Here is a 72089-nt window from a genome sequence, read left to right as displayed (position 1 = left end):
AAGCGCTTTGCTTAAGCGAGAAAAACATAAAAATGACATTATTTGAATCAAACTTGAAACTCTTATTTGCTTTTTATCTTCCCATAAATATGAGAGTTTCTCACGTTTTGGGGGTCAAATATCACAGCATTTGCAGGAAAAAGCTAAAAAGGGCAGAGAATGAAGACATTTGCAATGACCATAGGAAAAATCTACAATAACATGCTGGATGCCAAAACAATTCTGATCAGGACACGGAATTACCTGTATTTGTGCTCTGTTTTGCTCATTTCAGTATTAGTGCCACAAAAGCATATAGTTCCTCGTTCCTCTTGAATCTGCATCAAAGAGTCGCTGTAATGAACCAAAACGCTTTGCAGGGCGAGAAACACAAAAAGACTAGACAACATGCTGAATGAGACAAATCAACACCGAAAAGGCTCAGGAATTGGGAAAAGTACTCTGATTTTTTCATTGCAGTGAGTGTGTGACAAAAGCACAATTGTGTTACAGTTCCCATGTAACTGCCTCATAGAGTTGTTGTTAAGCACCAAAAGCGCTTTGCTTAAGAAAGAAAACCATAAAAATGACATATTATATGAATCAAACTTTAAACTCTTATTTGCAATTGTCTTCCCTTGAATTTGAAAGTTTCTCACGTTTTGGGGGTCAAATATAACAGCATTTGCAGGAAAAAGCTAAAGAGGGCAGAGAATGCAGAAATTTGCAATGACCATAGGAAGCACTACAATAACATGCTGGATGCCAAAACAGCACAGAAAAGGCTCAGGACACGGAATTACATGTTTTTGTGCTCTGTTTTGCTCATTTCAGTATTAGTGCCACAAAAGCATAATAGTTCCTAGTTATCTCCTGAATCTGCATCAAAGAGTCGCTGTAATGAACCAAAACGCTTTGCAGGGCGAGAAACACAAAAAGACTAGATAACATGCTGAATGAGACAAATAAACACCGAAAAGGCTCAGGAAATGGGAAAAGTACTCTGATTTACTCATTTCAGTGAGTGTGTGACAAAAGCACAATTGTGTTACAGTTTCCATGTACCTGCATCATAGAGTTGTGGTTTAGCACCAAAAGCGCTTTGCTTAAGCGAGGAAAACATAAAAATGACATTATTTGAATCAAACTTGAAACTCTTATTTGCTTTTTATCTTCCCATAAATATGAGAGTTTCTCACGTTTTGGGGGTCAAATATCACAGCATTTGCAGGAAAAAGCTAAAGAGGGCAGAGAATGAAGAAATTTGCAATGACCATAGGAAGCACTACAATAACATGCTGGATGCCAAAACAATACTGATCAGGACACGGAATTACCTGTATTTGTGCTCTGTTTTGCTCATTTCAGTATTAGTGCCACAAAAGCATAATAATTCCTCGTTCTCTCTTGAATCTGCATCAAAGAGTCGCTGTAATGAACCAAAACGCTTTGCAGGACGAGAAACACAAAAAGACTAGACAACATGCTTAATGTTGATTTGTCTCAAATCAACACCGAAAAGGCTCAGGAAACGGAAAAAGTCCTCTGATTTACTCATTTCAGTGAGTGTGTGACAAAAGCACAATTGTGTTACAGTTCCCATGTACCTGCATCATAGAGTCGTGGTTAAGCACCAAAAGCGCTTTGCTTGAGCGAGAAAAACATAAAAATGACATATTAGATGAATCAAACTTGAAAGTCATATTCGCGTTTTATCTTCCCATAAATATGAGAGTTTCTCACGTTTTGGGGGTCAAATATCACAGCATTTGCAGGAAAAAGCTAAAGAGGGCAGAGAATGCAGAAATTTGCAATGACCATAGGAAAAATCTACAATAACATGCTGGATGCCAAAACAGCACAGAAAAGGCTCAGGACACGGAATTACATGTTTTTGTGCTCTGTTTTGCTCATTTCAGTATTAGTGCCACAAAAGCATAATAGTTCCTAGTTATCTCCAGAATCTGCATCAGAGAGTCGCTGTAATGAACCAAAACGCTTTGCAGGGCGAGAAACACAAAAAGACTAGATAACATGCTGAATGAGACAAATCAACACCGAAAAGGCTCAGGAAATGGGAAAAGTACTCTGATTTACTCATTTCACTGAGTGTGTGACAAAAGCACAATTGTGTTACAGTTTCCATGTACCTGCATCATAGAGTTGTGGTTTAGCACCAAAAGCGCTTTGCTTAAGCGAGAAAAACATAAAAATGACATATTAGATGAATCAAACTTGAAACTCTTATTTTCTTTTTATCTTCCCATAAATATGAGAGTTTCTCACGTTTTGGGGGTCAAATATCACAGCATTTGCAGGAAAAAGCTAAAAAGGGCAGAGAATGAAGACATTTGCAATGACCATAGGAAAAATCTACAATAACATGCTGGATGCCAAAACAATACTGATCAGGACACGGAAGTACCTGTATTTGTGCTCTGTTTTGCTCATTTCAGTATTAGTGCCACAAAAGCATAATAATTCCTCGTTCTCTCTTGAATCTGCATCAAAGAGTCGCTGTAATGAACCAAAACGCTTTGCAGGACGAGAAACACAAAAAGACTAGACAACATGCTTAATGTTGATTTGTCTCAAATCAACACCGAAAAGGCTCAGGAAACGGAAAAAGTACTCTGATTTACTCATTTCAGTGAGTGTGTGACAAAAGCACAATTGTGTTACAGTTCCCATGTACCTGCATCATAGAGTCGTGGTTAAGCACCAAAAGCGCTTTGCTTAAGCGAGAAAAACATAAAAATGACATATTAGATGAATCAAACTTGAAACTCTTATTTGCTTTTTATCTTCCCATAAATATGAAAGTTTCTCACGTTTTGGGGGTCAAATATAACAGCATTTGCAGGAAAAAGCTAAAGAGGGCAGAGAATGCAGAAATTTGCAATGACCATAGGAAGCACTAAAATAACATGCTGGATGCCAAAACAATTCTGATCAGGACACGGAATTACCTGTATTTGTGCTCTGTTTTGCTCATTTCAGTATTAGTGCCACAAAAGCATAATAGTTCCTAGTTATCTCTTGAATCTGCATCAAAGAGTCGCTGTAATGAACCAAAACGCTTTGCAGGGCGAGAAACACAAAAAGACTAGACAACATGCTGAATGAGACAAATCAACACCGAAAAGGCTCAGGAATTGGGAAAAGTACTCTGATTTTTTCATTGCAGTAAGTGTGTGACAAAAGCACAATTGTGTTACAGTTCCCATGTACCTGCATCATAGAGTTGTGGTTAAGCACCAAAAGCGCTTTGCTTAAGAAAGAAAACCATAAAAATGACATATTATATGAATCAAACTTTAAACTCTTATTTGCAATTGTCTTCCCTTGAATTTGAAAGTTTCTGACGTTTTGGGGGTCAAATATAACAGCATTTGCAGGAAAAAGCTAAAGAGGGCAGAGAATGCAGAAATTTGCAATGACCATAGGAAAAATCTACAATAACATGCTGGATGCCAAAACAGCACAGAAAAGGCTCAGGACACGGAATTACATGTTTTTGTGCTCTGTTTTGCTCATTTCAGTATTAGTGCCACAAAAGCATAATAGTTCCTAGTTATCTCCAGAATCTGCATCAGAGAGTCGCTGTAATGAACCAAAACGCTTTGCAGGGCGAGAAACACAAAAAGACTAGATAACATGCTGAATGAGACAAATCAACACCGAAAAGGCTCAGGAAATGGGAAAAGTACTCTGATTTACTCATTTCAGTGAGTGTGTGACAAAAGCACAATTGTGTTACAGTTTCCATGTACCTGCATCATAGAGTTGTGGTTTAGCACCAAAAGCGCTTTGCTTAAGCGAGGAAAACATAAAAATGACATTATTTGAATCAAACTTGAAACTCTTATTTGCTTTTTATCTTCCCATAAATATGAGAGTCTCTCACGTTTTGGGGGTCAAATATCACAGCATTTGCAGGAAAAAGCTAAAGAGGGCAGAGAATGCAGAAATTTGCAATGACCATAGGAAGCACTACAATAACGTGCTGGATGCCAAAACAATACTGATCAGGACACGGAATTACCTGTATTTGTGCTCTGTTTTGCTCATTTCAGTATTAGTGCCACAAAAGCATAATAATTCCTCGTTCTCTCTTGAATCTGCATCAAAGAGTCGCTGTAATGAACCAAAACGCTTTGCAGGGCGAGAAACACAAAAAGACTAGACAACATGCTGAATGTTGATTTGTCTCAAATCAACACCGAAAAGGCTCAGGAAACGGAAAAAGTACTCTGATTTTCTCATTTCAGTGAGTGTGTGACAAAAGCACAATTGTGTTACAGTTTCCATGTACCTGCATCAAAGAGTCGTGGTTAAGCACCAAAAGCGCTTTGCTTAAGCGAGGAAAACATAAAAATGACATATTAGATGAATCAAACTTGAAACTCATATTCGCGTTTTATCTTTCCATAAATATGAAAGTTTCTCACGTTTTGGGGGTCAAATATCACAGCATTTGCAGGAAAAAGCTAAAAAGGGCAGAGAATGCAGAAATTTGCAATGACCATAGGAAAATTCTACAATAACATGCTGGATGCCAAAACAGCACAGAAAAGGCTCAGGACACAGAATTACATGTTTTTGTACTCTGTTTTGCTCATTTCAGTATTAGTGCCACAAAAGCATAATAATTCCTCGTTCTCTCTTGAATCTGCATCAAAGAGTCGCTGTAATGAACCAAAACGCTTTGCAGGGCGAGAAACACAAAAAGACTAGACAACATGTTGAATAAGACAAATCAACACCGAAAAGGCTCAGGAAATGGGAAAAGTACTGTGATTTACTCATTTCAGTGAGTGTGTGACAAAAGCACAATTGTGTTACAGTGCCCATGTACCTGCATCATAGAGTCGTGGTTAAGCACCAAAAGCGCTTTGCTTAAGCGAGGAAAACATAAAAATGACATATTAGATGAATCAAACTTGAAACTCATATTCGCGTTTTATCTTCCCATAAATATGAGAGTTTCTCACGTTTTGGGGGTCAAATATCACAGCATTTGCAGGAAAAAGCTAAAGAGGGCAGAGAATGCAGAAATTTGCAATGACCATAGGAAAAATCTACAATAACATGCTGGATGCCAAAACAATACTGATCAGGACACGGAATTACCTGTATTTGTGCTCTGTTTTGCTCATTTCAGTATAAGTGCCACAAAAGCATAATAATTCCTCGTTCTCTCTTGAATCTGCATCAAAGAGTCGCTGTAATGAACCAAAACGCTTTGCAGGGCGAGAAACACAAAAAGACTAGACAACATGCTGAATGTTGATTTGTCTCAAATCAACACCGAAAAGGCTCAGGAAACGGAAAAAGTACTCTGATTTACTCATTTCAGTGAGTGTGTGACAAAAGCACAATTGTGTTACAGTTCCCATGTACCTGCATCATAGAGTCGTGGTTAAGCACCAAAAGCGCTTTGCTTGAGCGAGAAAAACATAAAAATGACATTATTTGAATCAAACTTGAAACTCTTATTTGCGTTTTACCTTCCCATAAATATGAGAGTTTCTCACGTTTTGGGGGTCAAATATCACAGCATTTGCAGGAAAAAGCTAAAGAGGGCAGAGAATGAAGAAATTTGCAATGACCATAGGAAGCACTCCAATAACATGCTGGATGCCAAAACAATACTGATCAGGACACGGAATTACCTGTATTTGTGCTCTGTTTTGCTCATTTCAGTATTAGTGCCACAAAAGCATAATAGTTCCTAGTTATCTCTTGAATCTGCATCAAAGAGTCGCTGGAATGAACCAAAACGCTTTGCAGGACGAGAAACACAAAAAGACTAGACAACATGTTGAATAAGACAAATCAACACCGAAAAGGCTCAGGAAATGGGAAAAGTACTGTGATTTACTCATTTCAGTGAGTGTGTGACAAAAGCACAATTGTGTTACAGTGCCCATGTACCTGCATCATAGAGTCGTGGTTAAGCACCAAAAGCGCTTTGCTTAAGCGAGGAAAACATAAAAATGACATATTAGATGAATCAAACTTGAAACTCATATTCGCGTTTTATCTTCCCATAAATATGAGAGTTTCTCACGTTTTGGGGGTCAAATATCACAGCATTTGCAGGAAAAAGCTAAAGAGGGCAGAGAATGCAGAAATTTGCAATGACCATAGGAAAAATCTACAATAACATGCTGGATGCCAAAACAATACTGATCAGGACACGGAATTACCTGTATTTGTGCTCTGTTTTGCTCATTTCAGTATAAGTGCCACAAAAGCATAATAATTCCTCGTTCTCTCTTGAATCTGCATCAAAGAGTCGCTGTAATGAACCAAAACGCTTTGCAGGGCGAGAAACACAAAAAGACTAGACAACATGCTGAATGTTGATTTGTCTCAAATCAACACCGAAAAGGCTCAGGAAACGGAAAAAGTACTCTGATTTACTCATTTCAGTGAGTGTGTGACAAAAGCACAATTGTGTTACAGTTCCCATGTACCTGCATCATAGAGTCGTGGTTAAGCACCAAAAGCGCTTTGCTTGAGCGAGAAAAACATAAAAATGACATTATTTGAATCAAACTTGAAACTCTTATTTGCTTTTTATCTTCCCATAAATATGAGAGTTTCTCACGTTTTGGGGGTCAAATATCACAGCATTTGCAGGAAAAAGCTAAAGAGGGCAGAGAATGAAGAAATTTGCAATGACCATAGGAAGCACTCCAATAACATGCTGGATGCCAAAACAATACTGATCAGGACACGGAATTACCTGTATTTGTGCTCTGTTTTGCTCATTTCAGTATAAGTGCCACAAAAGCATAATAATTCCTCGTTCTCTCTTGAATCTGCATCAAAGAGTCGCTGTAATGAACCAAAACGCTTTGCAGGGCGAGAAACACAAAAAGACTAGACAACATGCTGAATGTTGATTTGTCTCAAATCAACACCGAAAAGGCTCAGGAAACGGAAAAAGTACCCTGATTTTTTCATTGCAGTGAGTGTGTGACAAAAGCACAATTGTGTTACAGTTTCCATGTACCTGCATCATAGAGTCGTGGTTAAGCACCAAAAGCGCTTTGCTTAAGCGAGGAAAACATAAAAATGACATATTAGATGAATCAAACTTGAAACTCATATTCGCGTTTTATCTTCCCATAAATATGAAAGTTTCTCACGTTTTGGGGGTCAAATATCACAGCATTTGCAGGAAAAAGCTAAAGAGGACAGAGAATGCAGAAATTTGCAATGACCATAGGAAGCACTACAATAACATGCTGGATGCCAAAACAATACTGATCAGGACACGGAAGTACCTGTATTTGTGCTCTGTTTTGCTCATTTCAGTATAAGCGCCACAAAAGCATAATAATTCCTCGTTCTCTCTTGAATCTGCATCAAAGAGTCGCTGTAATGAACCAAAACGCTTTGCAGGGCGAGAAACACAAAAAGACTAGACAACATGTTGAATAAGACAAATCAACACCGAAAAGGCTCAGGAACTGGGAAAAGTACTCTGATTTTTTCATTGCAGTAAGTGTGTGACAAAAGCACAATTGTGTTACAGTTCCCATGTACCTGCATCATAGAGTTGTGGTTAAGCACCAAAAGCGCTTTGCTTAAGAAAGAAAACCATAAAAATGACATATTATATGAATCAAACTTTAAACTCTTATTTGCAATTGTCTTCCCTTGAATTTGAAAGTTTCTCACGTTTTGGGGGTCAAATATAACAGCATTTGCAGGAAAAAGCTAAAGAGGGCAGAGAATGCAGAAATTTGCAATGACCATAGGAAGCACTACAATAACATGCTGGATGCCAAAACAATACTGATCAGGACACGAAATTACCTGTATTTGTGCTCTGTTTTGCTCATTTCAGTATTAGTGCCACAAAAGCATAATAATTCCTCGTTCTCTCTTGAATCTGCATCAAAGAGTCGCTGTAATGAACCAAAACGCTTTGCAGGGCGAGAAACACAAAAAGACTAGACAACATGCTGAATGTTGATTTGTCTCAAATCAACACCGAAAAGGCTCAGGAAACGGAAAAAGTACTCTGATTTACTCATTTCAGTGAGTGTGTGACAAAAGCACAATTGTGTTACAGTGCCCATGTACCTGCATCATAGAGTCGTGGTTTAGCACCAAGAGCGCTTTGCTTAAGCGAGAAAAACATAAAAATGACATATTAGATGAATCAAACTTGAAACTCTTATTTGCTTTTAATCTTCCCATAAATATGAAAGTTTCTCACGTTTTGGGGGTCAAATATCACAGCATTTGCAGGAAAAAGCTAAAGAGGACAGAGAATGCAGAAATTTGCAATGACCATAGGAAGCACTACAATAACATACTGGATGCCAAAACAATACTGATCAGGACACGGAAGTACCTGTATTTGTGCTCTGTTTTGCTCATTTCAGTATAAGCGCCACAAAAGCATAATAATTCCTCGTTCTCTCTTGAATCTGCATCAAAGAGTCGCTGTAATGAACCAAAACGCTTTGCAGGGCGAGAAACACAAAAAGACTAGACAACATGTTGAATGTTGATTTGTCTCAAATCAACACCGAAAAGGCTCAGGAAATGGGAAAAGTACTCTGATTTTTTCATTGCAGTGAGTGTGTGACAAAAGCACAATTGTGTTACAGTTCCCATGTACCTGCATCATAGAGTCGTGGTTAAGCACCAAAAGCGCTTTGCTTAAGCGAGAGAAACATAAAAATGACATATTAGATGAATCAAACTTGAAACTCATATTCGCGTTTTATCTTCCCATATATATGAAAGTTTCTCACGTTTTGGGGGTCAAATATCACAGCATTTGCAGGAAAAAGCTAAAGAGGGCAGAGAATGAAGAAATTTGCAATGACCATAGGAAGCACTCCAATAACATGCTGGATGCCAAAACAATACTGATCAGGACACGGAATTACCTGTATTTGTGCTCTGTTTTGCTCATTTCAGTATTAGTGCCACAAAAGCATAATAGTTCCTAGTTATCTCTTGAATCTGCATCAAAGAGTCGCTGTAATGAACCAAAACGCTTTGCAGGGCGAGAAACACAAAAAGACTGGACAACATGTTGAATAAGACAAATCAACACCGAAAAGGCTCAGGAAATGGGAAAAGTACTGTGATTTACTCATTTCAGTGAGTGTGTGACAAAAGCACAATTGTGTTACAGTGCCCATGTACCTGCATCATAGAGTCGTGGTTAAGCACCAAAAGCGCTTTGCTTAAGCGAGGAAAACATAAAAATGACATATTAGATGAATCAAACTTGAAACTCATATTCGCGTTTTATCTTCCCATAAATATGAAAGTTTCTCACGTTTTGGGGGTCAAATATCACAGCATTTGCAGGAAAAAGCTAAAGAGGGCAGAGAATGCAGAAATTTGCAATGACCATAGGAAAAATCTACAATAACATGCTGGATGCCAAAAACTGCACAGAAAAGGCTCAGGACACGGAATTACATGTTTTTGTACTCTGTTTTGCTCATATCAGTATTAGTGCCACAAAAGCATAATAGTTCCTAGTTATCTCTTGAATCTGCATCAAAGAGTCGCTGTAATGAACCAAAACGCTTTGCAGGGCGAGAAACACCAAAAAGACTAGACAACATGCTGAATGTTGATTTGTCTCAAATCAACACCGAAAAGGCTCAGGAAATGGAAAAAGTACTCTGATTTTTTCATTGCAGTGAGTGTGTGACAAAAGCACAATTGTGTTACAGTTCCCATGTACCTGCATCATAGAGTCGTGGTTAAGCACCAAAAGCGCTTTGCTTGAGCGAGAAAAACATAAAAATGACATATTAGATGAATCAAACTTGAAACTCATATTCGCGTTTTATCTTCCCATAAATATGAGAGTTTCTCACGTTTTGGGGGTCAAATATCACAGCATTTGCAGGAAAAAGCTAAAGAGGGCAGAGAATGCAGAAATTTGCAATGACCATAGGGAGCACTAGTCTTTTTGGTGTTTCTCGCCCTGCAAAGCGTTTTGGTTCATTACAGCGACTCTTTGATGCAGATTCAAGAGATAACTAGGAACTGTTATGCTTTTGTGGCACTAATACTGAAATGAGCAAAACAGAGCACAAATACAGGTAATTCCGTGTCCTGATCAGTATTGTTTTGGCATCCAGCATGTTATTGGAGTGCTTCCTATGGTCATTGCAAATTTCTGCATTCTCTGCCCTCTTTAGCTTTTTCCTGCAAATGCTGTGATATTTGACACCCAAAACGTGAGAAACTCTCATATTTATGGGAAGATAAAAAGCAAATAAGAGTTTCAAGTTTGATTCAAATAATGTCATTTTTATGTTTTCCTCGCTTAAGCAAAGCGCTTTTGGTGCTTAACCACGACTCTATAATGCAGGTACATGTGAACTGTAACACAATTGTGCTTTTGTCATACACTCACTGAAATGAGTAAATCAGAGTACTTTTCCTATTTCCTGAGCCTTTTCGGTGTTGATTTGTCTCATTCAGCATGTTGTCTAGTCTTTTTGTGTTTCTCGCCCTGCAAAGCGTTTTGGTTCATTACAGCGACTCTTTGATGCAGATTCAAGAGAGAACGAGGAATTATTATGCTTTTGTGGCACTAATACTGAAATGAGCAAAACAGAGCACAAATACAGGTAATTCCGTGTCCTGATCAGTATTGTTTTGGCATCCAGCATGTTATTGTAGATTTTTCCTATGGTCATTGCAAATTTCTGCATTCTCTGCCCTCTTTAGCTCTTTCCTGCAAATGCTGTGATATTTGACACCCAAAACGTGAGAAACTCTCATATTTATGGGAAGATAAAAAGCAAATAAGAGTTTCAAGTTTGATTCAAATAATGTCATTTTTATGGTTTTCTCGCTTAAGCAAAGCGCTTTTGGTGCTAAACCACGACTCTATGATGCAGGTACATGGACACTGTAACACAATTGTGCTTTTGTCACACACTCACTGAAATGAGTAAATCAGAGTACTTTTTCCGTTTCCTGAGCCTTTTCGGTGTTGATTTGAGACAAATCAACATTCAGCATGTTGTCTAGTCTTTTTGTGTTTCTCGCCCTGCAAAGCGTTTTGGTTCATTACAGCGACTCTTTGATGCAGATTCAAGAGAGAACGAGGAATTATTATGCTTTTGTGGCACTAATACTGAAATGAGCAAAACAGAGTACAAAAACATGTAATTCCGTGTCCTGATCGGTAGTGTTCTGGCATCCAACATGTTATTGTAGTGTTTCCTATGGTCATTCCAAATTTCTGCATTCTCTGTCCTCTTTAGCTTTTTCCTGCAAATGCTGTGATATTTGACCCCCAAAACGTGAGAAACTTTCATATATATGGGAAGATAAAACGCGAATATGAGTTTCAAGTTTGATTCATCTAATATGTCATTTTTATGTTTTTCTCGCTTAAGCAAAGCGCTTTTGGTGCTTAACCACGACTCTATGATGCAGGTACATGGGAACTGTAACACAATTGTGCTTTTGTCACACACTCACTGCAATGAAAAAATCAGAGTACTTTTCCCATTTCCTGAGCCTTTTCGGTGTTGATTTGAGACAAATCAACATTCAGCATGTTGTCTAGTCTTTTTGTGTTTCTCGCCCTGCAAAGCGTTTTGGTTCATTACAGCGACTCTTTGATGCAGATTCAAGAGAGAACGAGGAATTATTATGCTTTTGTGGCACTAATACTGAAATGAGCAAAACAGAGCACAAATACAGGTAATCCGTGTCCTGATCAGTATTGTTTTGGCATCCAGCATGTTATTGTAGTGCTTCCTATGGTCATTGCAAATTTCTGCATTCTCTGCCCTCTTTAGCTTTTTCCTGCAAATGCTGTGATATTTGACCCCCAAAACGTGAGAAACTCTCATATTTATGGGAAGATAAAAAGAAAATAAGAGTTTCAAGTTTGATTCAAATGATGTCATTTTTATGTTTTTCTCGCTTAAGCAAAGCGCTTTTGGTGCTTAACCACGACTCTATGATGCAGGTACATGGGCACTGTAACACAATCGTGCTTTTGTCACACACTCACTGAAATGAGTAAATCACAGTACTTTCCCATTTCCTGAGCCTTTTCGGTGTTGATTTGTCTCATTCAGCATGTTGTCTAGTCTTTTTGTGTTTCTCGCCCTGCAAAGCTTTTTGGTTCATTACAGCGACTCTTTGATGCAGATTCAAGAGAGAACGAGGAATTATTATGCTTTTGTGGCACTAATACTGAAATGAGCAAAACAGAGCACAAATACAGGTAATTCCGTGTCCTGATCAGTATTGTTTTGGCATCCAGCATGTTATTGTAGATTTTTCCTATGGTCATTGCAAATTTCTGCATTCTCTGCCCTCTTTAGCTTTTTCCTGCAAATGCTGTGATATTTGACCCCCAAAACGTGAGAAACTCTCATATTTATGGGAAGATAAAAAGCAAATAAGAGTTTCAAGTTTGATTCAAATAATGTCATTTTTATGTTTTCCTCGCTTAAGCAAAGCTTCTGGTGCTAAACCACAACTCTATGATGTAGGTACATGGACACTGTAACACAATTGTGCTTTTGTCACACACTCACTGAAATGAGTAAATCAGAGAACTTTCCCCGTTTCCTGATTCTTTTCGGTGTTGATTTGTCTCATTCAGCATGTTGTCTAGTCTTTTTGTGTTTCTCGCCCTGCAAAGCGTTTTGGTTCATTACAGCGACTCTCTGATGCAGATTCAAGAGAGAACGAGGAATTATTATGCTTTTGTGGCACTAATACTGAAATGAGCAAAACAGAGTACAAAAACATGTAATTCCGTGTCCTGATCGGTAGTGTTCTTGCATCCAACATGTTATTGTAGTGTTTCCTATGGTCAATGCAAATTTCTGCATTCTCTGCCCTCTTTAGCTTTTTCCTGCAAATGCTGTTATATTTGACCCCCAAAACGTGAGAAACTTTCAAATTCAAGGGAAGACAAATGCAAATAAGAGTTTAAAGTTTGATTCATATAATATGTCATTTTTATGGTTTTCTTTCTTAAGCAAAGTGCTTTTGGTGCTTAACCACAACTCTTTGATGCAGGTACATGGGATATTTAACACAATTGTGCTTTTGTCACACACTCAGTGAAATGAGTAAATCAGAGTACTTTTCCCGTTTCTCGAGCCTTTTCGGTGTTGATTTGTCTCATTCAGCATGTTGTCTAGTCTTTTTGGTGTTTCTCGCCCTGCAAAGCGTTTTGGTTCATTACAGCAACTCTCTGATGCAGATTCAAGAGAGAACGAGGAACTATTATGCTTTTGTGACACTAACACTGAAATGAGCAAAACAGAGTACAAATACATGTAATTCCGTGTCCTGATCAGTATTGATTTGGCATCCAGCATGTTACTGTAGTGCTGTCTATGGTCATTGCAAATTTCTGCATTATCTGCCCTCTTTAGCTTTTTCCTGCAAATGCTGTGCTATTTGACCCCCAAAACGTGGGAAGCTTTCAGATTCAAGGATGTTAAAATGCAAATAAGAGTTTAAAGTTTGATTAAAATAACATGTCATTTTCACGTTTTTCTCGCTAAAGCAAAGCGCTTTTAATGCTTAACCACAACTCTATGATGCAGGTGCATGGGAACTGTAACACAATTGAGCTTTTGTCACACACTTACTGCAATGAGTAAATCAGAGTACTTTCCTGTTTCCTGAGCCTTTTCTGTGTTGATTTGAGACAAATCAACATTCAGCATGTTGTCTAGTCTTTTTGGTGTTTCTCGCCCCGCAAAGCGTTTTGGTTCATTACAGCGACTCTCTGATGCAGATTCAAGAAAGAACTAGGAACTATTATGCTTTTGTGACACTTATACTGTGCTTTTGTCACACACTCACTGAAATGAGTTAATCAGAGTACTTTTCCCGTTTCTTGAGCCTTTTCGGTGTTGATTTGTCTCATTCATCATGTTGTCTAGTCTTTTTGGTGTTTCTCGCCCCGCAAAGCGTTTTGGTTCATTACAGCGACTCTCTGATGCAGATTCAAGAAAGAACTAGGAACTATTATGCTTTTGTGACACTTACACTGTAATGAGCAAAAAGAGCACAAATACAGGTAATTCCGTGTCCTGAGCCTTTTCTGTGCTGTTTTGACATCCAGCATGTTATTGTAGTGCTTCCTATGGTTATTGCAAATTTCTGCGTTCTCTGCCCTCTTTAGCTTTTTCCTGCAAATGCTGTGATATTTGACCTCCAAAACGTGAGAAACTTTCAAATTCAAGGGGAGACAGTTGCAAATAAGAGTTTAAAGTTTGATTCATATAATATGTCATTTTTATGGTTTTCTTTCTTAAGCAAAGTGCTTTTGGTGCTTAACCACCACTCTATGATGCAGATGCATGGGATCTTTAACACAATTGTGCGTTTGTCACACACTCACAGAAATGAGTTATTCAGAGTACTTTTCCCGTTTCTTGAGCCTTTTCGGTGTTGATGTGTCTCATTCAGCATGTTGTCAAGTCTTTTTGGTGTTTCTCGCCCTGCAAAGCGTTTTGGTTCATTAAAGCGACTCTCTGATGCAGATTCAGGAAAGAACTAGGAACTATTATGCTTTTGTGACACTTATACTGAAATGAGCAAAACAGAGTACAAATACATGTAATTCTGTGTCCTGATCTGTATTGTTTTTATTGTTAAAATATGATTTTGAATAATATGTCATTAATAGGTTTTTCTTGCTAAGGCAAGGCGTTTTGGTGCTTAACCACGACTCTATGATGCAGATGCATTAGAACTGTACAAATCAGTAGTGCATTTGTGACACAATCACGAAAATTACTTGTTCAGAGAATTTGTCCTATGTACTGAGCCTTTTCGGTGTTGTTTTGTCATGCAGCATGTTATTGTGTTTTTTTATGTGTTTCTTGCCTGCAAAGCGTTTTGGGTCATTACACTGACTCTTTGATGCAGGTACAAGAAAACTGTGGAATCATTACGCTTTTAAGACACTATTACTGAAATGAGCAACTCAGAGTACAAATCCATGTAATGCCGTGTCCTGAGCCTTATTTCGACATCCAGCATGTCATTGTTGTTCTTTCTGTGATCAATTGCACTACTGTATTGTCTCTGTCCTCTTAAGCTTTCTCCTGCAAAAGCGCTGGTATTTGACCCCCAAACCTGAGAAACTTTCAGATTCAAGGGAAGATAATCCGCGAATGAGTGTAATTAGAGTTTAAAGTTTGATTTAAATAATATGTCATAAATGGTTTTTCTCGCTAAAGCAAAGCACTTTTGGTGCTTAACCAGGATTCTATGATGCAGGTGCATGAGAACTGTGCAAATCAATAATGCTTTTGAGACACACTCACCGAAATGAGCAAATCAGAGTACACCTCCCGTGTCCCGAGCCTTTTCGGTGTTGTTTTGTCTTACAGTATGTTGTTGTGTTTTTTTGGTGTTTCTCGCTCTGCAAAGTGTTTTGGCTCTTTACCACGACTCTGCAATGCAGGTAAAAGAGAACTGTGGAATCATTATGCCTTTGTTACACTCACTGAAACGAGTAGTTTAGAGTACATTATCCGTGTCCTGAGCCTTTTCGCGGTTGTTTTGTCATACAGCATGGTGTCCTGTCTTTTTGGCGTTTCTTGCTCCGCTACGCATGATTATGCTTTCATGACATAAGAACTGCAATGAGCAAATCAGAGTACAAATCCATGTAATTCCGTGTCATGAGCCTTTTATGTGTTTTTATGGCTAAAGCAAAGCGTTTTTGGTCCTTTACAACGACTCTATGATGCAGATTCATGGGAACTGTAACAAAATTAAGCTTTTGACACTACTACTGAAATGAGTAAACCAGAGTACACTTCCAGTGTCCTGAGCCTCTTCGTTGCTGTTTTGTCATACAGCATGGTGTTGTTGCGCTTTTGTCATTACACATCAATACCTCTGCTTTCTCTCTCCTTTTTAGCTTTTCATATTTGACATAGAACACACACGAGTTACATCAAAATGACTTCAGAAACAGTCCAACAGATGATGAGAACTTAAAGCACGATTTAAAATATTTTTTCATTTTCCTTTATCGCTCTGCAAACCTTTTTTCTTTCACTAAACAGGTCCATTGGTATTGCCGTCCTCACTACTTTGTCACTTAATCACATCTGTGTGATCTATGTTGTACAAAAATCCATCTTATTCACTGTCGTGCGTTTTCAGTGCTGTTTTGGCATCCGGCACAGTACTGTTGTGATTACTGTCATCATTTCATATTTCTGCTATCTCTGCCCTCCGTAGACTTTTCCTGTGTTGCATTCATATCCAGGAGAAAACAATCGGAAAAGGTGTGTTCAAGAGTGATTTTGAATGATGAACAAAAAGCGTTCAAAATCAAACATCAAACGCTTGAGTTTACCTACAAAAAGCTGACAGACGCAATAAAGACGTCTTCAGCATCTCAAATCATAAATTGAATCATGACATGGTGTTTTTTGCTCTGCAAAGCCTTATATGCATAAAACTGTGATGTGCTCTTTATTTCGATCAGTATTTAATTAACACATAATTGCTTTTAAGCTCATGTCACATAGCTTTAGGTAATACTTTTTGAATGAGTTGTAACGACGTGCTATTTCACTCTGCAAAGGTAGAAACTCAGCTATGGCTTCTAAAAACATGAGCAGTTGTTGCTTTTTAGTGAAAAAATTACAATATTATCACTCACAATATTTTTATGTGCTTCAGAATGCGATATCAGCAAGTTTTACTGCCTACCTATGGTACTTGGAACTAAAACGTGCAAAGCTGTACTTTGTGACCACAAGATGGCAGCATGTGACTACAAGTGAAATCACCGCAAAACAATTTTGTCTTCAGTATTCAGGCTGAACAATATTGAACTGGAAAGGTGCCTTGCAGAAAATGCTAGAAAGGCTGACACGAAAAGCTGCAATGCAAAACTGTGAAATTAATTGCACAAAAGCAGTGCATGACAACTGAAAATGCAAAACATGTAAAATAAAAACTACATAAAGTTGTGGTACAAAGCAATGAATGACAAAATGTGAAATAATATTGCACAGAGCTGCAAAAACATTTGCCTTTGGAAAGACAGTGAAGATCATTGTCTTTACTCCCCGGGAATAAACTACTTTCTGGGAAGAACCAACCACTTCCACAGTAGGTGATACTTCATCATGTAAAGCCTAAATGAAAAACATACACACAGATGCATGCATGATGCACACGCACACACACACACACACACACACACACACACACACACACACACACACACACACACACAAACGAAAGTTGAGTTTATGTGTATATTCACGTGTAGTCTATTATTGTCTCATTTTAGTCTGTTGGAGCTATTCAGTGACCTGATCCCCATCCATTCACAAGAGAGGGCCACAAGAAAAAGATCTAAACCACCAAGCTACAACCTCACAAGTGAGGAACACCTTAGCTACATTGCCACAAAAAATAAAACCAAACCAAAGCAATCAAAAAAAAAAAAAATACAAAAGGGCAAAAAGGTCAACAGGAAAACACAGCAAGACAACCAGCCATGTCACTTCTGTAAGGCTCGCCATGGTAACCCTGATGATCCAAAGGCAACAGAGGAATGGATCATCAAGTCTCTAACTGCTTGGTCAGGTGCCATGAGAGCTATGGCGAAAAGAACGTCATCTGTGGCGATGACTGCTTCACCTGTTAGGAATGTGTCTAAATTCGTGTTTTAAGTAACAGTTTTTGCATAAATCCCATTTTAAGGCCTAGTAGGTTGCAGTTTTTATTGTTTTTATCAATGTGTTTTATGCCAAAGTTCACATTGCCATTTGCGATGAGCATATCAGTTGGTGTCTATTTATTCATTCATTTATTCATCATTTACTATGTAATTAATTGTCCTGATAATATGAAATTGTTCTAATAAATTATGTTGCCACATCGATAGTTGTTTTACAATAAAAATTAATGACTATCCCTTTGCAGCTGGACTGGCCCAACTTACCCGATAAGCATCGCATTTTACCTGATCAGCTGACCCATTTTACCTGAATTCTGCTTGTGTAAAAAAGTTGGCACAGCTGACCTATTAAGACCTGTAGGGCCTAAAAAAAATACTGCATAATTCCAACACAAAATGTAAAGAAAACAACCATTATTATTATTAGCCATAAAACCACATTTTAATAGAATGCATTATTTTTTGTAAATGCCTGAAGCTATTTACCAAGAAGTGGCCCAATTTAGCTGATGTCACCCTACATTGTGACCACAGGATGGCAGCATGTGACTACAAGTGAAATCACTGCAAAAACATGTCTTCATCTTCAGTATTCAGGCTGAACAATGTTGAATTAAAGATACACCACCCACCCACCAAACCCAGTTATGAAATTAATGGTACAGGCGTAATTTTAGTATGTTCTGTCTTGATGTGCGCGCTGCACAGGATCTCATGTGTTCACCTCTGCTTTATTGTTCGAACGGTGGCACAGCAGCAGCCTTTGGTTTTCTCTTCAAGCCCCTCAAACCTTTTCTGAAGATTTTCTGAGTTTCCTATCTCTCATTTACCTGCAGGAAGCCTTGTCTCCATTGTAACTCCTTATCACTCATCCTTCCTTGCTGGACTTGACTGACCTGTTTTCTTGAGCTCCATGTCATTAAAATCCTCTTCACCTTTGGCTGCAATAGAAATACGACGACAGTTACTGACAACATACTTTAAACAATTGTAAGAATAGAATAGAATAGAATAGAATAGAATAGAATAGAATAGAATAGAATAGAATAGAATAGAATAATTTTATTATAATGGAATAGAATTTCCCCAAAAGGAAACTTAGTTAATACAAACAATGAAAATAATGTGGATTTGGGTCTTAATGGTCAGCGTGTGTGAGTCCCTCCCCTATCCAAAACACAGACAGTCCTCCTTACTAGAGATGGGCGATACTGGGACTTTAGGTATTGATCCGATACCAAGTAAATACAGAGCCAGTATGGCAGATACAGATACAGATACAGATACAGACACAGATACAGATACAGACACAGATACAGATACAGATACTTTTTAATATTAAGGGTTGATGTATCATCGAGCTGCAGACCTCAAGGTGTTTTTTTTGTTTGTTTTTTTTAATTATGTTGTTAAAACCTAGGACAAAATTTTGGCAAAGTTTGAAGGTGACTACAAATTAATTTTGTGTCATTATAAATCATATGTTAAGAAACAATACAACGGTAACAAAACAAATTTTACCCAAAACATTGGGATTTTTTTTTTTTAAGGAAACTAAAGTGCAAAAAATTATCACTTTAAGGTAAAATTAAAACAAATTCTTCTTTAGGGTACAGAGTTAAAGACTACAATACAAAAAATAAGTAAATAAATAAAATGTTCCCCCATTATTGCACTCATTTTTTTAAAAGAGTAAAGTATAATGAAAAACCACACCAGAATAAATGTTGTGAAAAAAAATTGGAACAAACCCCTTTTTTTGGAGTCTGCTTTTTTGTTTTCCTGGTGCGGCTGAGCCACGTGACTGTCATCATCAAAAATCAGGAGAGTATGGGGGTGGGGGTGGGGGTGCTGCCCTGTGACACAGACATAGTCAAGTCTCCACTTTTAAAAAAAATTAAAACTACAGTATTGCTGTGTTACACGATATTATCAATATTTGTATTGATCCGCCCACCTCTACTCCTCACTCACAGTAGTCTCCTCCTGCATTCACATGAATCATGCAAGTGTGTGTCTCATTATGGTCACTTCTATCATCCCCGGCCCAGATTAAGGAAGAGGGTTGCTATTTAGACATTTAAGAAAAAAAAAAAAGTATGGACGGAAGACAGTTAATTTGTAGTTGTAGTAATTTTGTAGTTGATTATGATGTTGTGTTTTACCTGCTTTCTCTCTTCCATTGTTATTTCTCTGCCCTACAAAGTCCATGAAAATTACATGCACATGAATTATTCTGCAGATTAGACAGCAGCGTCATTTAGTGACTTTTAGTGACTTTGTGGACAGTCAATAGTGACTTTCTTTACTGAGGAGTTGGCATGTTGAAACTGGCAATGTTTCACTCAGCTTTAATGATGTTCGAAATGGTAAACAGTCTCATTCTTTCAGGTATTTCATGACTATACATGATATGATTGATTAAAAATAATCTGTTAATAGTGGATTATTTGGGTATATAGTAATCTGGGGTGTTAAAAACAACAACAATTTACACCGAACTCAACCGAGAACCGTGACTACAAAACCGTGATAAGAACTGAACCGTGGATTTTGTGAACCGTTCCATCCCTACTTCATCACACACTTCAGTTAGAGCATCCTGTCTCTTATGGAACTCCTGAGCGCAGTGAGTGTGTGTTGAAATTTTCAGTTTGCAAACCAAAAGACTGCATGCAGAGTATTTAATCCTAAGGCGTAAATTAATACAAGACCACATCTCTAACAAAGACATATAAATTATGAGTGCTTCGCATTATGTTGAAGAGATATAGTGTACTTTATAGTGGACGTGAGAGATTAAGTGTTGGTGAACGATAACCATGTGTGAATGATACAGCATTCATTTACAGAAGTCTGTGCTTCAGTGTAAGGGGGCCCCCAAATGAAATTTGCCTAGGCCTCATACTCACTTGGGCCCTGTTGTAGTATTTGGTTGCAAAGGGAAACTGATATCATGGAACCAAAAATATGGCCCCAATATTGTGCAGATCTACTACTCATGCTTAGCTAAAGGGGTGATTCAGATAAATGTGAGGGAAGAAAAAAAGCATTTCAAACAGGAATAAAGATATCGCCTCATCTTAGAAATAGAATGGACCTTCAGAAGTCTAGAGGTGTACCAAGTGTAACACAGAGATCAGTAGCTTTATACATACTACGTAGTCTTATGTGTATATACAGGAATTTTTTGGGAAAATTGTTTCAAAGTGTGCTTTTTAACAAGGATTGGAGAATGGACCCTTGTATGCCTTCTGTTGGGGTTAAAATCAAGAACACCTATAATGAAAAACTGTGGAATGTTGACCTATGCTGCAAGAAAGTTTGTAACTTAAATGGACTTCAGAAAAGCCACCAACCCTCTCAGAATGGCACAAAGTTATATTTGCACTGCTTCCCATAGATTATTTGACATACCGCACCAAAAAGGAAAATTGGAACATTTCATCATATATGGACTCCCTTTCTTGATTATGTGGGACCGAGAATATGTAAGGTATTCTGGCAGATGCATCCTAGACTGAAGGGGGTTCACTAAAAGAGAAGGAGAGGCTCTGTTGTCGGTATCAGTTCATTCCCCGTATTTATCTATATTTATTGTGTGTAAGTTTTGTCATGTTCATCTGTGCTGTGCCTGTATACAAGTTCAGGGGATTGTGTTGATTGGGTGGGAGAGAATAGAACAGAAAAGAATAGAATAGAACTTTATTGTCATTGTAACATGTACAACGAAATTGAAATCACGGCAGCAATCAAGAAAACAAAAGTAAGAAAGTGCAAAAAGGTCCATAAGAAAATAGATGATGACAGCTTGTCCATCATTCTCCAGTTCAACCAGCCTCCACCTCCACAGGGTCCAGGACTAAGCTTCTTCAGTCATGCTCCATCTCTGTCTCCTGTATCCTGTTTGCTCACAGCAGGTGAAGCTCTTCCAACATGGCGTTGGTGTCTGATGTTAGCTTCGTAGCCATGTTTGTGAATAGCATGATGCGACTCTGCCCTCTGGTTTTCCCTCTATTGCTGGGTTAGCACAGCTAGCTCGTCCATCCCATTGGAGATAGATCCTACGTCCCCAATAACAATGGATGGAAGGACAGGCTCATATCATCACTTCTTAGCTCACACCTGAGAACCAGCATGTCGTCCTCACCTCCTTCTCCTCACTTTGTGGGAAGACATCAGGCCTTACACCAGTTAGCATTGACATGCTACAGACTGCTAACAGCTGAGTTCACATGTAAACAATGTGGCCATGGTTACATGTAGGATCTCCAGACAAACACAGGAGCAAAAATAGTAAAAATATCACTGAAGCCACAAAAAGTTTGGTGTCCATGACCAACAAATGAGCCAAACAAAGAAATGATCTACTCCAAATACAAAAATTACGAAAAAGAGACAAAAAAAATGACAAGAAATGGACAAAAAAAGAGAGAGCTGCTGCAAAAGGCAGCCATAGCCAACAGGGCGGCGCCTAGCTCTGTGTTTCTGACTGTATGATGATCCATAATAGGAATACTTGAGTCCAGATCAATGTGAGAGGATGACAAATGTCCACATAAAAGATATGTGGGTGATTTAATCAGTTATTATGTGAGTAAAGCAGGGTCACATTATCTGATGGCTACGCTGTTGTCTCCTTACAGCATGTTTTTAAATAGTTGTTTTTTTAAATTATAGCCACAACGCTCATTTTAAATTTTTACTTATTTATTGAACATGTTTAGAGGGATTACATTATATAACGATTGTGAAGACAAGTATAGATAAACTAAAACGTAAATTTAAAAGGATTTGTACATGTATCTCATGAGAGCAGGCACAGCAAACTACATATTTGAAACAGTTCATATAGACTTTTACATAAAATGTAGCTCTTAGCAAACTATGATTATAGTATATATTTCCTTTAAAAGTCGCCTGATCTAATGTAGGGTTTTCAGTTCCTGGGTTATGAAGCTGTATATACGATGGTTTCTCCTTTATCAGTAGGAAGCCATCACAAGCGGTGCTTACTCGTGGGTAGCAAATAAAGCAACATCAATCGACTGCTTTGTATAAATTACACACAATTTCTACAGATTTTGCAAACATTTACCCCAGATGTATCTTTGAGTACGCCATTTACGTAACTCAACTTCTCCTCCTCTTTTTTGGACAATGCACACACAGTCAATGCCCGCCATCGCCCCCTGCGTTCACATTTTCCGATGGTCACAGGTTTCAGTGCAGCACCGTTCAGACATCTAGCTGCATGTAATTGTTTATTTTGTCCACTAGATGTCACAGTTGTGCCGTGTAGCACCGCTGAAGGAACAGAGGTACAAGGGAAATTTTAGAAGACAATTCATGTGTTTTACTGTCTTCTTACAGTGAATAAATACTGGAGGAATTGTGAATATGTCAGCCCCCTCCATGTGCCAATCATCGCACGTTTCACAGACCTTCAAAACATTTTATTGCTCCATTCACCCCTTGTGGCAAGTGTTTGCAAGTTTAAATGACGGTAAACTAGCGGGATAGATTACAGATAAACTGCAGTGCGCATGTTTCGTTTCGACATAAAGTTGTCCTCTTTTTGCTCCTTTTAAGTTCTAGAGTTAATATGATGAAAGAAAAAGAAGCATGGAGCTATTTTTTTCTAGGAGGAACTAAAAACGGGAATTTCTTCAGTGGCTTCTAATCAAACTTTCTGAAGTCACACAAAAATTGCCCCTAGATGTGGACTATTTCCAGTTCAGTCAGGACCACTTTGTCAAAAATAAACTTTATTAACTTGCACAATTTTCATTTGGCGGTATGGTTCTGTTCTGGGACTCCCTGCTCTTCCACGCGCTTGCGTGGAAAGCCTGAGGCAGGAAGAGCACACCTTCCTGCCCATCATGAGCCATCATGAACGGCATAAACAGGGAGCGCAGCAGCAAAATAAAAACCCAGACAGAGCAGAGCAAAACATGAATAAAATAACAGGAGGAGCTGGGGTGGAGGTGGGTTGCGAAGTGCCAGCAGAGGAAGCAGGAAGTAGGTTTGACAGGAGCAGCTTAAATACCCCGCTCTAACAGCAGTTTTCCAATAGGAGGTGGACACGGGAGTCAGCCGAGCCATCAGCTGATCTGCACCGATGATGACAGCTATGTTGTTAGAGCTTGATGTCGTGACCTGCCTGAACTAACGCTACGCTTAATTTTATTGTCAACCAGGAGATGCAACTTTTTAGAACATTTTCCAGCCAGGTTGAGATGCCGGGGAACATCACCCATGCTTTTACTGAGCTGTTAGCGCTGCACAAAGTCTGATCAGTGAGACCAAGGAGTTGAAAATGCTGACATAGCACGGTGCATGTTCACTTTCAGGGGGTGTGGCAGGGGCAGTTTCCCGTCAGGAAAGAGGGTGCACAATCAGTGGTATTTATGCATTTATATATAATTTTCAGTAAAAAAAAAATCATCTATGGTAAAAAAAACAAAACAAACGCACTGTGAGAATTTAAAGTTAATTGTACTTGTACTAGAACTTGTACTAGAACGTCTGTGGCGAGACGCAAGGATGGCTGTAACAAATGTGCACTATGAGAGTCTTCACAGCCTTGAAGATGAAGGTCTTCTAGATCCCTCTGATAGCATCCACCTCTTCTTTGTCCAGCATGTTTTCCTTCCGCATCTGCAAAGGGACCTGGGCCCTGTTCTACGAAGCAAGTTTAGCCTACTGAGATAGCCTTGGAGCTACCTCGCTGAACTGAGCGCGGTAGCCGGCGGTCTCGCTACACGGTTTCACGACGCTGGTTATCAACCTCATAGGTGGATCCAGCTAGGCAATGAGCGCGTGCACACATATAAGGCGGGGCCCGCTGCATCTGACCAATCGCGAGCATGGAGCAGTCTGGAGCGTCAGAGCAGGCCGGAGACAGAAGGACCGCATACTTCACTCAGGAGGAGCAGGAGGTGATCATGAGGAAGTATGACGAGCTGAAACATGTAATTAACGTTAAAAGCAACAGCGCCGCTGTTAAGGAGTGTTAAGGAGTGCTGGCAGAAAATTGCTGACAGTCTAAATGCGTAAGTGTAGTAGTGTAATCTTTTGTGCCATTATCATCCTGAAATAGCACTGTTCACCATGCACTTTTACTGTAACATGCACCATACCTAATTTATTTCTTAGATGAATTTATTCATTTGTTCATTACTATCGTGTTTACATTTTTTGCAATATGTAGCCCACATGAGCCCTATATGAATTCCTGTCACAATTTTAATTTGGGCAATAAAATATTGTCATGGAACAGAAGTGTGGGCATTAAAGATCTTATTACGGCAATGAGAGTTCTTCATTCCCTTTAACTACATGTAGAAAGTGTCATGTACTACCAACCCCTCCCAGGAAAAACTTTCATAAAGGTGGTCATCCGAAAAAGAGACTGGGTCGGGCTCCGATGTCCATGGGATCCTCTAAGAACGGACAAGCCTTTTTTTGTGAGGGCTCATTGGTCAGTGGGCGGGGTTTTTAAAGTCCGCGAGTTCAATCTAGAACCTAACCTGCCCCGGAGCAGGTTAGCCGTTCAGCGTGTGTTGCCATGGAGACTCGCCTCGCTGAGAAGTGATCCCGTGTTGTAGAACAGGGAATCCGGAACCAATCCTCAAAACTACCTCGCTAAGCAGTAATCCTGCTTCGTAGAACAGGGCCCTGATGTCTCCAGGGTGGGTTGGGATAATCACTCCCTAAGAACAGAACAACAACTGTCGAGAGTGGGACTCCTCCAGAATCCCACAGATACACTGAACTTTGCACTGGTACTAAGCAAGTACAATTTCCAGGAGCACCTTGTACTGTGTGTTGTAGTTCTGAGTAGCATTGCTCCAGGTATATCTCGAAAAAAGAGAATAATGTGAAAAAGTTAGATTGTTTGGTCACTCATTTCTAAATTGTAAATCTATTTATGGCACACAGAGTGAAATTTTTGAAGCATTTATTTTTTAAAAAGTTGATTATTATGGCTCACAGATAATGAAACCCCCAAATTCAGTGTCTCAACGGTTAGAATATTGTGGGAAAAGCTGATTATTGTAAAGTTATGATGTCACACCCAAATCAGTTAATAAACTCCAAACTCCTGCAAAGGTTTGCTGAACCTGTAAATGGTCTTTCAGTTTGGGCCACAACCATGGTAAAGACTGCAAACTTGACAATGTCCAGACGACAGTTGATGGCACCCTCCAATTTGTATGTACATTTTGTGCATACAGAAAAAATTGTATACCCAACAATGGACTCCCTGTTGGGAATAGACTCCAGTATATCCACAGTTAAGGATTTCATCAGCTAGATCAGGCAGTTCAAAGCTCAACCTGAAAATAAAATGACCATGGCAAAAAAAAAAAAAATTTTAACAGTATTTCCTGACACAACATGCTCTATATCCTCTTATAGCTCATCATTTCTAGCAAATCAAGATTATACCTGGTCAATTAACCCTCGAAACTGGTCATCTGCTACTGCATCACTGTTGAGAATTATTGGATTTATATGGCCACTACCAATGTAGTAATGACACAAAAGGCTGGGGTTGGGGCACCTTGAGCCAAACTTGCAGCTAAAATCACTCCTACGGTCCTGTTCACAAAAAAATTGCACAGTTGTATCACTTAAGTTAGAATACCTTACAAAACGATCAGAATGAAAATATAAACACACCTGTAGAGACCACAATCAAAATCAGTCAGAGAATATTGTGAGCTTTTGTTATGTCGAGGTCCCTCAAAGAATCGACCTTCAGTTCCAGTCACCATTTCATAAAAACAAAACAAAGCATTTACTGTGGTGCTCAAACAAAATAATTTGCATGTTTTTATAATTCTTCTAATTTGTACCAGCAGTAAATAAGACTTTAGACGGGAAAAGACAGGAAGAGAAGAGAAACAAAGTTTGCAGCATAACACACTTCTCAAGAATAGAAATCCTTCAGTAAGTGCATATCTTTTTTAACAGATGAAAGTTTAACATAGGATGGCCTTTTTTTTTTTTTTTTTCTTACAAACTCTCATTCAGTAGCTTAAAGGTCATAAAATTGAACCCCTTTAAGACACATGGTTCTTAGGAGAATCATGGACAGGGGTCAGGGACACAGTTTTGTTAGAAAAGCCAGAACAATATGACTAAATAATTAAATCAACATCTGAGTCTTGATCTAATTTTCTGCTTGCTCTGTAAGACTCTGTGTAAGACTGAAAAAGTGTTGCTGGTGATTTACCAGTGACAATTTTTTTTTTCGGAGGCCACCTGTGTCCACCCCTGTGTCTCCAAAGAAGGTGACTGCCAGTGTAGTAGTGGGAGAATTTTTCTGCTGGCGTTACCACTGCAGAAGGCCTCTCTCAAGGATGTTTGTTGAGATCTGGATATGGAACTGCTTTTCAACATCAACACCTCGACACATGGTTTCCAAGATATCATCAACACTGTCAAATTTTATTGCTCGGCTCCCACACAAAAACAAGCCCTTTGCTATCTGCAGGAGGCCTTTGATATTCTGCAGGAAAATCTGAGGGAGCTAAAGTTGGTTCTAAATTCTGAGAAAACAAAACTGATGACTTTCACAAACTCGAGAAAGAGGTCACAGAACCTACCATCTATTGTTACAACTCAGGGTCATGTAATTGAGTCTGTATCTTCGGATAAATACCTTGGATTTGTGATTGATGATTCTCTGTCATTTAAGCTTCATATTGAGCAGCTCATAAAGAAGCTTAGGCTGCGACTGGGCTTTTACTACAGGAATAAGTCTTGTTTCACTTTTGCTGTGAAAAAGCATGTTGTTTCTTCTACTTTCTTGCCACTGATTGATTATGGTGATGTCTTATACCAGCATGCTTCTTCTCAATGTCTTAAATCTTTGGATGCTGTTTATCATGGAGCTCTAAGGTTCATAACAAATCTCAAGGCTCTAACACATCATTGTACTCTGTATGAGCGTGTTGGGTGGCCCTCTCTGACCATTCGTAGACGGAATCATTGGCACATCCTGATTTACAAGGCTATTCTTGGCCTGCTCCCATCTTACTTGAGTAACTATATTCACTTGAAAATTTCTGGAAGCTACAGTCTTTGTTCTGTGACTCAGTCACAAAATTTACTCTTGCTATCGGTCCCTAAAGTTCGTCTTGAAATGGGTAAAAGAAACTTTGGATACGCTGCTCCTGCAGACTGGAATCTGTTACAAGAAAAACTGAGTCTTGGAGAGCTGGTCTCTTTGAATCGTTTTAAATGCAGATTAAAGGCTTTAGAGGACGATGAAGCAGGCTGTAAATGCTTTGACTGAAATGTTCTGCTCTGTGACTCTGACTTAACTGATTGAAATGTTTGTATCTGTGTTTGAAATTGTCTCATGTCTGTAACTTTGTAAATGTGCTGCTGCCTATCTTGGCCAGGACACTCTTGAAAAAGAGATTTTTGATCTCAATGAGGCTCTTCTCGTTAAATAAAGGTTAAAAAAAAACAAAAAAAAAACAGTAAGCATAATCAGTAGATGTAAACTACTTGTGTTGAAAACAAATGCACGAGGATAACTTCATGTATTTACACACTAGATTTACTTTTTGATGACTTCTCCATTTTCCTGGCTCAAGGCATTTGCCTTACCCGTCTCAAGATGGTCTATTCCTCTACAAAAGTACAATAAGAATCTTGGTTGAAAAGAATAGCAAAAACGGGTAATGTAAGTTGCATCTTCAAGTAAAATAATCCCATATAATACATGTAATATCTTCGGATATTTATGAAGAGAAGCACGCATTTACTTATTATTCGACTTGGCTTTTAACTTGGGGGGGGGGGACTTACAACAGGTTTTCTATCACAGCAACTCACACTCTTCTTCTGGCTATACCCCTGTATAAACAACTCACTAGCAACCTCTATTGGTAGTAGGCCATAATAGCATCTCACTATATAAGATTATCTATTACCTTTACCCACACGTGCTTGCATGAAGTTGTAGGAACTCTGGGGTAAATTTGATGAAACAGATATGGCATCGGAACTTCTGATGGAGACTAATAAAAGATTTACCCTGAAGATCCCAGGTCGACTGGCATGTACAAACCGTTCGTCCTATTCATAAGCTGTAAAAAGTGGCGTTATCCTCAGATCCTCAAGTTTCCGAGGGTACCTTGATGTATTACAAACAATGTCAGCAACATGCCAAGGTAATGCCGGGAAAGAACAATGATTTTGTGAAACTGCCATCAACATCGTTTGCAGTTTGCAAACTTTATTTATATAGCACATTGTAAAACAACCGCAATTGGCCAAAGTGCTGTACAGGCTTAAAATCAAGATCAATAAAAACAAAATGGATAAAACCACAATCAACTAAAACAATCGTTAATAAGAATAAGTTTAAACAGCGGGAAGGTAAAAGACACAATAAATAGTAGAGGAAAAAAAAAAAAAGAACACACGGTAAATAAACACTGGCTGAAGAAGAATACTAACTAAAGAAGTCAGGCAAAATAAGGAGCTACACAGGAGGCTACAAAACTAACTAAGGTTATGCTGAAATTAACTCAAGATAAACAGAAAACACGATCTCAGACTAAATGGGGCTGAGCTAGGAAACACACAACCCGCATGGCAAAAGACACACAACAAAACGGACTAAAAAACGAAACAGACCCAACCACACTACAGAGCTCGCACTAGAGTTAGCTGACCCAGAGAGACAGGAGAAACCTTGGTAGACAGCCTAAGAGAAGGGAGAGCTTTAAAGAAGGCAGGCTGAGGAGGTGTGCAAGCGAGGCAGGGGAGGCTTCAGAGTTGGATAATCAAGAAAATACAGATGAGTCAGGCTGAATGGGTCCAGGATCTGAGATACAGGAAACAGTGTTAAAATCCAGAGCGTAATATGCAAGAAAAGACTGAGTTTAAGCTTACTACTGACTGTGGTATGCAAAGATCTAGCTCACAGTAGCGGCTGCAGTCTGGTTTTATGGCAGAGGAAGGTGACTGCTGGTGAACCAGTCTGGTGATTACCAATCGCCTGCCCCTGCCTGCACTCCACACACCTCACTCATGCTCACCTGGATAAGGAAAAGAGGAAAGGAGGGGGGAAGGGAGACTCTGCCACTAAGCAGAGCTGGAGGCCCTGGGTGCGTCTAAAAGCGATAAAGTTCCATCCTCCCTTCCTCCACTTGCGTCGTTCACTTGAGTCTTAGTTCCTCCCACCAGAGATGGATGCATGGGCGAGACGCGAAGAAATGAAGAGAGGAGAGAGGATGGAGGAGATTCGTTTTTAGAGCAATGGGACATCCTCTCCTCCAGAGCGTCACATGAAGCAACGTGTTTCACTGATGACGGCATCAGCTGATCACCTCTGGATCATCTGTCAGTCAGCTCTAACAAGCTCTAACAGCTGTTTGTGTGTCTGCACATGTGCGCTGTAACAACTCTGATAAAACATAAACAGTAATAGAGCTTTGTCTGTTCCTTAAACCAGTTTAAGAAACACGTTGCCACGAAAAAAACCTGCACTCTGTTTATTCTGTGTGCAGTTATGAAGCTTGAGGATCACTTTACTGGTAAAATGCGTTATTGTTAGATTATTTATGAATAATTTAGCCTTTATCTAGATCGTGGACTCTGAAGCTTATTAATCCAACCTAGTTTATTCTGTTTCAGGAAGATATTATTTATTAGATTTCAGTAAAAATCCTCCATTATATTGATTTGATGATGGTTGTGTTCAGTGTTTTGTGCTTTAAACTCTCAACAAACACTTTATTACCTGATATATGATCAGTTTCTGAACAATCCTCAGCACCTGTCCTCAGCTCGCCTTTTCTCTCTCATTAAACTCTGTTGTGTTTGTGAAGTTTCATGTACAGAAGTCTGAGCTGCTGCAGCGTCCAATCAGAGAGCGATATTCCATATGGGGGCGTGTCAGTCAGTGGCAAGACTTCCGCAAAGCCAGCTCACGTGTTTCCTCTAGGGCTGCAACTATCAAATTTTAGTACTCGCGTACTCTACTGAAAATTACATTGAGTACGCGAGTACTCAGATAAAACGCATTTTGGCGTACTTAAACAGCAATTATTTTTCAAATGGAAATTTGTTTCAAGCAAGTGTAAAATCAAGTCACTTTGGGGGATAAATTTTAAATTCTGACTACAGATATGACATTTTAACTAGGAACAAGACATTTTTGAAAGATTTTGAGTCTTTGCAGTGTTCAGACTAAAATGATTATCCCTGCTGTATTGGAGCACATATGGCTCCATTACTACTTGATATTTGTACCCTTCTACCCCTGACACCAGCCCAGTTAGCTCTATTATGTTTTTGTTTTTTAATCTTCTTCACTCTTCAGTGCTGTGTTTTGTAGATTATCTACAACACTAAATCAGTAATCAACTAATTTGCATAACAAGTCACTTGTATGTAACGGTTGCATTTTCTTAATATATCACCTCTTCATGGTCCATATCCCTGGACATGTTGGAATGCCTTTTTCCAAGACCAGCCTGGGCAAGGTCAAACTCTTCAGAAGAGGTTGGGGTTATCTCCGGATTCAGGTTTAACAGTTATCCATAGATGCTAAAAGGCCTCCGAACTTTTAGATGCTGTGCCATAGGTTTTCAAACTCTGTATCTTTTGCTTTCCAGAACAATATTTCCTGTGAAAAAAAATGGGAGAGATCTGATTTTGAAATATAAATTCCGAATTTGAAATATAAAAATACTATTACCATACTATACTAAAAATACAAAAAAAATAAATAAAACATGACACACACACACACACCACACACACACACACACACACACACACACACACACACACACACACACACACACACACACACACACACACAGATAACCTGGGCCCATATTCACAAAGGTTCTCAGAGTCCTCTCAGAGAGCTCCTAACTAAAAATTCCTAGCAAGGAGTCTTAGCTCAAGAGTGATTCAGGAAGGTTGTAAGAGCAACTCTGAGCAAGGAGGAGACAGAAACTTTTATCTTAGGTTGTGTCCGAAATCATTCACTCATTCTCTACTCACTCCTCACTATATAGTGAATTCGATGTAGCGGACTACATCAGCTAAATTAAAACAACATTTCCAACACTACTCACTCACTCACCAGCCGCTAACAGTGACATAATTACACTCGCGTCGCTCATGGACGGCTAGGGATTTACAGTAATTACTTTTCTCAAACACTGCAAAACGTTTTTTATTTCAGTGATAACTAATGTTATACTTGGCATATTTTCCGCAACAGCTAAATAGAATAACTTATTACACATTATTTATAAAATTCATAAACCATATATTTGCACAGCAACTTGTGCTATATTTAAGAATTACAAAGTCCGGTGAATGCATCATCCGCAATGAAAAATTTTGCAGCTAACATCTGTGTCGTTTGTTTCTCTGCTCAAAGTTGTGAGACACGTTCGTCCGAAAGTTTAGCAGAGAGCTTAGTGTCATTCTCTGACAGTTTTTAAAGATTTTTCATGTTATCAGTAATCACTAATCATGTAATCAGCCATTCCTTCAGTTTGAAATCATGATGGTATATATTGCTATTATAGTGAGCATCTCTAATACAGTACTTTACAAAATGCATTGTGGGATACATTGAGTGGACTATATATTGAATGACCATGCTTACTGAGAATTCGGACAGCACTACAAAATGACATATTCACTATACAGTGCACTATATAGTGAATAAGAAGTGATTTCAGACACAGCCTTAGTGAGGACGTGTGGTTGACACTGTTGCTACGAGAAGAGCAACGAGAAGAGGACGAGAAGAGTACCGACTGGTACTCTTCTCGTACCAGTCGGTTGGTACCGACTGGTACGTTTGAGGGACAAACGTAAACAAAGTCTTCGTCAGTTCAGAGGTCATTACAGCCACATTGCGCTGTCTGAAGTGACAAAGACTGCAACAGAGGACTATCTCAGAGCGGACCATGATGGAATATTGGTGAAAAACATGAGTTTTTGGACGATTAATGCAGTTTTAGGAGCGGTGCTGTCTATGCCCCGATGGATCCCATTATACGGACGTCCGCTGCACGATTTTGGATCTAAATATCTCCTGAAGCACTGCTTGGATCAGGAAAACCTTCTGGGTGAGTATTTTGTTCTACTTCATTCTATAAACAATGTAAAAACTGTATAAACCGAACTTTTCCTTTAAGTGCCTACGCTTCCTGAAAGCAACAGCACCAAGGAAGGCTCTGAGCCATCTTTGATGCTGTCACTCACAATCCCACACCCTTCTCAGTCAAGACCAAGCTCCCCGCACCAAAACAGGGCCAAAAGTTTGAATCTGAAGAAAAAAACAATCCGAAAGTGAAAAAAATATCTGAAACCCAAAATGAAGATTTGAATGCCTAAAAAAAAACAGGCTGAGGGAGATTTTATAAAAAAGAAAATTGCACCAGAAAAAACAAACACCTCAAATGTTAAAAAATCAAGAGTAAAAACTGAATTGATTTGTTTAAAAACATTAAAGAGGTGAATCAAGACTATTTTTGGATTGAAAAAGATTTGCTTTTGCTTATTTTTTTGTTTTGGTTTAGTGTGTTATTTATTTTTAAAATCAGGATTGTTTTATTTTATTATTTTTAAATCAGGATCAAACTAAAAAAAATATTGTTTCAATTTTTTTTTTTAATGATTTTTTTTTTCTTATTTACAAAACTTTTGGCCTTGACTCAGCTCCATACATTTGGTTATCATCTCTACTTTATGCAAAGCAAATCTGTTGGGCAGTCTGTGAAAACTACAGAAGTGGATTAGGGCCATTTGAGATGGAGAAAATAATTTTGGGCAGGTCGAGATTATTGCTGCATTCCATTTGTACTCAGAGCTGGAAGTCGGGAGTGGGGTGTCATCTCCGAGGTTCAGCGTTCCAGTTGCTAAGTCGGAAAAAAAACTTGGCATAACAGCAGTATTTCTGTATATAAACATTGAATTATACTATGTATACAAAGCTGCTTAATTGCAACAAACACTAGTCAGAAATTGTTAGAAAAGAATATAATAGAAGCTTATTTACATTGTACAACTGAACTCAGAATTTCCTACTGGGGACTCGGGGTTGGTGTGAGTGCTCCAACTTACAAGTCGGAAATTCCGACTTCAGGAGCTGTTCCTGTTGGGCATTCCCAACTGGAACTCGCAAATTCTGACTTCCGAATACAAATGGAATGCAGAATAAAGTCGAAATGATGAGAATAAAATTGAAATTTCAAGATCAAAGTGGAAATGACTAGAATAAAGCTGAAAAACAAATTCAAGATCAAAGTCAAAATGACGGGAATAAAGTTGAAATGACAAGAATACAGTCAATAAAGTAATTTGAGATTAAAGTCGAAAGGACGAGAAAAAAAGACAAAATAACCTGCTCTGATGTTTACCGGCAGTACGCCGGGTACAGTCAGGTCCTCAACAGTCACAGACACGACTGACAGTAGTAACAGCTGCCATACAGGAGCCTAAACGACAATCTTCGGAATCTGTGTTTGTGTGACGAGTTGGTCTTTTACATTTTTATTGCATGTGGTGTTATATGAAGTGTGTGGGTAGGTAATGACTTTTCTGACTGGCCCTGAAGTTTCCCCCCCTAAAACCAGCTCATAGGAGACCGGCGGGCAGGACTTCAGGACAGACACCTAAAAAGAGCAGCAGATAGCAGAGAGGGACGACAGTAAGACCGCAAGCAAAGCACGAGAAGTAACCCTGAAAAGACCCTTGCTCTAGGAAGAAGAAGCAGCAGCCAGTTGTGGGCCTTTACGGTTTCCTGTGAAGAGAAGGAGGCTGATGTTGGGGAGTCACCGTGGAGTTGCCAAGGGGACCGTTGCTGTGAGGCACTGGCATTAGCTTTGAGGAGAAGCAATGTTGGATGCACCCCTCTCTGAGTTAAGTACCCTCACAGGACCTTTTTATATTGAACCTTGGACACGGTTATAATTGGGTCAAGGAACTTTTTAAACACAAAACACCAGTTTTATTCTTTTCTCTTTGTGGGTTTTAAGTGTTTTAAGGGGTTTAAGATCCTTTAGGGAGCTATTCTTTTATGCTAGTTCTTTTTTAGGATTTTACTCAGACACTTCTTTCTAGACCTGCAACCTATCACAGAGCCAAAATGTGTGTGTGTGTGTGTTTTTTTGTCAAAGATTTTCATTATATTTTCTGTTATGTGTACAGGAAAGAAAAAGACATTTTAGGTACACAAAGCAGAACAATTTCGGAACAAAAATATTATATTCAATCACACTTATTCACACTACAAGAACTAAGAGACAAGACAACACACTCAATCGACATGGGGTATCAACAAGTGGACAAGTGGTATCGCAGAAATGAAGGGGAAGGGAAAGACAAGAGAAAAAGAAAGAAAAAGAGGAAAGGAGAAATATGCATTTAAGTATGTAGTAATATTCAAATAATGAAAATAAATAAATAAATAAGAAAATAAAGAAAGAAAGAAAGAAAGAAAATCAGCAAGTCAGTAGTTCATAGGTTTTCAGCCTCAATGATAGGGTATCTATATGAGGTAAAAAGGGTTGCCAGATTTCATGGGAGGTCTTAAGGGAACCTTTCAGGGAGAATCTGATTTTCTCAAGTCTCATGCAATGTAAAATTTCTTGAATACATCTTTTATGTGTAGGTGGGTATAAATGAGTCCATTTAAGAAGAATGAGCCTACTTGCTAGCAAGGTAGAAAAGTCAAAAATACGATATGAAAATTTTGACCAGCCAGAGGATGGAAGCAGTCCAAAAAGAGCAATAAGAGGGTCGGCGTTCACAGTGCAGCCAAGGACTTTCCCTAACGTATCAAAAATGGTGCCCCAAAAATCAGTCAGTTTAGTGCATGACCAAAACATATGCATGTGGTCAGCTGGAGACAGTTTACACCTGTTACAGGAGTCGTCTCTATCTGGATAGATTTTGGCTAGTCTCACATTAGTGAGGTGTCTCTTGCGTAAAATCTTACATTGTTGAAGTTGTTGTCTGGCGCATATAGAAGTATGAGCAAGGTTAAGTATGCAGTTCCATTGTTCGTCGGAGACTGTGATTCTGGGGTCCTGGTCCCAAATAGCCCTGAGGGAGTGGAGGGAGGTGGGGTTTATTCTGAATATTGAGTTTTACAAGACTGGGGTCTGGGATTTATGGTTTATTTTGGTCAAGAAGGGAATCCATCAAGGTCTCTGGGGGGGGGGGATTGATTTTTCACAAATGACGGATCTGAAAAAACAGGATAAGTGAGATTAAAGTAGAGAATTTTTTTTGATAGTACTGCAAATGAAGGGAAAACACCCACGATATAAAAGTCATCAAGAATTTGCAGACCTTTATTTGACCAGGATTCAAAAGCTAAGTCGGAGCAGGATGGAAGAAATAAAAGGTTTTGATAAACTGGAGCAGGTTTCGATGAGGAATGTAGGCCAAATTGTTTCCTTAATTGACTCCAAATTTTCAAGGTCTCAGAAATAATGGCGTTCTGTGCTATTCGCTTGATTGGTGAACTTAACTGTGAACAAATCACTGACCATAACGCAACGGGTGAGGAGGCTTGTTCCATGTAGGCCCATAGAGGGTGATTATTAGGAGCCATCTTAACATTCCAATAAAGGATTTGCTGATATTGCTAGCCCAGTAGTATCTGCAAAAATCAGGTGAGGCCAGACCCCAGCGAGATTTAGGAAGTTGGAGAGTTGATCTTTATTCTAGCTTATTTATTGCACCGTAAAAAAAGGAATTAATCAGCTGGCCAAGTGAAGAAAAAAAAGATTCGCAGATGAGCACTGGAACATGTTGAAAGATATCAAGAAAGCAGGGAAAAGTACCGTCATTATGATCAGGTTGATACGACCTGGTAAAGGTAAAGGGATAGTGGACCACCTAGTCAGATCTGATCTGCAGTGCTCAAGTAAAGGTTGAAAGTTTTTTGCAAAAATACTCCGAGAATGGTTTTGTTACAAGAACACCAAAATATTTTAATCCTTGGATTGTTTTCCTAAAAGGAAAGAGAGCGAGAGGGAGGTTCTCTGCAGTGGAGTTAATTGGAAGGTACTCGCTTTTATGTAGGTTAATTTTTAGAGGTGTCCCAGTCCGATATTAATATCGGATATCGGTCCAATATCAGCAAAAAAAACAAATATCGGTATCGTATTGGAATGCATCTAAAATCTCCGATATAAGCACTCCGATATAAGCTCCTGCTGTTTTTATTTGATTTATTTAGGTTATTTTCTGGGTTTTCTAATTTATTCTTTATTTTATTCAATTACTAGTAAGTTTTAAGTTTAATGTTAAAATTTCTGTTACCCATGGTTAATAATAGATGGGTCAGTTTTTCCTCATACCTACTGTTGCTGACTGCTGTTCTTTGTTTGAATAAAATCACTGAATCAAGCCTTTTCTAACATGACAGACATACTACAAAATAAGTAATAAAAGTATGCATGTTAAATGCTGATATCATATCGGATTAATATCGGTATCGGCCAATACTCAATGCTGCAGTATCGGTATCGTATCGGAAGTGAAAATGTAATATCGGGACATCCCTATTAATTCTATAATCAGGTAATTTCATAAATTGTTCTAGAATATCCAAGATAACAGGAAGTGATGAAGTTGGATTGGTGATGTAAAGCAGAAGGTCATCTGCATAAAGAAATAAGCCAAATCGAGAAAATCCCTTCAAATTTATCTTCATAACGAAGCCATACGGCTAAGGGCTTGACGGCTAGAGCAAGCAGAGATGGGGAAAGCAGGCATCTCTGACGAGTGCCCCAGGATAAAGGAAATGAATTAGATTTTATACCGTTAATATTAATCTTAGCCATAGGGGGAAATGTAAAGGGAAATGTAATCCATGATATGAAGTTGGAGTCAAAACTGAATTTACTTAGAATATGGAACAAGTAGCTCCACTCGACCCGATAAAAAAGCCTTTTCGGCGTCTAGAGATAGGATGATTTCAGCCTGGATGGAGTCTGAAGAAGAGCAGATGATGTTGAATAATCTTCTAGTATTACTGAAAAAGATTGTCGACCAGAGATGAACTGGTCTGGTGCGGGTTCGTTAGCGTAGGGGTGACCTTCAGGAGACGAGTGGCGAGCACTTTGGACAATTTTAAGAGTCAACATTTAAGAGGGGGATGGGCCTATAGCTGCTGCAGTGGAGAGGATTTTTATCCTTCTTAAGTAACAAGGTTATTGACACTTCTGAGAATGTAGAAGGAAGTTTCCCTCTTGCAAATGCATCATTAAATACCCTTACTAGGATGGGAGCTAGTTTGCTAGAAAAGGTTTTGAAAAATTCTGTGGAGTATCCGTCCAGGGGATTTGGAGCTTTGTAAAGACCCGATAGCTTCTTGGACCTCAGCAAATGTTATGGGGGCTCCTAGATTACTAAACACATTGTTGTCTACTTGAGGGAATGTAAAGTAGTCTAGGGGGTTTGGCTCTGACCAGTTGTGGAAGGAGATTTCGGACGAGTAGAGTGTTAAATAATAATTAGAGAAAGTATTAAAAATTTCCCTAGGATCTTGTAATGGCCATTTTACTGGTTCATGTTTTTTGATGGGTGTTACCCCCAGTATATCCACTAGAGGGTGCTATGGCACTGGGGGGCCATAGATGCAATTGTATTTAGGTAGGAACCTTTGGTGGGAGCGGGTGTTGCTAGGCGGTGGGGAGCACGTACGATTTCTGACCGCAGCGCCGTGAGGCCACTGCTCCTTAACGCCGTACATGTAAAACGGATGTAAAACTGTGTGAAGCCGAGTACATAGTGGACCTTTGTGAATGATTGTGGACTCCACTGGGTGAGAAAATAAATCAAAAGAAATACAAGACATGATGTCGGACATTATCCATACACAGTACAGGTGTGGAGGGCGCAGCGCGTCAGTTACCAAGCCATATTAGCCGCCAAGGTAGCTAAGCATTGGGCTTTAGCTATTACAGATCTGTTGTAACTAACCCAGCTGGGGGTGCTATGTTAGGTATGAGTTTAGAGGCAGTTGCAGAGCGGGCTTGATATGCTAATAGTTTGCCAGGTTTATCAACTTGTTCAAAGAAGCGTTGCTTTGTTTGTAAAAGCTGAATCTCAACTTTGCTGGTTGATAGCAATTCATATTGAAACTGTAGCTGTAATCTCTTTTTGTATAATGCAGCTGAGGGATTGGAGGCGTATTGGGCATCTAAAATACGGATTTCATCGGATAGTTCTGTCAACTTAGAAAGTTATGATTTTTTAGAATGGGAAACAAATAGGATGATCTGCCCGCGTAAATATGTTTTAAAAGAATCCCACAGCATATCACTGCTGATATCAGGCATGTCAATTATTGTAATTGTTAAAGAAGAAATTGATTTCCTAAATGAGAAATTCTTTAAATTTAGCTAGCAGAGAGCAACTGTGACTTAAATTTCCAGAATTTGTGAGCAGGAGAAAGTAATGGGGCAAGGGCATGATCAGAGATGACTATACTATGATATTCACAGGCAACAGTACTGTGCAACAGTTTATTATCCAGTAGGAAGAAATCTATTTGCGAGAAGCTATGGTGCACATGAGAAAAGAAGGAAAATTCTTTATTGTAAGGAAACCTAGTTCTCCAAGGCTCAGACAATGCCAAATGGTCTGTATGAAATTTTAAGGTGGTAGCTGATTTTGTTTGAGCGATATGTTTAGCAGATGATCTATCAAGTGTGGTGTCTTATACCAGATTGAAATCGCCCCAAACAATGATAAGGTGGTCTTAAAGATTAAGTGAAGAAGAAAAAAAAAAAAAGATACAAATTTTTCATCATCCCAGGTGGGAGCATACACTGAAGCCAGGACTACAGGGGTGGTTTCTCAGAGACTATAACAACACGTCTGTTAGGATCAGATATAGTAACAGAGGTTTCGAAGGAGTTGTATAACAATTGCAAGCACCCCTTACCCTCTCAGTAAACCCAGAGTGGAATGAGTGACCCATCCAAGCCCTTTTTACACAAGATATTTCAGAATTGCGAAGGTGAGTTTCTTGTAAGAAGCACAGATCTCCCCTTCAGGTGTTGCAGGTGTGATATTACCTTGTTGACTTTGACGACATTATTCATTCCTTTGACATTCCATGAGACGAAAAGAAGATTTCTACCAGACATCAAGATGGATTATTCACAGAACTGGCTGACTGAGCTGTGAAAAGAGCAGAGAGAGAAAATGAAACAGAGAAAGAGAGAAGAAAAAAGAAAAACAAGGAGGAGGGATAACAAGATACAAGGAGAGACAAAACACACACACATACTTCTCATCAGTGGCAAACCGTGGCCCCAGCCACTGGGCCTCCAGTAGGACCATGGGACCACACGTGGCAATAAACAATTAAACAAAGAAATAAAAACAATAGCCAGAATCATGTGACATGGAAGCTTAGTATATTGATAGTTTTGTGTGATTACAAATTTATCATGTGCCTGAACACTGCAACACCTAACACAACTTCAAACAATTAAAAAAAGATATAAAATTGAACAAAAAAAAAAAAACAGAGTTTCAAGTAATCCAGCAACCACACAGTCTTCTCCATTACTTTCCGCCATTACTATTTATGTTCTGCCAACAAGATCTTCTCTTTTCTCCTCACTCACTCACAGCTACAGTTAGGCGTTTATCCATCATAGGTTGCTAGGCGCTACCCAAGTAGCTGCCTGTTGCAGCAGCTCTCTCGTCTTTGTCTGTTTCTTGTAATTTTTTTCATCTCTTTTTTGTAATCTTTGTATTTGGAGTGGATCATCACTTTGTATGGTTCATTGTCGGTCACGGACACCAAACTTTTTGTGGCTTCTGCGATATTTTTGACTACTTTTCTCCTGTGTTCGTCTGGAGATCCTACATGTAACCATAGCTGCATTTACATGCGAAATTAGCTGTTAGCAGCCTGTAGCATGTGAATGCTAACTGGTGTAAGGCTTGATGATTCCTCTGGAGCTGAGGAGGAGGAGGTGAGGACGACGTGCTGGTTCTTGGATGTGAGCTGGGAGGTGACGACGTGGACCTGTCCTTCCATCCATCGTTGTTGGGAACGTGGGATCTAGCTCCGGGGGATGGACGAGCTAGCCGTGCTAGCCCAGCAGCAGAGGGGCTGCCGGAGGGCAGTGTGGCATCATGCTGTTCACGGACATGGCTGACTGAGCTGACATCGGAAGCCGGCGCCACATTGAAGGAGCTTCGCCTGCTGTGGGCAGACAGGATCCAGGAGACAGAGACTGAACAGACTGCTGGGGAGGCTCAGTCCTGGACCCTGTGGAGGTGGAGACTGGCTGGGCTGGAGAGTGGTGGACGGGCTGTCGTCATCTATTTTCTTGTAGACCTTTTTGCACTTTCTATACACTTTCCTACTTTCGTTTTCTTGATTGCTGCTGTGACTCCTGAATTTCCCCTAGGGGATAAATAAAGTATTTTCTATTCTATTCTATTTTCTATTTATATATAAATATTAGGGCTTTCATTTTAACGCGTTAATTAGATTAATTGATTACACCGCAAATTAACGCATCATAAAAATTAACGCAGATTGATCTGGATCCCAAACCCGGGAGGCGTTCAAAGACGCACTTATTTTCAAATGTCTAGCATTTACAAACCGTTTGTCCTACATGAAAAAAGTGGTGTTCTCGTCAGATTTTCAAATTTCCAACGGTCCCTGAATGTATCACACCTAGCAACATGCTTTGAACCGGGGGGGGGAGAGAGAGTGCTGTTAAGGGGACGGCCATCAACATCTCGTTTATTCACACGTCCTTTTTGAAAATCTACAGAAAATCAACCGTTTGCTCTAGCTCAACTCTGTAAAAAACAGGTCATTTTACACTCTCTACTGCATCAAACAAGCCCTGAATGATTGAAAAAGGTCTTGTATTTAAATCTAAAGAATTCTTTGAAAATTTCCTTCCATCTTCCTGATGTCATGTTTCAGCTTGGGGCTGCTCTGCACCAATGACAACAGTTTGTGTGTTCAGAGCATGTTAAACTGAGAATACTTCACTTTTCTTTGATCCAAGACTTGAAAAAAGTGTTTTGTACATAGTTCCTCACAGTTTTTAGCCTTTAGCCCTGGTTCTCCTGACCTCATAGAAGTATAGAAGTTCATACTGCAACGATTAAAAATGTGAACAGAAGCAAAAAACGTCCTAAAAATCAAATCAGCTTACCTTAGGTGCAGGACTGTGTAGATTTTGTAAAGATAGAACCATAACACTTTTTTCATTTGTTCCTTATGCCTCAGGGTACCTCAAAATGTGTTGTATGTATTCCCACCTTTTTTATAAATGTCTTTTAATGTAATTCTAATGTCCTGGAATTCAGATTCTTTATTTTGGGACCTTAAGCAGATGTGAGATTAAAATGTGATTAATTACATTAATTAATTACAAATCCTGTAATTAATTAGATTAATTTTTTAATTGCCTGACAGCACTTATAAATATATAATTATGTTTACGATTTATTTGGGTCACTCACTCCCTTTTAGGCCATATTCTCCTTACTATTGTCAAACATCTTTCATGACCAACACCAGCATGATACCTGTGGATATATAAGCGTTTGAATGTGACAATGTTCTGAAATTTAAATTAAAAAAATACACAAATACATAAATAAAAGATTTGTTTCCAGTGTGTTTGTACAACAGATTTGTTTTGCATGAAGTAGATGACCAAACACCAATACTACTAACACCAAACACAAGTGTGAAAAACTGTAGAAGAGAACATAAGATCATTGTGAAATATATAGAACTTTTCACAAAGTGCACGTTGTTAAATTAACAGTGGCAGCATCAGGGGTGTGCTATATCATACCATTTACAACAATACTGGTATAATTTTTTTGACAATATAAATTTGTCATTTCACGGTATTTACAGTACAGAGACACAATGACATATGACGCTTCCTGCTGTGTACGAAACAACAATGGCGAGAGCGAAAGTAGCACTGCAGCATCATCGTCCTCACATAAGGATTTAGTGCTTAAAAGCAGCGCAGAGCAGCACAGAGCAGCGCAGAGCAGCGCAGGGCAGCGCAGGGCAGCGCAGAGCAGCGCAGAGCAGCGTAGAGCAGAGCAGCGTAGAGCAGAGCAGCGTAGAGCAGAGCAGCGCAGAGCAGAGCAGCGCAGAGCCCATAGCATCTGGATACCCGAGATTACAAGATCACAGGAAAACCACATTTCAGCAGGAATCCCACCCACGACGACACACCTTCATGGTAATTGATTAGTATGTTAAGTAGGGATGTCCCGATATTACATTTTCATTTCCGATACGATACAGATATTTATCCGATATGATATCAGCATTAAACATGCCTACTTTGATTACTTATTTTGTAGTATGTCTGACATGTTGGAAAAGGCTTGATTAAGTGATATTATTCAAACAAAGAACAGTAGTCAGCAACAGTAGGTATGAGGAAAAACTGACCCATTTATTATTAACCAATGGGAAACAGAAATTTTAACATTAAACATAAAAAATACTAGTAATTGAATAAAATAAAGAATAAATTAGAAGACCCAGAAAATAACCTAAGTAAATCAAATAAAAACAGCAGGAGCGGAGTCTGGAATAGACTGCATATCGGACCGATATCCGATATTAATATCGGACTGGGACACCTCTAATGTTAAGCTCATCTTGCCCTCTCCAAACTTAAGCGCCTTTAGTCCATGCCTTCTCCTTTGTGTCGGTGTCCTTACAGAAAGAATGTGTTGTTAGAATTATGAAGTTTTTAGATTAACTTTTCCTTTTTTTTTTTTTTTTCTTCTTTTCCCCTTGTCTGCATTATCTTTTCTGCTGAGCACTGTGTCATATGACAGCGTTGAAAAGACCAATGCATTTTTTTTCTAGCAGTCAGATTAACTGCTATAGTGACCATCACCAGCCCTCCCTGTAGGCTACTCCATCATTCTAAACTTTATTTAACCCCTGATGTGAGCTATAGGGGAGGGCCGTGCCACACCACAGTGTAAAAGAAGGGGAAATAATGACAGGCAGGACGAGACAAGACAAACAGAAGGGAGGACAAACGTCTACTATTGTTGATTTAAGATAGCAATTCAAGTGCTGGGCTAATGCAATACAGGAAGTAAAGGTTGTACGAAACCAGGGGCACCAGAAATGTGGGGTCTTGATAGTGTGGGGAGTGTGGGCCTACGTGGATAGGAGAAGAAGTGGCATGCATCACAGGATGTGAGAAGATGTGTAATAGTACCCGACTCAGCATGCTCTGACGGGATCTATCAAAACTCTTAGTTAGTCTCGCCAGAAGCTTGAGTATCTGCATGCGTGTGAGGTGGTCACCGAATATCCAAGTAAGTAAAACACAGCCAGGGGCGCCCCCCTGGCCACCAGGGCATCCGGGCCCCCCCACACAGTCCCCAAACCGCCAGGCCCAGGGACAACCCCGGGACTCAAGGGGGCACAGACCTGCCTCCCCGCCGATACCAAAGACAGCACCCAGGGCCTAGAGCAGCGGCCCCCCCTGCAGATCACACCCGCCCTCCCCGACCACCCTTCTGCCTGGCCCTAAGCCACCCCCACCCCCAGCACCCAGCCACCCCCGCGGCAGGCCGGAGGCCCCAAGCTACCCAAGAGCCAGCCCCCCCAGGACCAGACCCCTCCACAGAGGGGAGGCCACGAACCACAGCCAGGCCAGGTGGGGCAAGATGTGGGCATGTAGCGGTGAGATGGAGGTCCCGGCCCGTCCCCCAGAAAATCCGAGGCCATGGGAGGCCTTGGAGACCACTGCCCAAGCAACAGGGTAGCCCCCCGGCAACCTGCACAGGACAGCACCCCATAGGGAGCCCGTTATGCCAAGGCCCCTAGCGAGCAACAGACCGAAGGATCACGCACTGCAGCCCACCAAGGGGTACGTGAGCCAGCCGGGCCTACCAGCCCCCTAGGGCCTGCGCCAGACCCGCAGCTCTTGGAGCCCAGCCGAACCACGGAAGCCGCCGGCGCCACCCGCCCCCTACAAAGTCATGACCAGCGAGGCCCAACCCCTACAGCCACACCAAGCCTATGCCAGTGACAAACTCTATACCACCAACCCCCACCAACCCCCTCACTATTCTGTAACCTGGTCCCAGACAGGCTACATTATCCCTACACCGTGAATAGTGCAGCTAGGTGTAATGTGGTGCATTAAAACTGGGGAAGAACAGGTCGAGTGGGGGTCCACCAACCCCCCCTCTCCCTGCCTGGCCCAAAAAAGTGGATGTTGTGTTGCATTAAAAACAAAGGATCGGTGGGGCAGGCGGGAGGGGAGCAGAAAGTGGCCACAGCCTAAAACAGACTGCGCCCACCCACCAATCCCCCCAACCACCCCCTTCCCTACTCCAAGTAATGTATGTAGTGCAGTTAAAACAGGAGGACGGAAAAGACAGAGGGGTCGGGCTGGTCGCTCTCCCTGTTACCCCCAACCCCCAGAACCCTAAGTGTTATGAATGTGCCCGTAGACCACAGAGCACCAGAACCACCAGCCCAGCGCCCACCAGGGACCCACCTCAGGCGGGCTACCCCAAGGGCACTGCCCCCCAGGGGAGGACCCCAGGGCACCCAAACATCGAGTCCCTGGTGCCCACCCCCTGCCCAGCACCAGGGGACACCCACCGCCATTGTCTCCTGCTTCATGGCAGGATCTGGAGTCGCCCCACCCAGACCCAGTGGTACAGCCCAGATGTCGCAGCCCCCCCTGGAGGTATGCCAGGCCCCAGCGGCCGACCCACTGGCGGCCAGGGGCCCCCAACCCCCCGCGAGGGGAGAGGGGGGAGCAGGTGAGGGGGAAGGAGGAGGGGAGGGGACAGCAGGAAGGAAAGACACGGGTGCAGAGGAGCCCACCACACCCAAGCCCCAGGGCCAGCCAAGGCACCACCGCAAGAGGAGGCCAGCGCCATCCCCAGACCCTGCAGACTGAACATGGACCCAGCAGCCACAGGGAACAGGAGGGAAGGCACCGAGCACCGCAGCACCCCAGAGGAGGCCACTAGGCCAGTTAGCCCCACAAGGTAGTGGGTTAACCTGGGTATCTAGGTGGAAAGATGTCCCCGACCACCATCACCAGAGTATATTTACCTCCTTTGGGACCCATGAAGCTGTGCTATTTCCTCTCCTTTAGTTCTCAGGAATCTATGGTATATAAAACCAGTAGAGGAGAGGGAAAAGAAAAAAAAAAACAACCAGAAGAAAAAAAAACAAAAAACGAGAGAACAGAGCACGAGGGGGCAGTACTAGCTTACATGAGAGGGATCTTTGGTTAGGAATATAGATGTGCTAGAAAAGGTTGCCAGATTGAGTCCTGGTCTTCGGTCCTTTGCCTGTTTGATTCAGTTAGATTTTCCATTGATATGTGGTCGGCAAGGAGGTTTTTCCAGAATGTAATATTTATTGCCTGTTTTGATTGCAAGTTCATGAGAATAGTTTTCTTAGGACGCGGTCACACTGGCCATCCAAAACGTGCCGTGCTTAAGCACGATTGCCCCCCTGCAGCGCTGTTCCCCAGCTGGAGAGTACGGCCGGCGGTCACACTACCCCAATATGAACAAGACTTTAGCGGGTATCAGACACGCGTACTGCCCGCCTTCGTCATCGTGAAGCATCTGTTTAGGCTACATGAAGCACGATCTCATCAGAGTCAGCACAATGAGACACAGAGAGCACTGCTACAACTTTAGAGACTTTAGGACTTATATTAAGTCATTATTGCCCGACACAGCCCTCTAACACCCTGCTTTGTTTAAAATGATCGTCGAGAGATGCGCTCGCGGTGATTATACGTAATGGATCGCACGAGCTGTCCGCGTGCTTGTGCTCGTGCATGAAGTAAACCGTGCCGAAGCCCACCTCTTCGAAGCGTGCCGAAGCACGGAAGGGAATTGTGCTTGAGCACGGTACAGTTGCGGTCACACAAGCTCCAGGCTTAGATGGCTTTACAGCAGAGTTTTATAAAGCATGTTCTGCAGAGCTAGCACCTTTGCTTTTAGAAACTTATAATGAAGCATTTGACAAGGGCAGACTTCCTCCCTCTTTGACAGAGGCTGCTATTACTCTTATTTCAAAAGCTGGTAAAGATCCCTTGGATTTCAAAAACTATAGACCAATAAGTCTGACGTCCTGCGATAAGTAAAATATCATCCAAAATCTTAGCCAACCGACTATGCAAAGTTATAACTTCCCTGATCCATCCTGACCAGGTTGGCTTTATACATCCTCCCTGTTCTGCAGACAATATCAGAAGGTTTATTGATATAAAGTGGGTCTGTCAGGACTACACCTTTGGTGATAATTTTGTTTCTTTATTATTCAATCAAAAAGAATAGATTTGAAACCAAAAAAGAGATTTGTAATCAAAAGACAATAAGTAGGAAATGAAAAAAAAAAGTTGAGATCAAAATAGAGCAGGTTGCAATTGAAAAAAAAAAGTTGAGATCAAAATACAACAGTTTGCATTTGAAAAAAAAAAGTTGAGATCAAAATACAACAGGTTGCATTTGACGGACGTCATGCTCAGCAGACCGCTGCTTCACCGGCTGGCAAAGAGGTCTGCACAGAGCGGGCCGCGGTGCCGTTAACGAGAACCGAGACGCGGCTCGGCAAGGCTCAGCTGGCCGCTGTCGCATGGCTGCTAGCTGTTAGCGCAGAGCTCAAAGCTTCTGTGAGCTTAGATGCTTTCACCACATGTGAAAATGATCCATCGCTTGATTTTTCAGCTCGTAGGGCTCGCGTTTGTTTTCACTCAGGTCAAACAATTGATCAGTGAGAGTCACGTTGTCATGGCAACTGACCGGAGGAAGGCGTGTGTCACTGTGTGTCAGAGAGAGACAGAGAGAGACGAAATAATGCTACACCAGACAGTTGTCCTGAAGTTTTTAGTGCAAACAGTATTATAATTATTTATTTATGTGATTGGTTGAACAACATTTCAAGAGTGTCTTGAGCAGTCTCACTCTGCTTTGACTGGTGTTAAAATGTTATACATAAATGTTATACGTTATACGTCCGTGACATGTCTGGTTAGGCGCAACTCTGCTCAACGAAGTTGTAACGTTGTCAGGTGATGAAAAAGACACCTGATCATGTGTTAATGGAGTGCCAAAAGTGAATTAAAAAGCTTAGCCTGGTGTTGGGAGGCAGGTAAAGCCTGGCGGGCCCGCCAGGCTTATAATACACTGGGAGAAACCCTGTGCTGTGGTGTAGGAACCATGCCCCCGCGTGTACCGTGGAACAGTGTTTTAATCACTCACTATCTTAGCTAATGTAACTATGCTCAGGCCGTGACTAGCAGAGACAACCATGCTAATAAGCGTGCTTGCAGCAGTAGGGCATTATAATTCATTATATTGTGTTGTTGTTGTTTTTGTGAGTGTACAGCAGACTCTAGCGAGAGGCTATCAACTTACCTCCAGGCGTTGTGTAAGGAAGTGGTAGCTGGCGCTCACACTCGGTAAAGCCAGGTCAAACCAACCAATAGAAACTATTCTGTCATCCACCAGCGTAGGCCCCGCCCAGTAAGTGCAGTAGAATTCGCAAGCAAAACTTTGGAGTTTGCAAACAAAAAGGAATGATTTGCAAGAGAAGGTTTTCAACTTGAAAGCAAAGAGGGCTGATTTATAAGCAAAATGGAAAGAAATAGGTTCTCAGTTTAATTTTTCAATCGCAACCTGTTGTGTTTTGATCTCAACTTTTTTTTTTTTTTCAAATGCAACCTGTTGTATTTTGATCTCAACTTTTTTTTTTCAAATGCAAACTGTTGTATTTTGATCTCAACTTTTTTTTTTCAATTGCAACCTGCTCTGTTTTGATCTCAACTTTTTTTTTTCATTTCCTACTTATTGTCTTTTGATTACAAATCTCTTTTTTTGGTTTCAAATCTATTCTTTTTGATTGAATAATAAATAAACAAAATTATCTCCATATACACCTCCCCTGTGGCAGCCATCTCCTTGGACGCCGAGAAGGCTTTTGAAAGGGTTGAGTGGCAGTTCCTGGGGTGCTCCTCAAAGCTCCAAAGTTCCATCCTCGCCTCCTCCACTTGCGTCTTAGTCCCGCCCACCAGAGATGCATGCCAGAGACGCGAGGAAACGAAGAGAGTAGAGAGGAGACGAGGAGGTTCATTTTATGAGCATTGAGATGTCCTCTCCTCCGGAGCATCACATGAAGCTACGTATTTTAGTGATGACGGCGTCACAGCTGGATAAACCGGTCTGAACGCACGAGACAAACTAAACTAAGGAAAATAATGTAAACAACAGGGCGCTCAACCGCAGAAAATTCATATTCACTTTTAGATCAGTTTAACATGAATATGTTTATGAATGAAAAAGAAAAATGTCACGTTTTCCCAGGCCCAGATTGATAGTTTTTAAGTCTTATATTGGGGCCACTTTGTGTTCATAAATAATGTGTTTATTCTGCTATAAGCACTGCTTAGCGCACTGGTGGGACAGGAGGAGAGAGAAGTGGAGCTGTCTGCAGCGGTGCCTTTCATCCATTACGCGCACACAGAAGGACAGAGGTGAAACTGTTCCTGTATCAGCCAATAATGGCATGATCTCACACCCATCACTGATAAAACAACAGTTTGCTACTGTATGAAAATGGCGTGGTTATGTGTTATTTTTAAAGTTATTATTGAACTTGCTCGAGTGGGCCAGTGGAGTGCGCAGTCAGCTGACCCGGAGCCTTTGAGTTTCACTTTCAGCTTGTGTGTGTTGTCTGTTGTCCGGTCTCTGGGGCACTTTCTAATTGTCTGTTGTCATCCTCAGTGAGAATGAATGTTGTAATCATCCAGATAAATATCAAACATGAAAATTATCGGGGCGGCTCCGACGAGTCTGTGAGACGATCGTGGGGCTAAAGATTCATCTGTCAACCGCTCACACTAGAAGATAATCTTGCCCGAACGTCGGCCGATTTTAGTCCACGACCAGATTTCTTCCCCAACTGTCGGGAGGACCGAATCTGGGTTAAATCGGGACGAGAATCCTGTAGTGTGAGCCAGACTTTACACTTAGACAGCTTATCTTGCTCCATGGAGCTCACGTTTCACACATGTGGACAGCCGACGCTTTATAGTCGGCTCTGATACGTCACAAGGGGGCGTGTCTGTCAGTGAAAAGACTTCCGCGAAGCCTGCTCTTGTGTTTCCTCGATTATGCCTCCTCCAGCTCAGTCTCCTCTCTCCTCTCTCCTCGGAGCACATTTGGCGCTTTGAAATGTCCTCCAACATGGCTGCTCACAAAGTACTTCCGGTGTCGCGGAGGAGAGAGGAGATAGGAGACTGCATTTTGGCACATTGGGAAGCACCCCTGCTCTCTGCCCTGAAGTCTTTTGGTTTTGGCCAGAGGTTCATAGATTGGGTCAGCCTTATTTACACTCATCCCACAGCTTCTGTTCTCACTAATGGTGTCATATCCTCTCCATTTGAACTAGGTAGAGGCACTAGAGGCACTAGATCCTCTTTCTCCCCTGCTCTTTGCTGTTGCGCTGGAGCCATTAGTAGTGGCTATCCGCAGTGAGCCTACATTTCCAGGCATTTTAGTTGGAGAGCATCGCCATAAATTAATGCTATATACATTCTCTTATTTGTTTCAGATCCTCTCTCCTCTCCCTGTTTAAAATTATAGATAGGTTTTCTCCCGTTTCAGGTTTTAAAGTAAATTGGTCAAAGTCTGAGGCTCTTCCTCTTACACCATACTGCCCTAAATCTCTCTTCCAATTTGGTAGGAAAGGCATTAAGTATCTAGGTATTACATTTCCACCTGTGCTAGCTGATTTGATTAAAAAAATTTTTGACCCTTTAACAGAGAGCTTGCGAGCTGATGTGACACGGTGGTCCCCACTTTATCTCTCCATGTGGGGTAAGGCAAATATAATTAAAATGACGCGCACCCTATATAGGCATATCTCCTTCCTTTAAAATTTAACAATGAACCAAAAATCAACTTAAAGTGCAACAGCAACATAAAAAGGCATATCTCCTTTTAATATTGGTTGAAAGACCATTAATAAAATAGAACTCAAAGAAACATTAGAAGACATCTTCCTTGAAACAAGGAGAATGAAAGAACCTGAACTTATAATTTCAGATATTTTTTTCAAAAAGACACGCCAGATATAAACAAACAGATATAAACAATATAGGAATGGAATGCAAAGTGAACGGCAGGTCGTCCTCGCTCTCATAATCACTCATCTTTATGTTGTTATTGCATGATTCGTCCTGGCAGACTACCTGCGTTTGTTTATATCTGGCACACCGTGCGCGCGGACTGATATACTAAGTGGCGAGCGCCTCGTAGCCAGCTGTGGCTCTGCAGCGGAGGTAGCTCCGTTTTAAGACACGATGAGAGCAAGAGCCTTATTCAGCTGTGTTTTTGTGTGAAAGTAATGCGCTGAAAATTCTCTAAATAAAGCGTGAATGCAGACAGATATCAGATTTTTTCGGTGGGAGTATATTTTCATACTTGAATTTTAAAGCTCATTAACTACAGATGTATTTATTCTGGAAGTTTATACTGTAAAGGAAAAAATAGGGGTTTTAATCAAGTATTATAAATTATTACTTATATTTGTCACAAAGGACACAAAATGGAGCGTCACGTCAAGCACCCACATAAATGTGGAAATAGAATTAAATATTGATAAATAAGTAAATAAAAGCCCTCTACTCTCACGGTTATTTATCTTATGTCTTATCTTATGTAGCAGACACTGCTAGCATGAAATACAGCAGAAAATAATATTCAGATGAGAGGGTGGTTCTAAAACCGCATTTCCACCAAGCAGACCAGTTCGGTTCGTCTGGGTAAGGCATGGATTTTGTGGTGTTTCCACTGACTTATCCCGGGAAAGATCCCCAAATAAACGAGACGAGCCGTCCCACTTTTTAGGACCCTTTTCGTATGCAACTATTGTAGTTTTTCTCAGTTGCTTTGGTTCATTTCTCAGATCAGAATTGAAATTCTCAAAACTACTTGTTCAATCTTCACATCATTGTGTCACTTGTGCAGTAAATCAGTTTCAATTGTTTTTGGAGATGCATGCAAATGATTATGTAGAATTCTCTTATGTTTGCTACATTATCAGGTGCTTTAGTCATATTTTTAGCCCACCTTTACCCACTATATTAGGAAAGGGCCTCTAGGTTCTTAAATTTTATATTGAGAGCTAATGAAGAGATACTGCTTCTTCTATGTTACTGTGTAAAAAATCCCAAGTGTCCCTTTAATATTCGATACCCACTCTTATTACGATCTTACATGCAGAGAAACCAAGATCAGATTAAATGATCATACTTTTAAGTTAAATGCAAACTTCCAGTTTACAGAACATTTTTAAAATCAACATTATAACAAGTAAACCAACAATAAATCATAATTGCTCCTGAAATCTGTATTTTCTTAGTTTCTTGGCTTAAAATAATACGTTTCTTAACTTGAAATAATATGTTTCTTAACTTAAAATAATAACCTATGTAAGGGGCCACACACACTCACACCTGCCTGGTTATTAAGTTTAGAAAAACCCTATAGTTGCTGGCCTGCGGTGAGGCCCAAAACTTAATGGCTGCTTTACTCTAGGAGCAAACCAAAATAAACCCTGAGCTTGTAGTTCAGTCAGTACTCACAGCCTCCAGTCCAAGTTCACGTGAAGAGAAATCCAAACAGTGTCCTCAGATGGCAGCTCGGTCCTCCCACTTTGGCGAATGTAGGGTTAGCCTTTAGCAAGCGATGTCCAGGAAAGCAAAGATAAAATCCACACTTTGAACTTTTCCAGCAGTCTATTAGCACTTTGAGAACGACCAATCTTCATATCCAGTCCGGAATGATGAGAAAGAAGTCTCCATAGAAAGCTGACTGAGCAAAACTAGTCCGTTGGCGGCGCTACATCCGCTGGACTAGTGAATGCTACAAGCTACGGTGCTAAACTGCTTCAAAGGTTCTTTAAACAACCTACTGCAGGGCAGACTTCGGGCAGAAATTATCCATAGTTAATCCAAAAGCAATAGACGAGTGTTCATTGACGACCATAGAGCTAAAAGTCCAGAAAACTCTTCTAATTACTCAAAAATAGCAGCCACATGGCAGATTCAAATTGCGTCTCTCCAGGTCAAGCTAGCGCATCCCACTTCCGGTTTCTTAGTAAAGCGAATACGAAACTGATCGGCAAGGGTTGTGTACACAGCACTTCCTTTTAGCTCTTTCACAATAAAAACAAAATAAAATACATGAAAACATTTTGTATTTCACTCGTTTTTAACTGATAATCATTACTCGTTTACTTTGACGGGATTTTAAACCTTTTTAACACATACATGAAATACAATTTTAACCATATTTATACAACTTTTATTTATTGATTCCTTTTAATCTTTTGAATTGTAACATCTCTTATGACCTTGTGACTATTTTATTTATTTATTGACATATTTGTCTGGGTTACATGTTGATCAAAATTATATTTATATATCAGTGGGGAACCCACTGGGCCTTCAAGGTATTCAGTGAAGGCCTAATAAAAAATATTGAAAGAATTTTTGTACTCCTAAATAATTATTTTATTTCTTTATTTTGTTTTATTTTGTTTTTATTTATTTATTTTACTCAATGAAATCATAGCAATGAGTTTTATATTATTTTTATAAACTTGTCCTGGCAAACAATGGGGTTAATATAACGAAATGGAAAATGGACCAATCACAATTATCCCTTTGATGGTATCTTTGTAAATCAGCGACACATTCTGGCAGGTAGGGCCTTCAGTAACTGCAACGAATGCCTGTGTAACTCAAGCGAATGTGGACACAATTTGACAATGACAGTTGTCTTAGCCAATCATATTTTGTTAAATTGTGGGCGGGCTCATACCTGTCATCTTCCGGGGAATCGCGAATACTTACCAAACACCCCCTCCCTGCCCCTCTGCACTCTGACGGGGCAATATTTTACTTGACCAAAAACACAAATAAAGAGACTCACTGAAAAAATCTGATATCTGTCTGCATTCACGCTTTATTTAGAGAATTTTCAGCGCGTTACTTTCACACAAAAACACAGCTAAATAAGGCTCTAGTTCTCATGGTGTCGTAAAACGGCGCTACCTCTGCTGCAGAGCCACAGCTGGCTACGAGGCTCTCGCCACTTAGTGTCAGTCCGTGGCGTTCCAGATATAAATAAACGCAGGTAGTCTGTCAGGACGAAGAGACACTATGAGAACTAGAGCCTTATTTAGCGGTGTTTTTGTGTGAAAAGTAACGCGCTGAAAGTGCTCTACACAAAGCGTGAATGCAGACCGATATCAGATTTTTTCTGTGGGAGTCCGTTAATTTGTGTTTTTGATCAAGTAAAATATGGCTCCGTCTGAGTGCAGAGGAAACCAACAGAGGAGCAGGGAGGGGGTGTTTGGTGCGAGCGCTCTGGGCTTCTGCTGCACAAAAACACTGCTGTAGGGGTAATTTCTGCCCTAAACCTTGTGATAGGACCCAACTTGTTCCATCCTGGAGTATCACTTTCATGGATCAGCACCCAACTGTAGCTGTGAGTGAGAGAGGAGAAAAGAGAAGATCTAGTTGGCAGAACGTGAAGAGAAATGGCAGAAAGTAATGGAGAAGACTGTGTGGTTGCTGGATTACTTGAAACTTGTTTTTTTTTTTGTTTTTTTTTTCAATTTTATATCTTAATTGTTTTTAATTGTTTGAATTTGTGTTAGGTGTTGCAGTGTTCAGGCACATGATAAATATTTAATCCCACAAAACTATCAATATACTAAACTTCCATGTCACATGATTCTGGCTATTGTTTTTATTTCTTTTTTTGATTGTTTATTGCCACATGTGGTCCCATGGTCCTACTGAAGGCCCAGTGGCTGGGGCCACGGTTCGCCTCTGATATATATATATATATATATATATATATATATATATATATATATATATATATATATATATATATATATATATATATATATATATAAGGAAATTTTCAAAGAATTCTTTAGATTTAAATACATGACATTTATCGATCATTCAGGGCTTGTTTGATGCAGTAAAAAGTGTTAAATGACCTGTTTTTTACAGAATTGATTTTCTGTAGATTTTCAAAAAGGACATATATAAACGAGATGTGGACGGCAGTCCCATTAACAGTGCTCTCTCTAACCCCCGGTGCAAAGCATGTTGCTGACGTCAGGTGTGATACATTCAGGGACCGTCCGAAATTTGAAAATCTGACGAGAACACCACTTCTTCCATGTAGGACAAACGGTTTGTAAATGCTAGGCATTTGAAAATAAGTGCGTCTTTGAAAGCCTTGCATGTTTGGGATCCAGATTAATCTGCGTTCATTTTTATAACCCGTTAATTTGCGGTGTCATTAATTAATCTAATTAACTGGTTAAAATGACAGCCCTAATATATATATATATATATATATATATATATATATATATATATATATATATATATATATATATATATATATATATATATATATGTGTGTGTGTGTGTGTGTGTATATCAGCGGCGATTGCTCTAAGACTGCAAGGGAAGCTCAGCTTCCCCTAAAATGGCCCCCAAAAAGTGGTGCCATGTACTGCTGTGTGTACATTTCATTGACAAAATGAATTCCTTCATCTTTTGTTCAGAATCAGCTACCTATCACAGGTAACAGGCTTAAGCTCCTCCTCGTTCATCCCCGCAGCATCTCAGCGCTTAAACACAGTCAGACGCTGTGCGTCTTCTGACTTCACGGAGAAGCGGGTTGTTCCATTGTGGAAACTGGACGGTTATTGGATAAACGCTGGGCTTTGTCTCGTCCTCGGACACGAAGCGTCTCTGGGGGTCTATGAGACAGTGGGCTGGCCTGGACGCTGGGCTTCTGCATGGTGATTGGATGATCTGTCAGAGGCCGAATCCCTTTTTGATTGACAGTGAAATGAGCCAGTCATTGATCTTGAAGTATAACCCTCCACCGGAGCATCTTCTCAGTTGTACATTCAGTTGTTCTGGACTGATTCGGTGGCTTTAGCGATCCCAAGCGAATATACCTTTCTTAAAAACGACGAGCATTGTGTTTAAAGATTCTCTCTCTTTTCACCAATACAGCTACAGCTACAGCTGCCGAGTGTCTCCCCCGTCACTCACACTTACAGCCTGCAGGTGTAGAGAAGAGCTTCTGTTTAAAGCGGCTCAAGTCTAACACCCACAACACAATGGGCCAAGACCCTTTTAGCAGTCTAGCTCTGCTGGCCATTGAGAGAACACTGGTAAAATCCCTGGAAAAAACACCTGGTTGATACGACAGGTTCACAGATCATTTTCTTGAGAAGAATGGAGGGTAGAATTTACGTTTAAATATATAATCGAATTTATGATGAAGGCTGGAAAAAATGAGCTTCCCCTCCTTGACTTGACCAGCAATCAATTTTACTGTAAAATAACGGAGATTTTCAAAGTAAAAATTTTAGATCCTAAAATAAAGGAGTAATAGCTGTGATGTTTTGGTGGCTTTAAGTTTTTATGTTAGCCATAAGTTCTGACAATTCTTGGTCTGTATGTTTTCACTACTACTCTGACTTCTCACAAACAAGAAACCAAGCGATTAATGTGGAATAACATTAATTTTTTTTTTTTAGCCATGAGTTCCCACAAATTTTGTTCCGTATGTTTTTGGTACCAGTCTGACTACTTACAAAAAAAAATTCAAGAAATTTTATTTTAGAAAATAGAGATTTTAAAAGTTTAAAGTCTTACACTATAGAATGAAGGAGTAATATCTCTGATGATTTGGTGGCTTTCTTTTTTTTTCTTTTTCCCCCTTGTCCTGTTCATTGTCACGACAACAGAATTATGGTCTGGCTGCTGTATTGTGCAGAACACATTTGCTTTTCCAAAGGGAGCCGTTAGTGTATAAGGCTCCCCTTGAGTGTTAAAATTGTACTCTTTAGTAGTGTTTTTTGACATATATTTTATACATATATATACATACACACACACATACGTATATATGCACATACATACGCATACATGTATCCATACAGTTTCCCTCCCGTATATTGCCAAGTTTGAAGATTACTGCTTAAGAAACAGTGATAAAGGGAAAGAGTGTAGAGAAGAGACTAGACAGAGGGACAGAGAGAGACAACAAAACAACAGTAGAGAGCAACCACAACAACTGAACAAATGACTACAGACAGGAGAAATAAACAACCAGCTACTGAGCCTGAAAAGAGGCAGTATCCTGAGGTCTTTGACATCATAATCACAAGAAGCACCTGTGGAGAAATGAACTGGAGAAATCATGAGTAGCAGTGAGCACAACAACGACAATTGTAAGAAGGTACATATACGTATATAGAAAAATACACAGAAGCATATACTCACCTACACATATCGGGGTACAGGTGGCAGTACAGAATATTGGGTTTGATTTAGGTCAGGTGATCATTCCAAGGTGTGATCATGCAGATGTGGCCCCGCTGTTCCCAGAGGCCAAACGCGAACTGAGACAGCCCTCATATCCGGGCATCTAGCAGCCACAACAGAGCACAGGGCCCAGACAGACCACCATGGAGACAGCAGCACGCCAACCCAGGAGGAGGCAAGGAGGGGGCGTCCTGGGAAGGCTAGAGGCAGGCCCCGGACACTGCGGAGGGAGGACCCCAGGGGGCCAGGGACTGAGGCCTACAGGCCCCGCTGGACGCAGGGCCCCCTATCGAGTGTAGGGGGTAGGACCCGGGGTCACCTGTGCCCAAGGGCCACTCACCCCCGAGGAGAGAGGGTTCGGCCAGGTACCCAGGAGGACAGACCCAGCCCAGGCCACCACCCATCACGAGTCGGTGCCAGCCCCCAGCGCACCCGGCCAGACACCGGAGACCACAGAAGTCCTCTCCCCAAAAACCCAGTGTCCCCCTTACACAACCCCCTGCCCCAACCCACCCCTATCCCCCTCTCATCTGTACCCAAGCTCACCAGCCCTCCACCACTGACACCCGCACATAAACATTCTGTCCATCCATACCCATACGTTGACACAACAGCACAACGACACCACAGCACCACAAGACGACCACACAACAACATCACAACACGGCAGCACCATATCACAACACACTCGGAGCCTCCAGCCACTCAGGTGGTGAAATACCCCTTTTCCTCCTCACTCACCAAAAAATAAAAAAAAATAAAAATAATTAAAAAAAAGGATTAGATAAATAAATAAATAAATAAATAAATAAATAAATAAATAAATAAATAAATAAATAAATAAATAAGTAAATATAAAGCCATGGGCATCCCCCGGGGCGCCGCAGGATCCCCGCTGTGCCACTTGCCCAGAACCCAAGGCAGCGGATCCCTTTTTTACCCCATGCCCCAGGGGGCACCGTAGAAACAGGGGTGTGAGAAGAGCCCCCTACCCCACCTCTGATTTGGTGGCTTTCAATTGTTTTGTTATCCATAGTTCTGACAATTTTTGGTCTGTACGTTTTCAGTACCACTCTGACTTCTCATAGACTCAATCAATTGAAGAATAACAGAGATTTTTTAAAGTTTAAAGTCTAACATTTTAAAATGGAGTAATATCTCTGGTGTTTTGGTTGGCTTTTCATTTTTATTATTATTATTATTATTATTATTATTATTATTATTATTATTATTTTGTTATCCATAAGTTCCTCCAATTCTTGGTCTGTATGTTTTCAGTGCCACTCTGACTTCTCACCATAGAATAGAACTTATTGTCTTTGTAACAAGTACAACGAAACTGAAGTCGCAGCAGCAATCAAGAAAACAAAAGTAAGAAAGTGCAAAAAGGTCCATAAGAAAAAAGATGATGACAGCTTGTCTATCATTCTCCAGTTCAGCCAGCCTCCACCTCCACAGGGTCCGGACTGAGCTTCTTTCAGTCATGCTCCATCTCTGTCTTCTGTATCCTGTCTACTCAGGTTAAGCTCTTCCAACATGGCGTTGGTGTCTGATGTTAGCTTCGTTAGCCATGTCTGTGAATAGCATGAATAGCACTCTGCCCTCTGGAATTCCCTCTATTGCTGGGTTAGCATGGATAGCTTGGAGATAGATCTTACGTATCCAATAACGATGAATCCAACAGGTCTAGGTCTCTAACAGGTCCATGTCGTCACTTCTTAGTTCACACCTGAGAACCATCACGTCGTCCTCACCTCCTACTCCTCACCTTGTAGCAAGACATCAGGCCTTACACCAGTTAGCGTTGACATGCTACAGGCTGCAAACAGCTGAGTTCACATGTAAAAAATGCAGCCATGGTTACGTGTAGGATCTCTAGACAAACACAGGAGCAAAAGTAGTAAAAATATCACTAAGCCACAAAAAGTTTGGTGTCCATGACCAACAAATGAGCCACACAAAGTAATGATCCACTCCAAATACAAAGATTACAAAATAAGAGGCGAAAAAATTACTAGAAACGGACAGAAAAGAGAGAGCTGCTGCAAAGGCAGCCATAACCAACAGAGCGGCGCCTAGCAATATGTTGTACTTTGTTATCTATATTTATCTTATTTGTGTTAACTGAAACATATTCCTACCTGTACAATAATATGTTTCTTCATTGCTGCTCTGGGTGCTCCATAAAACCCTATTCAGTGCCACTACAAGCTTAATCTTTATGCTTAGACTTTTAAGACTTTAATCTGACACGTGAACTGCAGGTGTCTTGCCGCCCTGCTCTTGCACTCCATGAACACTGCTCAAACAGGGTGTATATCAGCGTCTCATGGCTGACGACCTCAACACCTTCTACTGCAGATTCGAAAGGGACCACTTCACACCTGCTCCTCTCCTCTCTGCAGTCACTCTGCCCCCCCCACCCCCCCCCACCCCCCCCCACCCACTGACACTGAGCCCCTCATCTCAACTCCATCTCACCCCCGGGGCTCCAGCACACCCACTCCCCAGACCCTCCAAGTGAGCGAGGAGGAAGTGACCCTGCTGCTGCAGGGACAAAAAAAGCAGGAAAGCTCCAGGCCCTGATGGGGGTTCCCCCTCCTGTCTGCGAGCCTGTGCAGACCAGCTAGCTCCTGTCTTCCCCCAGCTCTTCAACAGGTCCCTGGAGCTGGGTGTGGTCCCCTCCTGCTTCAAGCGCTCCACCTCCCCGTCCCCAAGAAACCCACCATCTCAGGACTAAATAACTACAGGCCTGTCGCACTGACATCTGTGGTCATGAAGACCTTTGAGCAGCTGGTGTTGGCCCATCTGAAGACCCTCACAAAGGACCTGCTGGACCCCCTGCAGTTTGCCTACCTGGCAAAAAGATCAGTGGACGACGCTGTCAACTTGGGGCTGCATTACATCCTGCATCACCTGGATCGTCCTGGGACCTATGCACGTGCCCTTTTTGTGGACTTCAGCTCGGCCCTCAACACTGTGCCCCCCCCCCCCCCTCCCTCTGCTCCAAACTGGCCCAGCTCACTGTGCCTCCTGCACTCTGTCAGTGGATCTACAGCTTTCTGACTGACAGAAGTCAGCAGGTGAGGCTGGGGCAGGCCATTTCGGACATTCGGACCACCAGCACAGGGACTCCCCAAGGATGTGTCCTTTCTCCACTACTCTTCTCCCTCTACACCAATGACTGCACCTCCACAGACGCCTCTGTGAAGCTGCTGAAGTTCGCAGACGACACCACCATCATCAGTCTCATCCAGGATGGTGATGAGACTGCTTACAAGACAGCAAGTGGATCAGCTGGTGCTCTGGTGTAAACAGAACAACCTGGAGCTCAACTCGCTCAAGACGGTGGAGATGATAGTGGACTTAAGGAGACATCCCCCGCCCTGTCCCCCCTCACAGTCCTCAACAGCCCGGTGTCCATTGTGGAGAACTTCAGATTCCTGGGCACGATCATCAGCAGAACATCAGCTCCATCCTCAAGAAGGCTCAGCAGCGGATGTGTACTTCCTGCGCCTCCTGAGAAGACATGGACTGCCCCCTGAGCTGCTGCTGCAGTTCTACACTGCAGTCATCGAGTCCGTTCTGTGCTCCTCCATCACTGTGTGGTTTGGAGCTGCCACCAGGCAGGACCGATTCAGACTGCAGCGCACTGTGAGGACTGCTGAGCGCATCATTGGTGTTCTCCTGCCCTCCATCCAGGACCTCTACTGCTCTAGGACTCAGAGGAGTGCAGAAAACATTGTGAGGGACTCCACTCACCCTGCTCACGGACTCTTTGAAATGCTCCCATCCGGCAAGCGCCTCAGAGCTCTGCGGACCAGGACAAGCCGGCACAGGAGTAGTTTCTATCTGTCTGCAGTCTCCATATTAAATAATAAAAACTGTAACTAACACTGGCACCTTTTTTAAAACAGTTTACAGCTGCACTACGGACCGCACAGTTGCACTTTTCCACCTTCAATTGTAAATATCCCAGTATTCTGTAAATATTTCTGATGCACATTTTATCCCAGCCCTTTTCTACATCCACATCTTTTTATTTATCTATTTTTTATTGTCATGTTTATGTATCATGTTTGTGTGTACCTCTTGTGCTAGAGACAACAACTGCCGGAGTCAAATTCCTTGTATGTGTTGCATACTTGGCAATAAAAACCGATTCTGATTCTGATTCTGATTCTGAATCAGTACAGCACGCACAGTGCAACCTTTTCTCAGAACAGTACTCAATTTGTTAATTGATCAAGGGCGCCATCTAGCGACCATATTTAACTCATACACTTATCTAACAGCAAACACAGGAAAAGATACAAATCAGTGTCATCTTATAATGCTTTTAATATTTTGTCATACACACGTTCGTTTGGCTCTAAAAATTATTTTGGTTCAAACAAACAACGTGAGTCAGGTTGAATTTGCAAAATCTTAAATTTGTTTTAATGTCAGCTAGGAGGATCACTGTGCAGAAATTCAGATCACCTATCATTGTTCTCCTTGGCTTTTTCCTGCAGTGGCTGTCACACTTGACAACCAACACATGAAAAAACAAAAGCAAATGCGTGAGAGCTAACGGTATGATTTTCATTGATGTCTCTTTAGCGTTTTCCTGCAAATGCTGTGATATTTGACCCCGATATTGGAGAAACTTTCAGATTCAAGGGAAGACAATGGCGAATAAGAGTTTAAAGTTTGATTAAAATAATATGTCATTTTTATGCTTTTCTCGCTAAAGCAAAGCGCTTTTGGTGCTTAACCACGACTCTATGATGCAGGTTCATGGGAACTGTTATACAATTGTGCTTTTGTCACACACTTACTGAAATGATTAAATCAGAGTACTTTTCCGTTTCCTGAGCCTTTTCGGTGTTGATTTGTCTAGTTCAGCATGTTGTCTAGTCTTTTTGGAGTTTCTCGCTCCGAAAAGCGATTTGGTTCATTACATCGACTCTCTGATGCAGATTCAAGAAAGAACGAGGAATTATTATGCTTCTGTGACACTTATACTGAAATCAGAAAAACAGAGTACAGATTCATGTAATTCCGTGTCCTGAGCCTTTTCTGTGCTGTTTTTGCATCCAGCATGTTATTGTAGTGCTTCTTAAGGTCATGGAAAATTTCTGCATTCTCTGTCCTCTTTAGCTTTTTCCTGCATATGTTGTGATATTTGACCCCCAGAACGTGAGAAACTCTCAGATTCAAGGGAAGACAATGGCGAATAAGAGTTTAAAGTTTGATTAAAATAATATGTCATTTTTATGCTTTTCTCGCTAAAGCAAAGCGCTTTTGGTGCTTAACCACGACTCTATGATGCAGGTTCATGGGAACTGTTATACAATTGTGCTTTTGTCACACACTTACTGAAATGAGTAAATCAGAGTACTTTTCCCGTTTCATGAGCCTTTTCGGTGTTGATTTGTCTCATTCAGCATGTTGTCTAGTCTTTTTGGTGTTTCTCGCCCCGCAAAGCGTTTTGGTTCATTACAGCGACTCTCTGATGCAGATTTAAGAAAGAACGAGAAATCATTATGCTTTTGTGACACTTATACTGAAATCAGAAAAACAGAGTACAGATTCATGTAATTCCGTGTCCTGAGCCTTTTCTGTGCTGTTTTGGCATCCAGCATGTTATTGTAGTGCTTCTTAAGGTCATGGAAAATTTCTGCATTCTCTGTCCTCTTTAGCTTTTTCCTGCAAATGTTGTGATATTTGACCCCCAAAACGTGAGAAACTCTCAGATTCAAGGGAAGACAATGGCGAATAAGCGTTTAAAGTTTGATTAAAATAATATGTCATCTTTATGCTTTTCTCTCTAAAGCAAAGCGCTTTTGGTGCTTAACCACGACTCTATGATGCAGGTTCATGGGAACTGTTATACAATTGTGCTTTTGTCACACACTTACTGAAATGAGTAAATCAGAGTACTTTTCCCGTTTCATGAGCCTTTTCGGTGTTGATTTGTCTCATTCAGCATGTTGTCTAGTCTTTTTGGTGTTTCTCGCCCCGCAAAGCGTTTTGGTTCATTACAGCGACTCTCTGATGCAGATTTAAGAAAGAACGAGAAATCATTATGCTTTTGTGACACTTATACTGAAATCAGAAAAACAGAGTACAGATTCATGTAATTCCGTGTCCTGAGCCTTTTCTGTGCTGTTTTGGCATCCAGCATGTTATTGTAGTGCTTCTTAAGGTCATGGAAAATTTCTGCATTCTCTGTCCTCTTTAGCTTTTTCCTGCAAATGTTGTGATATTTGACCCCCAAAACGTGAGAAACTCTCAGATTCAAGGGAAGACAATGGCGAATAAGAGTTTAAAGTTTGATTAAAATAATATGTCATCTTTATGCTTTTCTCTCTAAAGCAAAGCGCTTTTGGTGCTTAACCACGACTCTATGATGCAGGTTCATGGGAACTGTTATACAATTGTGCTTTTGTCACACACTTACTGAAATGATTAAATCAGAGTACTTTTCCGTTTCCTGAGCCTTTTCGGTGTTGATTTGTCTAGTTCAGCATGTTGTCTAGTCTTTTTGGAGTTTCTCGCTCCGAAAAGCGATTTGGTTCATTACATCGACTCTCTGATGCAGATTCAAGAAAGAACGAGGAATTATTATGCTTCTGTGACACTTATACTGAAATCAGAAAAACAGAGTACAGATTCATGTAATTCCGTGTCCTGAGCCTTTTCTGTGCTGTTTTTGCATCCAGCATGTTATTGTAGTGCTTCTTAAGGTCATGGAAAATTTCTGCATTCTCTGTCCTCTTTAGCTTTTTCCTGCAAATGTTGTGATATTTGACCCCCAGAACGTGAGAAACTCTCAGATTCAAGGGAAGACAATGGCGAATAAGAGTTTAAAGTTTGATTAAAATAATATGTCATTTTTATGCTTTTCTCGCTAAAGCAAAGCGCTTTTGGTGCTTAACCACGACTCTATGATGCAGGTTCATGGGAACTGTTATACAATTGTGCTTTTGTCACACACTTACTGAAATGAGTAAATCAGAGTACTTTTCCCGTTTCATGAGCCTTTTCGGTGTTGATTTGTCTAGTTCAGCATGTTGTCCAGTCTTTTTGGTGTTTCTCGCCCCGCAAAGCGTTTTGGTTCATTACAGCGACTCTCTGATGCAGATTTAAGAAAGAACGAGAAATCATTATGCTTTTGTGACACTTATACTGAAATCAGAAAAACAGAGTACAGATTCATGTAATTCCGTGTCCTGAGCCTTTTCTGTGCTGTTTTGGCATCCAGCATGTTATTGTAGTGCTTCTTATGGTCATGGCAAATTTCTGCATTCTCTGTCCTCTTTAGCTTTTTCCTGCAAATGTTGTGATATTTGACCCCCAAAACGTGAGAAACTTTCAGATTCAAGGGAAGACAATGGCGAATAAGAGTTTAAAGTTTGATTAAAATAATATGTCATTTTTATGCTTTTCTCGCTAAAGCAAAGCGCTTTTGGTGCTTAACCACGCCTCTATGATGCAGGTTCATGGGAACTGTTATACAATTGTGCTTTTGTCACACACTTACTGAAATGAGTAAATCAGAGTCTTTTTCCCGTTTCATGAGCCTTTTCGGTGTTGATTTGTCTCATTCAGCATGTTGTTTAGTCTTTTTGGTGTTTCTCGCCCCGCAAAGCGTTTTGGTTCATTACAGCGACTCTCTGATGCAGATTCAAGAAAGACGAGGAATTATAATGCTTTTGTGGCACTAATCCTGAAATGAGCAAAACACAGTACAAATACATGTAATTCGGTGTCCTGAGCCTTTTTTGTGCTGTTTTGGCATCCAGCATTGTATTGTTATGTTTTCTTTGTTTGTTGCACCTTTCTTCATTCTCTGTCCTCTTTTTTTTTTTTTACTGCAAATGCTGTCATATTTGACCCCCAGAACGTGAGAAACTTCCAAAATAAAGTGAAAACAATGGCAAATAATTGTACTTTGGGCTTAAAGTATTATTTTGAATAATAAGTCATTCATAGGTTTTCCTTGCATAAACAAAGCGTTTTGGGGCTTTGCCAGGATTCTTTGATGCAGATGCAGGAGAACTGTGCAAATGAATAGTTTTTCATTATGGAAAAATAACCAAAATAAGCAAATCAGAGTACAAATCCATGTTCTTCCGTGTCATGAGCCTTTTATGGCATCCATCAGGGTATTGTAGTGCTTTCTATGATTCTTGCACCTTTATGCATTTTCTGTCCTCTTTAGCTTTCTTTTTCCTGCAAAAGCTGTGATATTTAACATCCAAAACGTGAGAATCTTTCAAATGCAAGGGAAAACAATCGCGAATAAGTGTTCTTAAAGCTTAAAGTATGATTTTGAATAATATGTCATTAATAGGTTTTTCTCGCAAAGGCAAGGTGTTTTGGTGCTTAACCACGACTCTTATATGCAGGTGCATTAGAACTGTACAAATCAGTAGTCCATTTGTGACACAATCACGAAAATTACTTGTTCCGAGAATTTCTCCTATGTACTGACTCTTTTCGGTGTTGTTTTGTCATACAGCATGTTATTGTGGGTTTTTTTTGTGTGTGTGTTTCTCGCCCTGCAAAGCGTTTAGGGTCATTACACTGACTCTTTGTTGCAGGTACAAGGAAACTGTGGAATCATTATGCTTTTGAGACACTATTACTGAAATGAGCAACTCAGAGTACAAGCACGTGTTATTCCGTGTCCTGAGCCTTATTTCGACATCCAGCATGTCATTGTTGTCCTTTCTGTGATCAATTGCACTACTGTGTTGTCTCTATCCTCTTCAGCTTTTTCCTGCAAAAGCGCTGGTATTTGACCACCAAACCTGGGAAACTTTCAGATTCAAGGGAAGATAATCCGCGAATGAGTGTACCTAGAGTTTAAAGTTTGATTTAAATTACATGTCATAAATAGGTTTTTCTCGCTAAAGCAAAGCGTTTTGGTGCTTAACCACGACTCTGTGATGCAGGTACATAGGAACTGTAACATAATAATGCTTTTGTGACACTATGACTGAAATGAGTAAACCAAAGTAGGTACTTTTCCCGTGTCCTGAGCCTTTTCGGTGTTGTTTCGTCATACACCATGTTGTCATGGCTTTTTGGTGTTTCTCGCCCCGCAAAGCATTTTGGTTCATTACAACGACTCTCTGATGCAGGTTCAAGAAAAACTGTGGAATCATTATACGTTTGAGACACTTTTACTGAAATGAGCAATTCAAAGTACAGATACATGTAATTCCGTGTCCTGAGCTTTTTCGATATTGTTTGCCATGCAGCATGTTGTTGTGTCTTTTTGGTGTTTCTCGCTCGCAAAGCGTTTATGTTCATTTCAGCGACTCTGCGATGCAGATTCAAGAAACTGTTGAATCATTATGCTTTTGTGACACTGTTTCTGAAATGAGCTGAAAATCCATGTAATTCGGTGTCATGAGCCTTTTATGTGCTTTTATGGCATCCAGCATGATATTGTAGTGCTGTCTATGATCATTGCACCTTTCTGCATCCCCTGTCCTCTTTAGCTTTTTCCTGCAAAAGCTGTTCTATTTAACTCTCAAAACGCGAGAATTTTTCAAATTCAAGGGAAAACAATCGCGAATAAATGTTCTTCAAGCTTAAAGTATGATTTTGAATAACATGTCATTAAAAGGTTTTTCTCGCTAAGGCAAAGCGTTTTGGTGCTTAACCAGGATTCTATGATGCATGTGCATGAGAACTGTGCAAATCAATAATGCTTTTGAGACACACTCACCGAAATGAGAAAATCAGAGTTCATCTCCCGTGTCCCGAGCCTTTTCGGTGTTGTTTTGTCTTACAGTATGTTGTTGTGTTTTTCTGGTGTTTCTCGCTCTGCAAAGCGTTTTGGCTCATTACCACGACTCTGCGATGCAGGTCAAAGAGAATTGTGGAATCATTATGCTTTTGTGACACACTCACTGAAACGAGTAGTTCAGAGTACATTATCCGTGTCCTGAGCCTTTTCGCGATTGTTTTGTCATACAGCATGTTGTCCTGTCTTTTTGGCGTTTCTTGCTCCGTAACGCATGATTATGCTTTTATGACATAAGAACTGAAATGAGCAAATCAGAGTACAAATCCATGTAATTTCGTGTCATGAGCCTTTTATGTGCTTTTATGGCTAAAGTAAAGCGTTTTTGGTCCTTTACAACGACTCTATGGTGCAGATTAATGGGAACTGTGACAAAATAAAGCTTTTGACACTACTACTGAAATGAGTAAACCAGAGTCCAGTGTCCTGAGCCTCTTTGTTGCTGTTTCGTCATACAGCATGGTGTTGTTGCGCTTTTGTCATTACACATCAATACCTCTGCTTTCTCTCTCCTTTTTAGCTTTTCATATTTGACATAGAACACCACGAGTTACATCAAAATGACTTCGGAAACAGCCCAACATGTTTTCATGAGAACTTAAAGCACGATTTAAAATATTTTTTCATTTTCCTTTATCGCTCTGCAAACCTTTTTTCTTTCACTAAACAGGTCCATTGGTATTGCCGTCCTCACTACTTTGTCACTTAATCACTTCTGTGTGATCTGTGTTGTACAAAAATCCATCTTATTCACTGTTGTGCGTTTTCAGTGCTGTTTTGGCATCCGGCATAGTACTGTTGTGATTATTGTCATCATATCATATTTCTGCTATCTCTGCCCTCCGTAGACTTTTCCTGTGTTGCATTCATATCCAGGAGAAAACAATCGGAAAAGACGTGTTCAAGAGTGATTTTGAATGATGAACAAAAAGCTTTCAAAATCAAACATCACACGCTTGGGTTACCTACAAAAAGCTGACAGACGCAATAAAGATGTCTTCAGCATCTCAAATCATAAATTGAATCATGACATGGTGTTTTTTGCTCTGCACAGCCTTATATGCACAAAACTGTGATGTGCTCTTTATTTCGATCAGTATTTAATTAACATATAATTGCTTTTAAGCTCATGTCACATAGCTTTAGGTAATACTTTTTGAATGAGTTGTAACGACGTGCTATTTCACTCTGCAAAGGTAGAAACTCAGCTATGGCTTCTAAAAACATGAGCGGTTGTTGCTTTTTAGTGAAAAAATCACAATATTATCACTCACAATATTTTTATGTGCTTCAGAATGCGATATCAGCAAGTTTTACTGCCTTTATGGTACTTGGAACTAAAACGTGCAAAGCTGTACATTGTGACCACAAGATGGCAGCATGTGACTACAAGTGAAATCACCGCAAAACAATTTTATCTTCAGTATTCAGGCTGAACAATATTGAACTGGAAAGGTGCCTTGCAGAAAATGCGTTGAAAGGCTGACACCAAATACTGCAATGCAAAACTGTGAAATTAATTGCACAAAAGCAGTGCATGACAACTGAAAATGCAAAACATGTAAAATAAAAACTAAATAAAGTTGTGGTACAAAGCAATGAATGACAAAATGTGAAATAATATTGCACAGAGCTGCAAAAACATTTGCATGTGGAAAGACAGTGAAGATCATTGTCTTTACACCCCAGGAATAAACTACTTTCTGGGAAGAACCAACCACTTCCACAGTAGGTGATACTTCATCATGTAAAGCCTAAATGAAAAACATACACACAGATGCATGCACACACACACACACACACACACACACACACACACACACACACACACACACACACACACACACACACACACACACACACACACACACAAACGAAAGTTGAGTTTATGTGTACATTCACGTGTAGTCTATTATTGTCTCATTTTAGTCTGTTGGAGCTATTCAGTGACCTGATCCCCATCCATTCACAAGAGAGGGCCACAAGAAAAAGATCTAAACCACCAAGCTACAACCTCACAAGTGAGAAACACCTTAGCTACATTGCCACAAAAAATAAAACCAAACAAAAGCAATCAAAAAAAAAAAAAAAAAAAAAATACAAAAGGACAAAAAGGTCAACAGGAAAACACAGCAAGACAACCAGCCGTGTCACTTCTGTAAGGCTCGTGTCATTATAAATTATATGTTAAGAAACAATACAACGGTAACAAAACAAATTTTACCCAAAACATTGGGATTTTTTTTTTAAAGGAAACTAAAGTGCCAAAAATTATCGCTTTAAGGTAAAATTAATACAAATTCTTCTTTAGGGTACAGAGTTAAAGACTATAATACAAAAAATAAGTAAACAAATAAAATGTTCCCCCATTATTGCACTCATTTTTTTAAAAGAGTAAAGTTTAATGAAATACCACACCAGAATAAATGTTGTGAAAATAATTTGGAACAAACCCCTTTTTTGGAGTCTGCTTTTTTGTTTTCCTGGTGCGGCTTAGCCACGTGATTGTCATCATCAAAAATCAGGAGAGGGTGGGGGTGGGGGTGCAGGAGAAAAAAATTAAACTACAGTATTGCTCTTTTACACGATATTATCAATATTTGTATTGTTCCGCCCACCTCTACTCCTCACTCACAGTAGTCTCCTCCTGCATTCACATGAATCACGCAAGTGTGTGTCTCATTATGGTCACTTCTATCATCCCCGGCCCAGATTAAGGAAGAGGGTTGCTATTTAGACATTAAAAAAAAAAAGTATGGACGGAAGACAGTTAATTTGTAGTTGTAGTAATTTTGTAGTTGATTATGATGTTGTGTTTTACCTGCTTTCTCTCTTCCATTGTTATTTCTCTGCCCTACAAAGTCCATGACAATTACATGCACATGAATTATTCTGCAGATTAGACAGCAGCGTCATTTAGTGACTTTTAGTGACTTTGTGGACAGTCAATAGTGACTTTCCTTACTGAGGAGTTGGCACGTTGAAACTGGCAATGTTTCACTCAGCTGTAATGATGTTCGAAATGGTAAACAGTCTTATTCTTTTAGGTCTTTCATGACTATACATGATATAATTGATTAAAAATAATCTGTTAATAGTGGATTATTTGGGTATATAGTAATCTGAGGTGTTAAAAACAACAACAATTTACACCCAACTCAACCGATAACCGTGACTACAAAACCGTGATAAGAACTGAACCGTGGATTTTGTGAACCGTTCCATCCCTACTTCATCACACACTTCAGTTAGAGCATCCTGTCTCTTATGGAACTCCTGAGCGCAGTGAGTGTGTGTTGAAATTTTCAGTTTGCAAACCAAAAGCAATTCAATGATACTTGTTCAGTAAACAGCAGTGACTGCATGCAGAGTATTTAATCCTAAGGTGTAAATTAATACAAGACCACATCTCTAACAAAGACATAAAAATTATGAGTGCTTCGCATTATGTTGAAGAGATATAGTGTACTTTATAGTGGACGTGAGAGATTAAGTGTTGGTGAACGATAACCATGTGTGAATGATACAGCATTCATTTACAGAGGTCTGTGCTTCAGTGTAAGGGGGCCCCCAAATGTAATTTGCCTAGAATAGAATAGAATAGAAAATACTTTATTTATCCCCGAGGGGAAATTCAGGAGTCACCGCAGCATTTAAGAAAACAAAAGTAAGGCAGAGTAAAGAAAGTGCAAAAAGGTCCATAAGAAATTAGATAGAATAGATAGAATAGAATAGAATAGAAAATACTTTATTTATCCCTGAGGGGAAATTCAGGAGTCACCGCAGCATTTAAGAAAACAAAAGTAAGAAAGAGTATCGAAAGTGCAAAACGGTCCATAAGAAATTAGATGACAACATCCCGTCCACCACTCGTCCACCACTCTCCAGTCCAGCCAGTCTCCACCTCCACAGGGTCCAGGACTGAGCCTCCCCAGCAGTCTGTTCAGTCTCTGTCTCCTGGATCCTGTCTGCCCACTGTGGCACCAGCGTCCATTGTCAGCTCCGTCAGCCACGTCCGTGGACAGCACGATGCCGCTGGGTTAGCACAGGTAGCTCGTCCTTCCCCCGGGGCTGGATCCCACGTTCCCAACAACAATGGATGGAAGGACAGGTCCACGTCGTCACCTCCCAGCTCACATCCGAGAACCAGCACGTCGTCCTCACCTCCTCCTCCTCAGCTCGAGGGAAATCATCAAGCCCTACACTAGTTAGCATTGACATGCTACAGGCTGCTAACAGCTGAGTTCGCATGTAAACATGCAGCCATGGTTACATGTAGGATCTCCAGACAAACACAGGAGAAAAGTAGTCAAAAATATCGCCGAAGCCACAAAAAGTTTGGTGTCCGTGACCAACAATGAACCATACAAAGTGATGATCCACTCCAAATACAAAGATTACGAAAAAGAGACAAAAAAATTACAAGAGACGACAAAGACGAGAGAGCTGCTGCAACAGGCAGCTACTTGGGTAGCGCCTAGCAACGGAAAAGCCATAGGGCCTCATACTCACTTGGGCCCTGTTGTAGTATTTGGTTGCAAAGGGAAACTGATATCATGGAACCAAAAATATGGCCCCAATATTGTGCAGATCTACTACTCATGCTTAGCTAAAGGGGTGATTCAGATAAATGTGAGGGAAGAAAAAAAGCATTTCAAACAGGAATAAGGATATCGCCTCATCTTAGAAAGAGAATGGACCTTCAGAAGTCTAAAAGTGTACCAAGTGTAACACAGAGATCAGTAGCTTTATACATACTATGTAGTCTTATGTGTGTATATAAAGGAATTTTTGGGGAAAAATGTTTCAAAGTGTGCTTTTTAACAAGGATTGGAGAATGGACCCTTGTATGCCTTCTTGTTTGGGTTAAAATCAAGAACACCTATAATGAAAAACTGTGGAATGTTGACCTATGCTGCAAGAAAGTTTGTAACTTAAATGGATTTCAGAAAAGCCACCAACCCTCTCAGAATGGCACAAAGTTATATTTGCTCTGCTTCCCATAGATTATTTGACATATCGCACCAAAAAGGAAAATTGGAACATTTCATCATATATGGACTCCCTTTCTTGATTATGTGGGGCCGAGAATGTG

This window comes from Halichoeres trimaculatus, unplaced genomic scaffold (assembly GCF_033239565.1).
Source record: "Halichoeres trimaculatus isolate MK-OKI-2021-1 unplaced genomic scaffold, fHalTri1.1 fHalTri1_scaffold_43, whole genome shotgun sequence".
NCBI classification, from domain to species: Eukaryota; Metazoa; Chordata; class Actinopteri; order Labriformes; family Labridae; genus Halichoeres; species Halichoeres trimaculatus.
The sequence above is the reverse complement of the archived record's forward strand: the minus strand, read 5'-3'. Positions refer to the sequence as shown.